The sequence below is a fragment of the Chionomys nivalis genome, chromosome 18, assembly GCF_950005125.1.
Source record: "Chionomys nivalis chromosome 18, mChiNiv1.1, whole genome shotgun sequence".
Lineage (NCBI taxonomy): Eukaryota > Metazoa > Chordata > Mammalia > Rodentia > Cricetidae > Chionomys > Chionomys nivalis.
This window is the reverse complement of record NC_080103.1, coordinates 6,329,559-6,398,703: the sequence shown is the minus strand read 5'-3', so window position 1 is coordinate 6,398,703 and position 69,145 is coordinate 6,329,559. Positions and strand designations below refer to the sequence as shown.

At 48.9% G+C, this 69,145-nt stretch overlaps 5 protein-coding genes across 8 annotated transcripts; all 5 read right to left on the bottom strand.

Annotated features, from left to right (window-relative positions):
* Positions 1 to 34,136: 34,136 nt before the first annotated feature.
* Positions 34,137 to 35,493, bottom strand: S100a6 (S100 calcium binding protein A6). Of its 2 annotated transcripts, none has more exons than XM_057793777.1 (3): positions 35,360 to 35,493; positions 34,641 to 34,799; positions 34,137 to 34,360 (listed from the first exon to the last, which is right to left on the bottom strand). In XM_057793777.1, exons 2-3 carry the CDS (start codon positions 34,776 to 34,778, stop codon positions 34,229 to 34,231), a joined length of 270 nt encoding a protein of 89 aa, XP_057649760.1. In that variant the 5' UTR covers positions 34,779 to 34,799; positions 35,360 to 35,493; the 3' UTR covers positions 34,137 to 34,228. The 2 variants fall into 2 exon arrangements, with proteins under 2 accessions (XP_057649760.1, XP_057649761.1); XM_057793778.1 differs by having other exon boundaries at positions 35,355 to 35,478.
* A 1,368-nt stretch (positions 35,494 to 36,861) lies between these two features.
* On the bottom strand, positions 36,862 to 38,675 carry S100a5 (S100 calcium binding protein A5). The gene is made up of 2 exons (XM_057793823.1): positions 38,538 to 38,675; positions 36,862 to 37,002 (listed from the first exon to the last, which is right to left on the bottom strand). Exons 1-2 carry the CDS (start codon positions 38,673 to 38,675, stop codon positions 36,862 to 36,864), a joined length of 279 nt encoding a protein of 92 aa, XP_057649806.1.
* A 3,425-nt stretch (positions 38,676 to 42,100) lies between these two features.
* On the bottom strand, positions 42,101 to 44,296 carry S100a4 (S100 calcium binding protein A4). The gene is made up of 3 exons (XM_057793740.1): positions 44,284 to 44,296; positions 42,960 to 43,115; positions 42,101 to 42,389 (listed from the first exon to the last, which is right to left on the bottom strand). Exons 2-3 carry the CDS (start codon positions 43,098 to 43,100, stop codon positions 42,225 to 42,227), a joined length of 306 nt encoding a protein of 101 aa, XP_057649723.1. The 5' UTR covers positions 43,101 to 43,115; positions 44,284 to 44,296; the 3' UTR covers positions 42,101 to 42,224.
* Positions 44,297 to 45,517: 1,221 nt separating this feature from the next.
* On the bottom strand, positions 45,518 to 50,714 carry S100a3 (S100 calcium binding protein A3). The gene is made up of 4 exons (XM_057793741.1): positions 50,589 to 50,714; positions 48,191 to 48,248; positions 46,266 to 46,411; positions 45,518 to 45,896 (listed from the first exon to the last, which is right to left on the bottom strand). Exons 3-4 carry the CDS (start codon positions 46,404 to 46,406, stop codon positions 45,732 to 45,734), a joined length of 306 nt encoding a protein of 101 aa, XP_057649724.1. The 5' UTR covers positions 46,407 to 46,411; positions 48,191 to 48,248; positions 50,589 to 50,714; the 3' UTR covers positions 45,518 to 45,731.
* A 6,776-nt stretch (positions 50,715 to 57,490) lies between these two features.
* On the bottom strand, positions 57,491 to 67,391 carry S100a2 (S100 calcium binding protein A2). Of its 3 annotated transcripts, none has more exons than XM_057793946.1 (3): positions 67,329 to 67,391; positions 58,741 to 58,888; positions 57,491 to 57,677 (listed from the first exon to the last, which is right to left on the bottom strand). In XM_057793946.1, the coding sequence occupies exons 2-3, from the start codon at positions 58,879 to 58,881 to the stop codon at positions 57,525 to 57,527; spliced, it is 294 nt and encodes a 97-aa protein (XP_057649929.1). In that variant the 5' UTR covers positions 58,882 to 58,888; positions 67,329 to 67,391; the 3' UTR covers positions 57,491 to 57,524. The 3 variants fall into 3 exon arrangements, with proteins under 3 accessions (XP_057649929.1, XP_057649927.1, XP_057649928.1); XM_057793944.1 differs by lacking the exon at positions 67,329 to 67,391 and adding an exon at positions 60,187 to 60,463; XM_057793945.1 differs by lacking the exon at positions 67,329 to 67,391 and adding an exon at positions 58,972 to 59,077.
* Between the last annotated feature and the right edge of the window lie 1,754 nt (positions 67,392 to 69,145).

The window sequence follows — 69,145 nt, the reverse complement described above, 5'->3', positions numbered from 1 at the left end:
GATGCCATGATTGCTGAGAAGACCAAAGCTCCCGACAGCAGGCAGATAAGGGTGAAGGCCCTGTGCACCTGCCTTTGCTGAAGTCTGACTTGATGTGTGGAAAGATCTGAGAGGCTGCGTTCACGGCCCCAGTGATGCACGGAGGTCAAAGTGTTAGGACCAGTTTGACCACCAGGAAACAGCCAGCTACAACCTGGAAGTAACTCCACAGAGAAGTCCAGTCCTTAGAGATGGCCTCTTCACAAGTGCCACTTAGCTCTCAGGGGACAAGTGAGCTCCCCTCTCCGTCATACCCCAGTACAAGCCTCCGGGCCTTCTCAACCTCTGTAGCACACTGGGCCCACACAGGCTGATGAGTGTTTCTCCCAGAAGGTGGCGCCAAAGAACAAGTAACAGTTTCAGCACCTGCGTCTCTGAAGATTCCACATTGAAGGGAGACGCTGCAGCGTTGCTTTCGGGTACAGGGTGAGTGGACTAGAGCACCAGGATTCAGAACCAGCACCGGAACCACGACATCAATAGCATGCTTAGTCATCGAAGGACTTAAGCCATTGCCTCTCCCAGTTTGTGTTCACCTAACAAAACAATCTCCTCACCAGACAAGAGTCTTATCGAGCCCCTATAGTGTTTCTATGCTAAAAACACAACTCAATTTTCTCAACTATTTGGAAGTGCCTAGCTAGAACCATAAAAAAAAATTATTAAATATCTTTGGTTCATCTATCATTCCCGGGAATTTATTGTAAGAAGTTGACTAACTAGAGGCTTTAAGCAATTGTTCAGAAAATATTTCCCACTGCAATATCTATAGTTTGGAAACATAGGAAAATGAAAACCTTAAAATCATGTAATTCACACTCTCACTATTTATACAAATACTCTATAATATTTTTTAAGCTCTAGACATCATATGTAGAATGATGATCTAATAACCAGATGGTTGCTTGCCAGAGACCAGCACCTCCTCCTGACCTGTTCCTGTCCCTGATCACAGCCCACCCCAGCAGGGATTCTATGCACCAAAAGTGACTAGGCACACAGATTATGCTACCTGCTCTTCCTTCCTGGCCCCATCCACTCAGGTCGCATCCTTCATTAAAAATTCTGAATATTAATGTCCTCAAAAACAGCTTGAAGTCAACCTAACCAGGAAAAAAAAGCCTTTTCTGCATGGTGGGGACACATCAGGTTTCTCAGCATGACAACCAACTCCTACACGGGCTGCTTTGCATAGGTTTGAATTACCTAATGCCCTGTTCCAGACTCCAGATGGTGGGGAGCAGAGGACAGTGGCACGGGTGCTGTCTTGTCCTCTTCACCAGACCTTGCAAGCATCTGGCCATACGATGCTCTGAAATGACCCTGCCTCTCCCTGGACCACGGGTTCCCTGAGAGCAGGTGCTGATGAGTCCGGGGAGCTTCTCCAGAGTATGGCTTTGAAGTAGGATTTTCTGCTGTTTGTTTGCTGAGTAAACTTGTAATGTTTGCCTAACTCTGCACATGCCAGGGGCTCTTTAGCTAAAATGAAAACACAGCCTAGCTGTTAGGATTATGAGAATTAAAGAGGAATGGAAGTAAGCTGGGACTCGGAACATCAACGTGGGGTTGACTAACTGTGAGATCAAATCTGTAGAGATGTGTAGACGGTCGGGTGGACAATCAAACAATCAATGCTGCCTCACAGGCTCAAAGACCCTAGCAATCCAGGGTTTCCCTCCCATTTGCCCATCTACTGGCCATCCAAGTGCCAGATTAAGTTGAGACAAGAGTCTTCTGTATCGGGGGCCATAAGTACCAGCCTCAGTACCCCCTCAGGGTTCAGAACTGGATGTCTATCGCAGGAGAGGATCTGAGGGTGAAAAATTAACTTAAGCATGTTACTCTGCATCTTCTTTATTTTTCGTGCAAGGGGGAAAAAATGAAGTGAAGGGGGCATGGAGGAGAGGAAGAGTAAGGGGAAGAAAGGAGAAGAATAAGGGCTGATCTCCATGAGGTTTCTAGTTTTCACAGACATAGTTGGAAAACTCCATAGGCAAGGACAACGAAAATATGCATATCAAAATCACAAAAATGGGCAAGTAGAACCTGACAAAGCAGGACCCCATAACAGGTGACCCGACCCAGGGAAGAGCCAGCATTCAAGCAGAAGTACCTGACATTCCAAACCATTAGATAAAGTTACTAAAATCCCTGAATCCTGAATTCACCCTTCTCCTCATCTAATCTCTTTGGTGATAACCAGCTGTGAGGATGCCCAGATTTGTTTGTTAGCAAAGGTGGGGCATGCTGCCTTCCTGCTCAGTGCCTGTCTTCTATAGAAATTTCTATGTGGTCTGTTAGTGGGTAATTTTGTGGGATTGATTCTTTGTAAATTTGATTATTAGAACAAAGAGTGAATGCCACCTCTCCAAGGCCTCATGGTGTGGGGAATGGAGCAAGGTCATTTCACAGGCTAAGCAGAGGTTACACTGCTGAGGTGTTCTGGGAATGAATCCCATTTTGAAGGGAAGAATCATGGCTTCATAAGGTTTCCACGAATATGACAGTGACTTTTCCAAAAGACACGTGTTCCTGCAGCTCTGCAAAATGGGTTGTTCCCTGTGGACGTGGACGGATACACTTCCCCTGGATCTACATATTGGTCTGTCAGCTGTGCATTCACTATAGAGTCTTGTGGGCTCCAAATAAGTTCTGCTGGGAGGTGCAGAACCTGGTCACTGGACATGCGGAGCACAGCGTGGTAAGTGTGTCTTACCCACATGAAGTAGGGCAAAGCTGCAGAAAGCCGACTGCGTCAGTAGCCCTATGGTTCCTAGCCCCCCAACAAGGCCCAAACTTATAAAGGGACTTACTCTGTGTCCAGGTGTATACATCTCACCTGTCTTCCCCATAGAACCTTCCTCAGCTCAAGTAAGTCAGCAATTGCCTCTTGTATCTCAGGGCCATTGTGCCTTTCTCTTAGCCCATTCTGCTACCTGCAGGATAGAAAACCCTGTGGGATCTGAGGCTAGCCACCACCCTGTCATCAACAGGCTAGAGAGAAGAAAAGAATTGTAGCAGGGAGGCCACTTGTTCATCCCGGCTGCCCAGAACCGAAATAATCACACAGAAGCTGTATTAATTAACTCACTGCTTAGCCCATTAGCTCTAGCTTCTTATTGGCTAACTCTTACATCTTAATTTAACCCATTTCTAGTAATCTGTGTATCACCACATGGCAGTGGCTTACTGGGTAAGGCTCTGGCATCTGTCACTGGTGGGGTTACATGGCTTCTCTCTCACTATGCCTCCTTTCTCCCAGCATTCAGTTTAGTTTTCCTTGATTACCTAAATTCTGCCCTATCAACAGGCCAAGGCAGTTTCTTTATTCACCAATGGTATGTGGAATCCCACAACATCTCCCCTTTTCTCTTTAAATGAAAAGGAAGGTTTTAACTTTAACATGGTAAAATTACATATAACAAAGCAGGTATCAAGCAATAATTACAGTTACAATATTTATATCTACTTTATCTTTTATCATAACTAAGGAAAACTATAACTATAAATTCTTCAACTCCATCAAAGACTCCAGAAGGATATAATATTACCTATTTGTAAGCAACTTCCAAAACTCCAGAATTAACAGAGACATCTTGCTGCTTGGACAGACACCCAAAGTTCTTCTCTCCATCTTCAGCCTACAGGCCTATAGTATCCAGCACACTTTTCCATGAAGCAAGAAATTTCAAAGACAGTTCTGCCTATATTGGCAGTTTGTCAGTCACTTTTTTCTGTGTCCTGTAGAATGTCTAGACTCTTTCATGAAGCAGGAACCCCGAAGGATTGTCTCACCTTTAGGCAAGTTCATCAGTCATTTCCCTGTGGGTCCTGAATGTCCAGTTCATCAAGCAGTCCAGGCAAGAGTAGTTTCTTGCCCAAGTGGCTAACCAACTCCATAAGGAGCCTCTTTGATGCCCATCTTCCTCTTGAAGTAGATTGGTGCTGCCAGGAGCAGATGTGTCTCACTGTCATGAAAAGTCCTAAGTTCTTAAAGCATTTTAAATGCCATATTCTGTAGTCTTTGAAAGGTTTGATGAATGCCTATCTAAATGAGATCTATCACTATATATCTAGAAAACTTAACTAACATGACTACAAGCTTGACTATTATAGATAATTATCTATTAACCTATATTTCTTAATTATACATTACATTTTTAAATGAGCTGCACAAACACAGTACCTTAATTATGAGTAGAAATACATATATACAGTATAACAAAATTGACCTTAAATTTGTATCAATAAACCAAGATCCATACCCATGCAAATCTTTATAACATATTGCCCTTTAACTGTAAACAAACATTTACAAAGAGTATTTGGGAATATGGATGTAGTTCCTGCTATTTATTGGGTGAAGTAATTTTTGGGTGTGTTCACAGAAACCTTTCAGAGGGTCTTGGTCCATAAAATCATATTAGTCCAGAAGCAATCCACAGGTTCTCATCTTCTGTGGAAACAAAAGAAGCAACATATCCTTAGACCCATATTTTGAATTCAAGATACCTTTAAAATATATATGCTGGTTTATCTTAGTAGCCCATACAATAAAATGTCTCTCTGTATTTAGCTCATTCACAGTCAAAAAATTTAAAAACAGCACAACAATATACATAATCCAAACTCTCTGTGTATAGCCCATCTTTACAAGGCTTATTTATTTTTACTCTATTGCTTTTTAATATTTATTTTGTTATATTTACTCCTTTACTCTATGATTGTCTGTACTCTGTCTCTTTAAAGACTTTGTTTCATTTTTTTAAAAGCATTTACTTCCTTTCCTACTCTCTATACTCTTTTTCTTCTCTCTCCCAAACCTACGTACATTTTTTAAATACACTGTGTCTCATTTAGAGGTCTTTTTCACCTGAATTTGTCTTTATTGTGTATCTTAATTATTTTCTGACAAAAGTGTTTCTTAAAATGCTAAGTCCTTCTTATGAACTTAAGCAGTGCCATTGCTAGGGGATATATGGCACTTCCTGCTCGCCCCACCCAATCCAGCATGGCAGAGATATGTGCTGCCTCTGAGAGCAATGCTCACAGTCCCATCTTTAGGCACAGAGCCAGTCTATGTTGCCATTAAGCAAGTTGCCATTAATCAATTTAAATGTTCTATAGCAGGACCTCATCAGAGTTTATACTGGAAGTATGGTCCAGGAAGCCACAGTTATCAAAACAGCATGGTTTTTTTCTGCTACCGCTGAATCAGGAAAATTTCCCTTAAAGGAGCCATACCTCTGTTTACTTCTAGCAAACAGAGCCCACCCAAGACAATGCCACTACCCAAACCATGCTTAACTTTGTTATTTTGTGTCTAGGATTCTTTTTTAAGCTTTTTGAGTTTATGTGGATTTAGTAAACCACGTTGGAGCACCAATTTGCCATGAGGAGGCTGCTTGTTAATCCTGACTGCCCAGAACCAAAATGATCACACAGAAACTGTATTAATTAAATCACTGCTTGGCCCATTAGTTCTAGCTTCTTATTGGCTATTCTTATATCTTAATTTAACCCATCTCCATTAATCTATATATCACCACGTGGCAATGGCTTACTGGGTAAAGTTGCGGCCTCTGTCTCTATCAGGGCTACATGACTTTTCTCTGACTCTGCCTCCTTTCTCCCAGCATTCAGTTTAGTTTTCCCCCACCTACCTAAGTTCTGCCCTGCTGTAGGTCCAAGGCAGTTTCTTTATTTACCAATGTTATTCACAGCAAACAGAAGGGAATTCCACATCAAAAAATATAATGCCAATAACCTCTATAATTAGACGATCTGACCAAATAGCAGAAGAAGCAAGACAATTGTTTCTGTTCAGCTGGTACCTATTGTAGTCATCAATACTTGTTTCCTTATTCCCAGGGTGCTCCAGGAATTTCTCTAACTAGTCTTTGATATCCAGTTACAATTTTACATATATACTCACACTTGGAGCCTACACACTATTTCATGAAGAACTTAGAAATAGTGATGAGGGGGCCCTCAATGTCTTATCCCTGACAGAGGCTGGTCAGTGAGCAGATGACCAATGTCATTATCCTGCTTACATCACTCTAACTTTGACTTTGAAGCTGAAAGAGATGGTTTTGATGCTTCCTACATAGGGGTCTACTAAAAATTCCGTGTGGTTGGGTACACTGTCTTGGGGCTCAATCCTTTTTTTATATTAACCCCCAGTTCTGTTTGCTTCTGCATCCTGTTCACTGCTAAACTTTGGTTCACCTATACTATCCTCTTAGTTCCTGAGTAGATAAACAAAGGTCCCAGGCAGGTTTCTCCATTCCTCTTTTTGAACAAGAATTTTCCATGACATTGAAAGCAATAAACTCTTTCTGCCCTACCTTAGTCTTCTTTCCCTCAGTCCTCAGGCCCTTAGCCACATGTGTGTGGAAGGGGAACAGGGTCATTGTCTTTGTTTCCTACAGACTTTTGAAAGTAAAAATGAGCAACACTAAAGCTGAGAAGGTCATGATGAGTATGATCAACCCGTTTCTTGAGTACGGGGGATAATGAGGACACAAACAGTAGGTATGATGATGATATTGAAGGGGAGTTTCCTCTGGTTCTTCAATGTCTGTGTGAATGAAGCAGGTCATAAGTTACTCCAGGGTCTTGAAGAGGCACCATCTGAAAGACATGGGGGGAGAGAGAAACGGACGCCAAGCAGTATTCCTTGTCACGGCATCCTGTTTACTGAAGCAAGTTTCATGTCTTAAATACTCCTCAGAAAGGAGCTAGGGCAAGGGGGAACTGAGGAAAGGGGGAAGGGAAGGAGGGGCTCGGTAGCTAAGCAACTAAGTGGGGCAGTTTGGCAGCTAAGCCTGGCAGTTGCAAGGTCAGTGGCTAGAACACCTGCTGTTAGTGATAAGCAGGAAGCCATGAAGACACTCTGTGGTACTTTCCAGAGCTTGAGTCTCCATGGTCAGCACATAATGTTTTGGCTAACTTTAAGTTTTCTTGTCCCAAGATTTTTCCTTCAAGGCCCTGTGAGATGTGAGAAAGGAGAAGCCTGAAATGGCTCCTGACAGGTTGGGCTCTGCTATGGCCAAATACTCGCTTGTTTGCTTGGTTTTTATTTCTAGTCTTTATTCACCTTCATCTTCTAGCACTTATGTTACTTTCTTACTCCTACCAACACTGAAGGGAAATTCAGAAGCAACGCTATTCTGTAGTTAATAGCTTTTTTTCTTCTCTAAATGTTCCTTTTTAAATCTAGTTTCACAGACAATATCTTTCTTGACTCTAAAAATATTAAGCTTATGAGTTTTCTTCCGATGTCATCATGGACTCTACTTCTCCAAGTTCCATTTATTTGTTTGTTCATTTGTTTGTTTGTTTGGGAGACTATTAGTCTTTTATTTTATTTAAACCTCTGGTCATCTTTAACTACCTATTTCTTTTAAGAATAAGGTACTAAAGGAGGGGGTGAAGAATGATTCCATTGGTAAATATAAATATACAGGCATGTGTGGTAGCACATGTCTTTAATCCCAGGACTTGGGAGGCAGAAGCAGGTGAATCTGGGAGTTCAAGACCATCCAAAGCTTCAGAGTGAGATCTTGTCTCAGAAAAACAAAAATAAAGTATAAATAAATAAATATGTGAAAAGGGGTCAAGAAAAAAAACACTATATCATTCCCTGGCCTCTACATACCCACATGCACCCATACTAATAAATATGTACTCCTTTCACAATGACAGAGAGAGAAAGGAAGAGACAGAGGCAGAGAGTATGATGGAGGGAGAATCATAGAGAGTTTGGGTGTGGGTTTCCCATTTCTGTAGGTGATCTGGCCTCCAGTTAAGCCAAAAGCCTCAATCCTCGACTCACTTGGCTTCATCTTCTCCAGATGCAATGGCTATCACTTCCAGTTCCTTCATCATGTGTCATGATTCCTTCCTACCCCAGAAGTTTCTCAGTGCTGTGGAGATGCCCAGAACCTTTGTTCTCCTTCACTGACATGGGTTTAGGTTTCTGTCAGGATCTTCCCTGAACCCCTAAATAGGCTCATGAGTGGTTCAGTAAGGACTCCTGGGGAACTCAGGGAGGAAAGGGATGTTGTTGAGAAGCGTACATGCTCAGCTTCTAGCACCAGACTTACCCCACAGCAAACTCAGAGTGGCTTTTCCCTGAATCAGCTAAGTCATCAAATAGCAGCTGACACTTGGTAGTAACTAATTGGTTGCCTATTTAAAGCAGGGACCTAGGAAAGACACCAGGTCTAGGAGAGATCTGGGTGGAGGCTCTGAAGGGAGTCATGGGAGGGGTCCGAGGAGCTGAAGCGTACCACCTTCAACATTGTGGCCCAGGAAGACACCAGAGAAACCACTGACAACTGAGCACTCCCTTGAGCCCTCTCATCCTGGGAATCAGGAGTTTCCATACCCCAGCTCTCAGCTACCTCTTGGCTACCTGCCTTGCCTGGGTGTGGACTTACTTGGAAAGTGACCGTGAAGGGTTTTACACTTGCGTGTTAGCACCAAAGCAGAGAAGAATTCTATGTCCTTACTGGCTAAGTTCAGTATATGCCACTGTACTCCCAGCCCTGGCCTCACCTACCCACACTCCGTCTCTCACCTCGGCCTTACTCAAGCCCTTTCCACGTCTGCTGCTGCTCTTCTTCCTACCCCAGACACTAACTGCTCCCACCACAGCTGAGAGCTCTGTCGCCTAGAATGACACTCCCCATCTCTGGCCTTCTCAGCATGGGCTCAGGCTAGATCCCTCCAAAGGTCAGAGCTCTCTTCTTCACCCTCTATAGTCCTCAGGAAAAAACACTAGCCTCACGTGACAGTTCATCAAGGGCAGGGCACCACTTCCTGATTCCGCTTCCTAGGGACTCTCTGCCCTCTCTCTCCAGTCTCTAACCACAGGAGAGTTCAAGAAGGTACATGAAAAAGTATGGAGCTCTCTCAGTCTAGCTCCTTGGAGATAAAAGACTGGGGAGGAAGGAATGATAAATTACCACTATGACACAAAGAAGGAAGAAGAAGGATGGCCCTAAAATTCTAACAAGCCGAAAGGTCAGAGAGCTGCCCACTGGATTTCTGATATGGGTTGTTTCTGGCAGTATCAGTGGTCATGGGCACAGTGACGTCTGTTGTAGGTGTCCAGGACAGTTGCACCTCACAGCAAGGACCCTCCAAGGTCATCCTGGCCTTAACCAGGGACTTTTAAGGAAACCTAAAAATAATCATTTACTTGGGCTCAGGTGCAAATTAGCATCAACCAAGAGAAACTTTAAGAATGCCACTGACCACAGGACAAGCATATTAAAATGAGAGCTGGAGAGGTGCTCGGGGGTTAAAAGCACCCAGTTTGATTCCCAGCACCTACACAGGGGCTTACAACTGTCTGAACTCCAGTCCAGAAGATCTGACTCCCCTTCTGATCTCTTTTGGCACCAGATATGCATTTGGTGCACAAACATACATGCAGGCTGTGAAAAGTCTGAGGTTTTTGTCCCATTGACATCCATATGAGCACTGGCAGCTGAGTGTAGGCTGTGCCCACCAAGCTCTTCTCACACAGCTCAGGCTCTGTCACCTGTGCTCCTGTCCCTGGGTTTAGAGCAGTCACCATTGGCCCAGCCACACACAAATCCTCTGACCTGTTCTTTCTGACAAACTCTACCTTCCACGACAAAGGCTGAGAACACAGAAGGCTCAGTTCCAAGCCACCCTAACACCTAGAAGCCCTCTAGATAGGATCTAGTTCTGGCTAGTGAGACGAAGAAGTCTTCAGAAGAACTGAGAGAAAAGTTTTCTGCTTTGGCAAGAAAAAAAAGTGTGTATGTGTGTGTGTGTGCACTCGCGTGTATATAAAATAACAGGTTTCCTGCCTCTCTTCCTGCTCTGGTTATTGTAGAATGAATAATGAAAGCCCAGAAACAGATACTGGGATCCAACCCAAAGATCAGAAAAGCAAAACAGCCAACCACTGACTCTTATCTCTCCCTCATACTGAAAATAGGCAATTCTAACTCCATGAATCCTCAGATTGATACTGAGAAAGACCTGTCTCCTCCCATATTTCATTCCTCACTAGAGCTGGGATTAAAGGCGTGCACCACCGCCGCCTGGCCTCTATGGCTAACTAGTGTGGCTGTTGGGATTAAAGGTGTGTGCTACCACTGCCTGACCTGTATGGATGACTAGTGTGGCTGCTTTGAACTGATCTTCAGGCAAACTTTATTTATTAAGAAACAAATAATATTCTACTATAAGTTCTCATCATAGAAGGAGGCATGCTTATGGCTTCTTGAAGGGAAAGGAAATACTTGCAAAGAAATTGGCATGACTGATTGACACAATCACCCACATCTGCAGTCTCTTGAATATAGATGTTCTTTGTAGTGAATACAGATGTTCTTTGTAGGAGATACACCTCTAGTTTATAACCCACCTTGAATCTGTTATTCTGATGTCTTGCAAACAAAAAGACCTCATCTGGTACAAATGTCCTCTTGTTTCCAGGCCGACAGTAGCAGCACTCGATCTCCAGGTCCCTTCCTTGTTGCTGCCCGGAAATCAGACATCATCTGTAAGTCCCAAGAACACTTAGGCTAACTCCTGCCTCCTGCTTAGATCTCTAAGGAAAGAAGAGACAGTAAATATGTAGAAATACAAACACGGGACCAGATGAGATCCTGAAGGGAAGATAGAGTAGTAAAGAGAAATAGCCAAATTTAGTGCCATGCACCTGTAATGCCAGCATTTGGGAGGTATGAGCAGGAGGATCAAGAGTACAAGGTTACCCTCAGCTACAGAGCAAATTTGAGGTCAGCCTTGGATACATAAGACTGTGTCTCAGAAAAAAAGGAAAGGAAAGAAGGAAGGAAGGAAGGAAGGAAGGAAGGAAGGAAGGAAGGAAGGAAAGAAGGAAGGGGAGAGAGGGGAAAGGAGGGGAGAGAAAGAACCATCCTGGGTTTTACACTGATGTGTGATGCTTAATTTCAATTGTCAACTTGATAAGACCCAGAATGCCTGCAAAATCAGCCTCTGGCATGCTGTGGGTCATTCCCATGCTTTGGTTAACTGAGTCAAGAACACCTGCCCGTGGTGGGTGGCCCCATTCCATGTGCTGGGGTCCTACACTGAGGAAAACTGTGACAATGGCTGAACATTAGCATTTGCCACCCTCTGCTTCCTGCTGAATGCCAGTGTTCAGCTCGTTGAACCAAATCAAAATAAGGGAGAAAGGGCTTGCTTTGGCTCACAGTTTTCAAATATTGTTCTTTCGGCCAAGGACATCTGGTGGCGGGAGCTTGAGGTGGCTGGTCAGCTGCTTTTGTGGAATATTTCATCGCAACAGCAGCAAATGTAATGAAGACAATGCAGCATTTCTAAACTGCAGATCTGTGGCCTCTTTATCCCAAACTTCATTTCTTCGTTAACTTGCTGCTTAAGCTTGATATAAAGATTCTAGGTCCCTCCCTTCCTTTCTTTCTTTTTTTAAGAGTTATTTATTTATTATGTATAGTGTTCTGCCTGCATGTATGCCTGCACACCAGAAGGGGGCACCAGATCTCATTGCATATGGCTGTGAGCTATTATGTGTTTGCTGGGAATTGAACTCAGGACCCTTGGAAGAGCAGCCAGTGCTCTTAACCTCTGAGCCATCTCTCCAGCTACCTCCCTCCTACCCCCATCCCTGGCCCCTCACCATTTTTTCCAATGCCTTCCATAGATTGTTAGGTCTCAAAAAAAATAAAATAAAATAAAGTGGCTCACTGAGGAGCCTGTTAACTTATCAAAGCTGACTCTGGCCACCAGGTCTCTCAGCATAGCAAGCACCTGGTCCAGAGACCCTGGCTCCTATCAGTGCTTCTCACCCCACCCCCACTAAACCTCTCCAGGCTGAGCTTCCTGTCCCCAGCTTCTCTTTCCTTTAAAGCAGCCATGTTGGCCAGCGCTCTCTTGGTGCTTTTCCTGGTCCCCCTCTCTTCGCTTCCTCTCTTGCTCTCCTCTTCCCCCTCTCCTTTCATGGCCTGGTCTATTGTGCTTGCCATATTCAGTCTGGACTTTTCCAGATGCATCTGGTGTTCTCTCCCTTGTATCTACAATAGATAGATAGATAGATAGATAGATAGATAGATAGATAGATAGATAGATAGATAGATAGATAATAGATAGATAGATAGATAGATAGATAATAGATAGATACATAGATAGATAGGTGGATGATAGATAGATAGATAGATAGATAGATAGATAGATAGATAGATGATAGATAGATAGATGATAGATAGATAGATACATACATACATATATACATACATACATAGACGATAGATAGATAGATAGATAGATGATAGATAGACGATAGATAGATAGATAGATGATAGATAGACGATAGATAGACGATAGATAGATAGATAGATAGATAGATAGATAGATAGATGATTGATAGATAGAAGATAGATAGATGATAGATAGATAGATTGATTGATTGATTGATAGATAGATAGATGATAGATAGACGATAGAAGATAGACGATAGATAGATGATAGATAGACGATAGATCCTTCTTCTCAACCACACCTGGGAAAAGTCATGTCCTCATATTCATTCATAGCCCACCCAGCCATGTTCTTCCTCACATTAGTGAGACATGCCGCTCCGATCTGACAGGTGTTAATACCTGGATTTCAGCAGGAGCCTGGATGTCCACCATTTCCTCCACTCCCACCCAACTCCTAGCCACCCCCACCTCTCACATATGTTTAAAGCCTCCTCAAGATTCCTACAAGTGATGGGAGGCCTGGGACTCCCTGGCCCAACTCTTCCTCTAACGTGAGAAACACAAGCCTTGGCACAAAACAAAGAAACGAGAGAGAAAAACACAAGCATTCACCATTCACAGATGCTGAGGTTCCTAAACATTACAAAGGAAGAGTTTCTGTAGCGGTATTTCCATCAAGGGGAAAACAACAACAACAAAAAGACTTTCCTAAGGTTAAAGAAAATTCTTCACATTGTAACACATTACCCACACGAGTGGAAAAAGAATCAATACTGGATCATCCTGTCCCCGTCAGAGAGAAGTTCCATGATGCCCAGTCCTGAGCATTTGATCTGCAGTTTCTGTGGCAGCTGAGGGAGTGCCTGTGGCATAAAACCAGCCAACCTCCAGCCAGGATGGAAACAGTGGTGGACCCCCGACTAGGACAGACTGACCGCCCAGAGCTCAGGAGGGCTGGGCTCACACCGCTCTGATCCGCAGTGGGGCAAATGATACACTCGCAAGGTGTGTTTAACTCCAGTAGAAAAGTGCAGAACAGGCCTGGCAGTGGCGGCACACAGCTTCAATCCCAGCACCTGGGAGGCAAAAGCAGGCAGATCTCTGAATCTCTGAGTTTGAGGCCAGCCTAGTCTACAGAGTGAGTTCCAGAGTAGCCAGAGCTACACAGAGAAACTTGTGTCTCAAAAAAAGAAGAGAAGAAAGAAGAAGAAGGAGGAGGAGGAGGAGGAGTTTGTTATAAACTGATATCTATGCCCCCCACCTCCAAGTTCCTTATGTCAAAGCTTAGTCCCCAATATTACTGGGCAGTTAGGCTGTGCAGGTACAGACAGACCCTATGACTGGATCCCGCTATGTAAGGACACATCCAAAACGGCCTCTTCCAGACATGGACTCGACACAGCTGTGATCAAGACCTGCACATGACTGGACTCTTCAGCATTTCATCATGGGTGGGGGAGCGATCCAACGACGCCCCTCCTTGAGGGATTCTTGTCAGTTAACAGCTATTAAGGTAGATGGTATCCATTTTCTTCATTGGTGTAGCCAAAAGGTGTCTGTCCTCTAGCAAATAACCTCCCATTTGCTCTCTGGCAAGAACTCTAAGCTCAGTCAGTCACTAAATAAATAAATGAAAATAGGAGGGGGACTTTCTGGAAGAGGGGTTCAGTAGGAGAGGGAGAGAGGTGAGAGAGAGGACTACATAAGTATGTCAAACTTAAAAGTTTTGAAGGCGGCCATCTAAGAACCAAGAAACATGCCCTCACCAAACACTGAATCTGCTGGTCCTTTGACCTTAAACTTCCCAGCTTCCAGCATGGGGTAGTCACCAAGTCTAAGGTACTTAGTTGTCACCGTCTGGTAAACTAAAACCATTAAGACACTAAATGTCATCTGTCTGAGAGCATGTTTCCAGTGTTTCTTCCTGGGCCATGACTTCCCAGATGCTGTCTCCTCTGGTTTCCGGTTGCCTTGTGGAGTTTCTCTTCTAAGCAAAGAAGCCTGTGGAGTTAATATCACTAGGTGATGGACAGCTATATATATATTCAATTTGCAATGCAAGGGTGCGCATAGCACTATATAACCCAGCTTCCTGTGCAATGATCTCCACAAAAATCATTTCCTGAGCACACACCCCGCCCCACCCCGCCCCACCGCCCCTGCCTCTCTGAAGATACAGTATTCAGGCTCCTGAATGCTCCTTCCTTTTCTAAGGCCAGTGGTTATTCTGTGAGTTCTTTTCTTCCTCCTCTTTCATACTAGGAATAGTCCTTACACTGTGGTGACTTTATCACCTTAGGAATAAAAGACCAGGTTCATCTGCAGCTCTTACTGGCCTGCTTCCGGTCACATGTCCACCTCTTTCAACAGTCACTGTGGCCAGGGTGACCTCATCCACAAGAATTAGATTAAAGGCTTAAAGCAAAGAACCCTCTGACACTCACGTCGATTCTGAGGAGTTAGTCGGTGTTTGTGTGACATAGTCACAGGACTCCACTTCCTCCGAACATTTCAGAGGGTGTCAGCGACGGGATGGTCACTGGCCAGCCTCCTTTTCCCTCATGTCCTCGACCTTGTCCCTCTGGAATTCTCCCGGGGTTCCAAACCTGCCCTAGTAACCACACCCTCTCATGCTAGTCCCCCAGGTCTTGTCCATCACCCCTGAGCTAAGTCACATTGCAATCGCTGCCCTGTAAGGAGCCTCCTGCGTTTCAGAGCTTTGGAGGACTGCATACAAGAGGCTCATGGCATGAAGAGACGAGGACCATGCAGGTCCGTAGTCACACAGCCACACTGTTGTAAGTAGGTATGAGATTTTGAAGCACCGCCAGGAGCCCATGGAAACGAGAAAGACGGTTGCCCTGGAAATGAGGGGCACAGCAGCAGAAAGGCAAGAGGATGCAAGGGCCAACTGGTCTCCCAACCCTCTTCTGGGCACTGAGGACTTGGAGTCCTTTTAACTACCCCCCAGTCCTGCTGGACTCACCAGCTTCACGCAGCTGGCCTCCTCCACTAGCTCCTTGAACAAGCTTTTTCATTTCCAAGTCAGGCAAGGGAGGTGGGGGGCTCTATTGCGGGAGAAGCCAGAGTCATGAGTAAGCTCCCCTGAGCCCAGGCCAGGCCCTATGACAGTGGGACTGGGATGAAAGCTGGCCCTGAGGGAGGATGAGGTGGGGGGGGGGGCAGACTTAGCCTCAGAGGGTGCAGACGCTAGTCACCAGGGCCCTCTCCAGGCCTGAGGCTGAGTGGAAGGCCCACACGGACAGAGGAAGAGCTGACATACAGAGGACAGGCTGAGGCCCATATTCAGGGAAGCCTGGACAGGGCTCAGCTTCAGCTGACTTCTCCAGCAGCCAGTCCGCCAGGAGCCTGACACCAGCTTCTCCTCACTCCAGAACCCACCTCCCAGCCACTCTCTTTCCTGCTGGCACAGCTAGCCCTGGCCTTCAATGATGCTGACGCTGTGACACAAAGTGTCCCCTGAGACATTATTTCAAACGGACTAGCACTGTGTAGCAGTTTCTGCAATTGTCTGAGTTTTCCAGATGAGGCGACTCTCAAAGAAAACAAGCGCATTTACCAAGAGCACACAGCCAGCGAGACAGCGGGGATTCAAGCCCAAGTCTCCAAGTCTGCCCCAGGGCGCGGGCATCCAGAGCTGAGCCCCTTGCTGCCCCCTTGCCAGCCTTCTCTCTCCTACTAACCTCATTTCTCACCCAGGAAGGCCCCTGGAGGAAACAACCCTGAGACCTCCCAATGGTAATTCTATCCGTTCACTCATTCTCCAGACCCAATGCCACTGGAAGCTAAATATTTTCACTGCTTCCATGACAGTGGAAGGTAAGGGGAATACATTTTTAAGCTTTCTAGAGGGGCTTTTGGCAGGATGTTAGCCCCAAAGCAAACAATAAACCTATCCTCGCCTCAAGAAAAAGGCATTTTGGGATTGTTCAGAGAGTTGTATGTTTCGAGGACGGCATTTGTTTCCACCTCACCCCACAGAGGAGGAGAGCAGGCGCTATCCTGCAGACCAAGTGAGAGGCTCACAAGAGAACCTCTCAACTGACTTGGACTGGTTCATGTAAGGGGAAAAATATAGGAAAGATTCCTGACTAGTGTGTAACACATCTCTGAAAATGAGAGGTTGCCTGCCCCAAGGCAATGAGGAGAAAGGGCCGCACACAAGTCAGCTGCACTGCCACGTGATGTTGGAAGCAATTTTTGAAATCCCAGGGTCAGATAAAGATTTCCTAAAGGGTGCCAGGCACTTGGGAGGCAGAGACAGGAGGATCTCTGTGAGTTTGAGGCCAACCTGGTAACAAAGCGAGTTCCAGGACAGCCAGGACTGTTACACAGAGGAACTCTGTCTTGAAAAACAAAAACAAACAAGCAAACAAAAACTCCCTGAAAAATAGGGCCTACCTATAGGACAACTTAACCCCAACAGAGTCTGCATGGAGACGTCAGATGGATCCTGGTGGGGACTGTCACAAGGGGTCAGTGAAAGAAGTGCCCTCTCCACTGGGAGGCCCTGAGTAGGAGAACTAGAAAAGCCCTCAGCAGTCAACCACCAAGGGTGACAGTCAGAAAACCTGGAATGGCTTGTGTCTCCACTCCCCCTACGTAGAAGAGCAAGTGGACACGCAGTGATGGGGACAGGAGGCTGAGAGTGAAGAGGCTTCCCACGTGCCCCTCCCCGTTGCGGGGCAGGCCCGGCTGGAGAAGTAGAAGCCCTTAGTCTCCAGATAGACTTCCCACCACCTGGAAGTCATGACCTCAGAGACGTTAAAAAGACTATGGGGCCAGCTGTGATTTCATCCACGGTAAGGAATGGTGGCTGGAAGGCTACTGTGTGAAGAGAACAAGGTTTCCTCTGCGTTTGCTCCTCATTAGTCGGCGGTCGTGACTCACAGGCACCTGCTCTACCTGACTCGGGAACACAGCAATGAATACAGCATTCAGGACTGAGGCCCCAGGTATCCACGAGATGATGACTCACAGGCGCCGCTGCCCCGTGACCCCAGTCTCAGAGACACACCCTGGAGGCTAGTCTCACAAGCTTCACCTTTTGGGCTCATCCTCCAGGATGTTCATGATCATGTTTCTACCTAAAAGCCCCCTCCCATAGGCTCCCCCTCCCTGAGTCCTTTACCCCACATCCCTCCTCGGTATGAACAAAGATTTATGAGCACCCACTGTACGGCAGGACTTACACTAAATGAAGAGGGGGATGAGAAGTATCTCAGTTCAGATTCAAGGAGGAAGAAGGGGGAACAGTCATGCAAACCAGCGTCAGACTGTTGCAGAGGAATGTATCAGGACAGCAGGAGAGACAGACGAGAGCCCAGGACCAGAGATGTCACTCAGTAGACGACATGTGGCTGGGTACAGAAGATTGGGAGAGTTGAAACATGACAGAAAAGCTGCATGCCTGAACCATGGAGGTGGGAAGGATGCAGGATCAGAAGAGGGGAGTCCCTAAGGGGGCATGAGCCGGGCTCCATTGCCAGCAGCAGTGCAGCGTAGGCTGGGTTCTAGGGAGTGAGGTCAGCTGATGCCTTGGCTCCAGTTTAGTGCTCTCTGGCTCCTTTTTCTCCTAAAACACCTGTTGCTACATTGCAACAAATTGCAACAAAATTTTCTACATGAAAGATACACATTCTCCCATTAATATGCCATCAGCCTCCTCTTTGTAAAGTATTTGCACTGACTTTATTACGTCCAGGTGCAGTTTTTACTTGTTTTCAACAGTTAATCTCTCAAAGGACTGCAAGGCCTCTGCCTGCACCATCAGGCAAAAGGCACCTTGCCCATCCATCCTACCATGATAACTGACAGGAAAGATTTGGATTTTTTTGTTGGGGGGGGTGCTTGGGGGTTGAGGTGTGTTTGGGAGTCTTTTGTTTGGTTTATGTGTGTGCCCAGGAATATTTCTGCCCAACTCTAAACTTTGGCCCAGAGAGGAAGAAAAAAAAAAGCAAGCTGCAGCAAATGAACCAGAAGAGGCAGAGACACAGCTGCCGAGGGCTTACTGTGCAGACTCAGCACCCGGCCCCTGACCAAAGCCCATACAGGGATTGCATTATAGGATGAGTTTGGTTTGCAAAAACAAAAGCACATTCACTGGCACAGAAAAGCTTAACTCAGCTCTTGGCTGTGGGAGCCGACATTCTGCTGTACTCAGTGACTTAGCCCTAAGAGGAGATCACTGGTCTGGACTACGTTCTGCTGTACCCAGTGACTTAGCCCTAAGAGGAGCTCACTGGTCTGGCCTACGTTCTGCTGTACCCAGTGACTTAGCCCTAAGAGGAACTCACTTGTCTGGCCTCTGATCCAACCAGCTGTTGACCAAAGCTAGCTGGCCACTGGGCTCCCCCAGCAATCCCTTAGCTACCTAACCTCCTCTGACCACTCTCCTGGCAGGACCACAATGAATGGGAATGGAATGGCCAGCAGGAGGCGCCAAAGGATGGGTAATGAGACACCTTCAGCCGATCAGCTTCCCGTCTTGTAGAAAAGAGGAAGGCAGCCTCCTCCCCTGTGTGGAATTGCTGCCCTCAGGCTCTGAGCTCAGATGGGGGTGCAAAGCAGAAAGGGGTGTCTTTCACCCAGGAGAGAAGCCACCCCTATGTTACAGATCTACAAGATGGACTGGCTGCTCAGACCTTTGTGATTAAAGCCCTGGAACTCTGCAGATCTAGAGCCCAACTGTCCTGCCAGTTCCCTGGATAGGCATTCATTTCCACCCCTGTGTTTGGCTGAACTTCCTTATGATTGTCACATAAGCCCTTTGGAAACCTAGTGACAGACACTAGTTCCTACCAACCCAAAGCTAAGCGCACGATCAAATAGCATCTGAAAGTCACAAGAGATTTGCTGCCGCTCAGCTGATGTCCCCAACAGTCTCAGAGCAAACTTCCTGTCCCTCGGGCTCTTACTATCTTTCCACCCCCTCTTCCAAAATGATCCCTAAACCTTAGAAGTTGTGTTGTAGATGTGAATCTGTTCCGACTGGGAAACCCTTTTTTAGGGTTTCTCAATGGTCTGGGGCTTGTTAAGTAGGCTCAGGTGACAGGGAGTACCAGGGAATCCCTACGGCTTGTCACCTCCCCAGTTCTGGGATTCTAAACACTCACCACCACACCCAGCTTTTTAAGCTGGTTTTGAGGATCCCACCTGAGTGGTCCCCTCTCTCCACCTTGGAGTAGTTTGTACTTGCCAAATTTGTAAATCAACAAGCAGTCAAGATTCAAACAGTTAGACATGGGTGTCCCTAAACTAACTCTGTGGCTCTGGGTTGCAGAAATGGCTTGTCAAAACAAAATGACAAACCAGGACTCCGCACAAGCCACAGAAGTGAGAGAGCCAACGATGCCTCCCGGAAGGCCGCTGTTGCTGTGAAGCTGCTTCCGTTAATGCCTTCTCCACAAGCTCTCGGTGATTCAGAGACGCGCAGCTGGACACAGGCCCAAGTGTCCAGAAGGAAGGGGCATTGGCAAGCACTGCAGAGCAGCAACAGCTCTTTCTGGCGATAAAATGGCAATTATACTTTCTTAGGAAGACTTGATGAGGAAACAAGAGTGCTGTCTTCCGGGTCAGGAGGACAGGCTGCAGTACAAGGGCAGAAGGAGCGCCTCTCACCTGAGCGAGAGAAAGTACATGGATTTCTTGCTTAGTTGAAGATGGAGGATTATTTTTTGCCTTTTATGTGATGTTTTATAGTATCTTTCTAATTTTTTTCCAAAATGTATTAAGTATGTTGTTCCAGTCACTTAATAGGTTCTGGAAACTTCTACAAAAAATATAAGTATCCATCCATACATTGCTACCGTGTGAAACATAAAAATAAAAGTATTGGGCTTTTGCCCAATGTAACAGTCACTAAGGATGGGGCCTTCCAGGCTCGATTGGCTTTTCCATTGCTTTATATTTAAACTGCATTTAACACTGAGTTTCTGTAGTGGAGGAAAGGGAATCAGGGGTTGTCAGGAGAAAACCAGAAAAGGAGCACTATGCAGGAGCCCCTGGTAGAGTGGGCTCACAGCCCCACCTTGGCTGGAGGTGGCTGGCTCCACTTGGTTGCTGATTTTTGCTCTTATTGTTTACAGCAAAAGGAAACGACAGCTAGTGACGGACGGAGTGGTCTCCCGCTCTGTGGGCCCTGTGACTGACTTTTTGAACTGTTTCTGAATGACATTCTTCTGGGGACAGCTTCTATTTGTGTTTACTCCTCTGCTACTCTATCCATCAGCTTTCTGTGTTGGTGTTGTGTTAACAAGGAATTCCAGTGTCCTATAAGGAAAATGACTTTCCTCACCCTGGCCCCTAGTTCCACTTCAATCACCTTTAACACTTTTGCCCACTCCTTCTGGTCTCTCAGACCCAGGCTTGGCCACTTCAGCCTGATGGTCACCAGAACCCTGGTAGCTTCTCTGCCAGTCACCAACCTGTATCTTTCTCCTCCATAAAAGCAATGGCTGCTTAGCTCCCAGCTGCCTATGCCCCCCACCCCCACCAAACTTTGAGGGATCTAACTGTGGAGTAACACTGCTATTGTCTCTCCATCTACTGTAAGCACTTCCTAATAAATATTTACCGTACTAACTAGTAACATGTTTACTATGCTAATAATAGTTATCATCATTAACCCCACTGCAATGCTAAGGCCTGAAAAGGCATTCTTTCCTTTCAGTCTCAAAACATCTCTAACAGGAAGCTCTGTGTATCTCAATTTAAAGATGACCAAACCAGGCTTGTGGATTTTCTCAGCCTCCATGCTGCTATGCCCATAGCTTAGGCAAAGGGAGGGTTTGGTATGGTTTGGTTCAAATCTGGGATTGTTTTGTTTTTGTGGGCTTGGTGTGCGAATGTTTTCTTTTATTTTGTGTGCATGTGGTGTGGTAGGTTTGGTTGGTTTGGTTGGTTTGATTTGGCTTGATTTGGATGAGGCAGGGTCTCACTGTAGCCCTGTCTTGCCTGGAACTCACTGTGTCCATCCTGGCCTAGAACCCCTGCTAATTCTTCTACCTTGACTTCTGAGTGCGGGATGGCAGGCATGAGCACCACACCAGGCTCACGGTAAGGTTGAACTTGATTCTGCCTATTCCAAACCTATGCCCTAGCCACTGCACCCTACCGCAGCCCTTCTGGAGCGGTCGGGAAATCACCGTCTTCTCCACCCGGGCTCTCGGGGCAGACAGCACAGAGCACAGACTGGTGGGCACTTTATCGTTAGTTCCCTTTAAATGAGATAAAAGTTGGAAAAGATGTCCACGAAGGATTTAAATGGGAGAGTTTTAAACTCTCAGTAGCACTGGGGTGCTAACTCTGGGGACTGCTAAACCCCAAAGGCTGGAGGCCTTCGGGTGCCAACACCGGTGTCATGCAGAGCAGCAACGCAATAACAGAAGCAGGCCTCAAAGAAGGCTGGCGTCGAAGGTCTCCAGAGCAACGGGTCTCCAAAGTCGGTCTGGAGCAACCGTCTCCAAAGCCCATCTGGAGCGAACGGTCTCCAAAGCCCGTCTGGAAGTTTGGAACTGCCGAGCTCAGACGCCGGGTCTCAGAGAGTAAAAGCCGCTGCAGAGGGAATTCCCCTCTGTAGCCCACCACGTGACAAGAGTCTTGCGGCTGAGACAAGCAGAAGGCCCTCACCTGTGGCTGCTCATCAGATTGTGGAATCCAGCAAGCTTCCTGCCCAGGGCAGAAGCCTTGGACCCAAGGACCTTCAACTCTCTGTCCCTGGTGATTCTGGAAGGCACTCTTCCTTCTGCGATGAGCAAGCCAGCTATGAGCCAGACCCTGAAGTCTACAGTGAAGATCTCAGAAGCAAGCAGGAACATCTGAAGTCAGGCCAGGGCCAGAGGGCAGGCTTTGAAGTCTCCCTTCCCTTCTTCCTTGGTGGGCTCCTGCAGCACCTGGATGCAAGGAATCAGAGATGTGCCAGGTGGCCAGCTAGGCCTCGCAAGCTGCATATGGGTGTGCAAATAAGTGAAAAAAAAAGTAGCTCCAATCAGAGAAGAGTTGCCAAACCTGGGAAGGGAGGGGAAGCAACCTAAGCAGCCAAGGGTTGCCCAAAATTCACCAAGAGGTACACAGGTCTTTGTCTCTGAAGAGGCCAGGCAAACTGTATGAAAGGCTCTGTTTCTGGTTGCTATGGTGACCCTGGAAGACTGCCTGCAACCTCCGGCTGCTGGGTTCACTAGGGGATTTCACTCAGCAGGTGTTTTTTGTTTCATGGGACTTTTGTTTCTTTTTGCAGCTTCTGTGACTAACACAGCAGAGCTGGGGGCTCCTTTGCCCTCCCAGCTTCGAAAGCTCTAGGTGGTTGTGGCACCTACATAACACTTGCGCCAAGCCTGGCAAGGATCACTGTGCTAGGGAAAGATGCCACAAGGACGTGAGCCGACCATTTCCATGTTGTGGCGGTGAGAGCCGAGGACCCCAGGCCTGGTGAGCTGTGCTTCTCAGGTCTCCCCACAGACCAGACAGCTGGGTTTTCCTGAGAAACAAGTCTTCCCTCCTCTGCTCAGAAGAAATGGGGACTGGAAGGGTGTTTGGAGACTGAGCTAAATACCCCAATAGTGGAGGCAGAATTGTACAGCATTAATGAGGTTGATCCTGCTAAGAAGCTCACAGGAAACCAAGGGCCACAGTTGCCCATGTTACTACCTCACAGTGATGTGAAAAGCCATGCAATTTGGGCTGGAAAGATGGCTCAGAGGTTAAGAGCATTGCCTGCTCTTCCAAAGGTCCTAAGTTCAATTCCCAGCAACCACATGGTGGCTCTTCTGGCCTGCAAGCATACATGGAAGGAATGCTGTATACATAATTAATAAATAAATAAAGTTTAAAAAATACTAACTTTTAAAAAAAGAAAAAAAGAAAAAAAAATCATGCAATTTGCTTTCAGCAAGCAAGAAGGAGCTTACCCATGCCTGCGTATGTCCCTGAACGAAAGAATTGAAAATGCATCTGCACAAAACCTGTGTGAACACTCATGCTTTGTCCTGCTTTCATGATGTGCAATTTTTTCACGTAGAAATAACCCGATGCTCATCAGCTGCCATTCATATCTACACCCTGTGTATGTACATATGACGGGGTACTATCATGTGCTGAGCCGAATACTGCTGTGTACTGTTGCAGAGGAGCTGAACACGGTGAAGCATAGTGAGCGGTTCCGGGGTGCTCTCATTTGTCTGCAATATCCAGAGCCCACAGATGCAGAGACGGAAGTGTGTTAGGGGCTGCCAGAAGCCAGACGGAAGGACTGCCAATGGGCATCAGGTTCCTAAAGGGATTAAAATGATCTGAAATCAAATCATGGTAAAGGTTATAGAATGCCAAGCTTATTAACTCCTCCAAATTGGAGCTGGAGAGGGACTCAGCAGGTAAGAGCAGAGAACACAGATTTGTTCCCAGCCCCCACATAGTAGCGCACAGTTACACATACAAGCAAAACACCAAAACACTTTTTAAAAAACAGACCCCTAAATTGAACATTTTGGGGGATCTAGATGTAGAGGTGCTTTTAGAGGCAGGATCTCATTACCTGTCCTTGGGTGGCCTCTACTGTGCCCTGCTCCTCCCACTTCCCCTCCAAGTGCTAGGGTTACCGGTGTGAGCCTCACACTCAGCGCTGAGCTTCTGAGCTCTTTTAAAGGGGCAGTTTGGTGGCATGTGAGTAAAACCCAAGTAAGGCTATTTTCATAAAAAGAAAAGAGGAAAACTCAACTCATTTTCTCTTAGGAAGAAAATGGAGAAGATACTCACTGGCCGCTGTATGCACACTAAAAGGGGCCCACATGAGGCGTTTTGGCTTTGTTAAAAGAAGGGCCCAGAGAGATGGTTCCGTGGGTAAAGGTGCCTGCAGGCAAAATTAATGATCTGAGTTCAACCCTGGAACCACATGGCAGAAGGCAACAACCCTCAAAAGTTTCTCTCTCTCTCTCTCTCTCTCTCTCTCTCTCTCTCTCTCCTTCCCCCCTCCCTCCCTCCCTCTTTCTGTATTCCTCTCTGTCTCTCTGTCTCTATGCGTGTCTCACAAACATACAGACACTCACACATCCACAAAAATAAATAAGTATGTGATAGAAAAAGAAGCTATAATAGTGGATTGTGACATCTTGGCTTACTAATTCTTTTCCCTGGAGGAAATAACCCAGAGGGAAAAGTGCATGGAGCAGGTGGAAGTCAGAGTGGACCTTCCTCTAGACAGTTCATGAGGAAATCAGTAACAGTCTTCATCCAGGAAAGGAGAATAGGGACCAGTGTGCCGACCATCCTCCAGTGGGGGTCTAGGCAAAGCATCATGGGAAAGCCCCATGAGCCTTCACTCTAACACACCAGGGACGGCAGCCGGGATGAATGCGAGCACGCAGAGCTTTAGGTTTGAAGATGGAGGAGAGGTGGCACTGACAGGAAGCACCATGTGAGACCCTCCCCATCCGGCTAGAAGAGGGTCTTGCTGATTGGTGGCTCTTGTCTTCCTCTGGAAGAAGGGTGGGAGCAAAAGCCCTCAGCTTCACCACTCGTCCTCCTTCTTCTGAGCACAGAAATGAGTTGCCCAGGCTCTGAAAGGCACAGCTAGGTGTGGGACTAGGAGAACTCCTTGGACATATCCCTGCAATGGCCAGTGGCTCCCAGGTCCCTCCGTGCTCCCAGTTTACCCACCATACCTTCAAGAAGGGCTCCACAGCAAGTTTCTCCCCCACCCCCTTGTTATGCCCAAATCCGCAAAGTCCCAACAAAAAAAACAACAAGGAGACTGAGTTCCGTATGTAAGAGCAAAGACCCTTTATTTTAATCAAGTTTGCAAAATCTGTCTCTCCGCATGTCCAACATATTGGAATAAATGGAGAGCCCCGAGCTCAGTTAGAATAGGGTTTTATAGTAGTAAAAGTGGGGGTGAGGGGTCTCTGAGGTTCAGGACTCCTGATTGGCTGACATTTGTCTAGGGGTGTCCTAGTAAATATGTTCTGGCAGGTGGTCCTATCTACAGCGTTGGAATGTTAGCCTTTTTCCTATGAATGGTCTGTTCTTGGGTGGAGGTCGGGTAATCTCAGCTTGTGGTTCTTCCTGCAACCAGATATTGCTTCAGGGTAAACTACTGAGACTCAGGCCTCTTATTAAATTTATCAATGGCTGAGTTCTACTCTGGCAGATGATAATGGTTGGAAGTAAAGAACTTCCTTTGGGTGACCTGCCACATTTCCCCTGTCACAAGCACCGATGACAGGACCCAATCTTGGGTCCTGCTTGTGCCTGATTTTAAGGAGGCTTGGAACTACTTAAATTAATTGACAACTCTGGACCTAGTATATTAACAGACACTATAGGTCCCCCATGCCAGGGAGCTCCCCCTTGTCTCAGCCTTTCAACCTGTTCTGGGCAGGGGGCATGGGACAACATGTTCCTTTCCACCACTACTTCAATCTGACATTGGGGCATTGATAGCCAGGCCCAAGCAGGTTGAAGGGTTAGCCAAAGGTGCGGGGTATTTAGGCAATGGGGGCACTCATCAGACGTTGCTGAAGGAACAGGGAGTGTTCATATCAGCTGGACTGGTCCACACCAGCTTTCGTGAAATCCAGGGCTCGCCACCATTCAGAGCACGTTGTTGTCAGCAACTGATGCTTCGATGCGTCTGCCAGCCAAGTGGAAGCCTATTGAGATAAGTTTAAACTAGGAACAGAAGTTCAAATGTATTTACTTAAAGAAAAACCCATATTGTAGAAAAAGAGCAGATAACGGGTATCTAAACAGAAGGAATAGACTCATACCTTTGAGTCCTAGCAAAAGCTACAGATTTTGGTTAGAAGCATGTATGTTTTTCTGCTGTCCAGAGAACCATATATGGTTTAGACAGAGATGTCTTTGGCCCAATGAGAAATAGCTTTTTTAAGTTTATATTTAAATGGCAACCAGAACAGAACTGAAATCTTGAGCTTGTGACCCACATAGCAAGTAGTCATTGCTCTATTAGCTTATTAGAACTACCATGGTGGCGGGGGGGGGGGGGGCGGATTAGAAACATTTTTTATATATTAAGTCACTTTTTTAGACCCTCAAAGCTTATAAACTTTTATTTGGATACCTTTTGCTGCTAAACTGACATTATAACTGCCCTAGCCGTTAATACTATCAGAGATCTCAGAAGGATAAATAAAATATATCTGAGTAGAGACCAAATAGTTTCTGAATCTATTAAAAAATGATAGGGACCAGAGTCCATATACAGATAGTCATACCCAGGTCTCCATAGCATTGGAGACAGAAATACCCAGAAGAACATTCTTACTGTCTCAGCCAGGCCCACAAGGTGAACTTTTTCTTTTTCTGTGGAAGAGGAACATGGAAAAGACTGACCATATTTTGTCTAGGCAAAAGTGGTGCAATCCATTCTCCAAGATCCTGCTGTATTTCCACGGTCTGGACTGGGTTCTGACAGCCGGTGTTGTACTGGGGGTCATCTTGCCCAGTGGTCAGCGTCATCGCAATCCAGGTGGAGACATCATGGTGTCTCATAATCTTCTCTGGAGACTTTGGGTTACTGCTAGGATCTCGGAGTCTCTGTCTAATATAATAAGCTTTTTAATCATTATTTTAAATGTCATATTCTGCAGATCTCTGAAGTATGAGGGCTGCCTAGGTATGTCTAATTAGACAAACTTTGTTTTTTTATTACTTGCTTTAAGTTTGACTTCGAAAACATATACAGGGAACTAAATAAGGTTTATTCCTGTAACTAATCATATTGGTACTTTAAGGATGATTGACTAACTTGTATTTTTTTAACAGTCTATAATAAGTTAGCAGCTTTCACAAGACTAGAACTCCACACTCTGTAATGATTCTGAATTAAAGCTAATAAAGAAACTGAATTAGTCATTCCGAGGGTAAACACAGAACAAGTTTATATCTAGCTGTTAATGCTGTCTCCTGCAAAGGCAAGGAACAGGTCCCAGGGTGAAATGGGAACAGGAGGGAGTCTAAGAACTAGCAATGCCCTAGGGTAAACTGAGACTCAGGTCTACCTTCCTGCTGATCTGTAGAACCCATCTTAGCAGGTGTGTACCGAGTTGACCTGAGAAAGCTGCCCTGGGCCCAACATTTTCCCCCTTCACAAGTACCGATGACCCGGTACCTCCCCAAGGTCTACCTAGGAGGGGTGGGGCCACCTGGCTTCTGAGGTGGGGGTGGTAGATGTATCAGACTGGCCTCGAATTCACAGTATAATCCAGAATGGCCTCATAGTTGTAGGAGTCCTCCTGTCTCAACCTCTTGAGTACTGAGACTACAAGCTTGTGCCACCACACCAGACTCTGCATGCTTCCTAAGGTAAGTATAAATACTGTTTTGAGAAGCACCACGATTCATCTGCTAAGTCCCTTGTTGCAGAGCCCTTGCCTGCTTCATGGTTTTCCACTGAAAGAGATTAATAATTTCGCTGAAGTGTTGATATATTTGCATCTTTAAGGAATGATGCTTTTATTTCGATGATATGGATCCCAGGAGTGAAGTTGCTGGGTTCTAGGCACATGTATATTTAATTGAAGTAGCTCTTGCTGGAGTCCTTTCCCGCACAGTAACAGCAGTTCATGCCGCCATTAGCAGTCAGAGAGCAGCCTTTCCTGGCACCTCTGACTTCTCTACGCAGCAGCTTCCTCTTAAAAAGTTTGACACTCTAATGGAGTTTGAAAGTCAAGTTTCCAGGCTGAGGGTGAGAAAGAGCTTGGGAGGACTTTCAAAAGGTGGGACCTTGAAGGCCGTGACAGCAAGGACGTCTGGAGCCTGAGGAGGGTAGGCTGGGGCAAGTTCTACCAGCTGCTGGTGAGACCCTCCCTAACCTTGGTGGACTGCGGGAGGTGGGACAGGAAGAAGGCAGGAGCCCTAGCAAAGAGCATTTGGAGGCTTTGCTGGACACAAGCCAAGAGGGTGGGGTCCGGCTGAAGACTGGAATGGCAGGACTTGGTGGGGCTTGGCTCCTGGGAGGGTGGTACTCTAGCGGTGGCGGTGACCTTGGGATTATCCTAGGGACCTAGAGCAGGTTGTGCACAGGGACAATCTTGGTGGGGGCCAAATATATAAATAAATATTTTAAACCCCGAGGTTTGCACTTCAGGGTCCAGCTCAGTGGTGGAATGCTTGCCTAACACACACATACACACACATACACACACACACACACACACACACACACAGGGGAAATAGAGAATCTAGTGAGAGCTCTTCTCGTCAATGGGAATACACCCTTAAAGGGAATACTGAGGCCCCACCCCCTCCTCTTCTTTTTCACATCTAAATCATGAAGCAAAGGGTTCCCCACCTGCTCCCATTACAATACACTCTCTTGTCACGGGCCCAGAAGCAATAGGGCCAACCTACCATGGATCTAAGTCTTCAAAACTGAGAACTAAAAGAAACCTTTCTTCTTAAGTTGACTGTCTCATGTCTTTTGCTATAGTAATGAAAAGCTAATACAAGTTCTTATAGATTAGATAGGATAACATGTCATTCAAAGATACTAAAGATATTCCTTTAAAATGAAGAAATAAGTCAGGCATGGTAGCGCACACCTTTAATTCGAGCACTTAAAAGGCAGAGACAGACAGATCTCTTGAGTTTGAGGCCAGCATGATCTACAGAACTAGTTCCAAGATAGCCAGGGCTACACAGAGAAACACTCTCTCAAAAAACAAACAAAAAAAGAGATAAATCACGTTCATGTATTTGAAGAATCAATATTCTCCACAATTTGCTCTACAGAATCAATGCAATGCCAATCAAATTTCAAACATCTCACACTGAAATATATATTTTTTCATATTTATTTACTTAGGGAGGGTGTTTGGGTTGGGTTTGGTTTGGTTTGGTTTGGTTTGGTTTGGTTTTGAGACAAGGTCTCCCTGCATAGCCTCAGATAGACTGGAACTCACAAAGATCTGCCTGCCTCTGCCTTCTGAGTGCTAGATTAAGGGCCTGTGCCACCATGCTTGTCTTACCCATCTTTGTATTATGTGTATTGGTGTTTTGCCGGCATGTATGTAAGTGCACCACATGCATGCAGTACTCACAGAGGCCAGAAGATAGTGTCATCTCTTCCTGGAACTGGAGCTTCAGGCCTTTGTGAGCCACCACGTAGTACTGGGCACATAACCCAGGCTCACTGTAAGAATGGCAAGCTCTCTTAACCATCTCTCCAGTCCCCTAAAGTGTATATCTTAAAGTAGAGGCCAATAATAGATAAAATACCCTGCAAAAGAAGAACAAGTGGGAGATTTGCTTTAGCAGATCTCAAAGATTATTGTAAGGTATACGAGGATGCGTTGTATTGGCACTGAAATAGATCAGTTGGCAAAAAGGAAAAGAAAGTCAGAAAGAGCCATACTGTGACATTGTGAAATGTGTATATATTCTCTTATTCTCTTCCTCTCCTTCCAGGCACAGAGCTTCTAGAACTCTTGGAATCTACAGAGTGATAAGGAAGCATTTTTATGTGTGCAGGCTAGTTTTATGTCAACTTGATACAAGCTAGAGTCATCTGAGAGAAGGAAACCTCAGCTGAGAAAATAACCCCATAAGACTGAGCTGATGCATGTCTTTAATCCCAGCACTCAGGAGGCAGAGGCAGGCAGATCTCTGTGAGTTCAAGGCCAACCTGGTCTACAGAGTGAGTTCCATGATGGCCAGACTGGTTACACAGAGAAACCCTGTCTCAAAAGGGTGGCATTTTAATTAGTGACTGATGGGAGTAGGGCCCAGTCCTGGGCTGGTGGTCCTGGGTTCTATAAGAAAGCAGGCTGTGTAAGTCATGATGAACAAGCCAGTAAGCAGCACCCTTCCATGGCCTCTGCATCAGCTCCTGCCTCCAGGTTCCTGCCCTGTTTGCATTCTTGCCCTGGCTTCCTTCAGTAGCGGACTACAATGTAGAAGCGTAAGCCAAATAAACCTTCTCCTGCTCAACTTGCTCTGGGTCGTGGTGTTTCATCAGAGCAGTGGTAGCCCTCACTAGACCCAGATGTTAGATGATTGACACTTCCACCCCCACCTGCCACCGTCCAGGACCGCAAGCAAACTTTGTCAGTGGCTAGGGATGTAATCATTCATGCTTCCTAATGAAGCTCCCACAAATAACCTAAAAAGATCAGGCTCAAGCCAGGTATAGTGACATGTACCTGTAATCCCAACACTTAGAAGGGAAAGGGAGGGGCATTGAAGATTCAAACAAAGCCAACCTCAACTACATAACAAAGCTAAGGGCTCTGGTGCTACATGAGACTCTAAACAAAATAAAATAAATGAGAGGGCTCAGATGGCTGAATCTTTAGAGAATCTGTGAGTGTGGGGCACCCAAGGAGGGCAGAAGTGTGCCTTACTCCTCCTTACAGGCCTGGCATCCGCAGCTTTTCCATCTGGCTGTTATTCTGATATATATATATATATATATATATATATATATATATATATATCCCTAGTGAACAGCACATAAATGGTGTCACTCTGGCTCTTTGAGCCACTCTGACAAATTAACCAAACTCTGTATCTGCTACAGTGTTTCTCTCTTTTAAAGATTTAAGTTTATTTTTTAATCAGGTGTGTTTATGTGTTGGAGGAAAAATATGTGCAATTGAGTGCATTGCATGAAGTGGCCAGAAGGGGGCATCAGATCCCTTGGATCTGGAGCTTGGGCTGTTGCGAGCTGTTCCCTGTGGGTGCTGGGAACCCAGTTCCAGGCCTCTGCTGTGCATCTCTCCGAGCCTGTTTCTCTTTTCTATTATTTTACATTTATTTATTTCTGTATGCACATGCCTGTGTGCACTCTCCTTCCACCACGTGGATCCTAGGAATTTAATGCAGGTCAGCAGACTAGACAGCAAATGCCTTTACCCACTGAGCCACCTCAGCCAAATAAATGTGTGTTTCTTAACCTGGGTGTTTTGTGTTACAATATTTATATTTTAGGTGTCGTCTATAAGCTGTTTATATATTAAATGTAGAACATTTAAGACAAAGATATGAGAAAAATAGTGAAATTGAATCTGGAAGCAGCAGAGAAAGGCGGGAATGAGCTGGCCTGGAGTCAGGAGAGGCTCAGCCCCTCCCACTCCCGCCCGCTCTGTCCTTACATTCGAATGGGGTTAGTAACACGCTACACACAGTTCTGGAGATGGGACCATAGCAGGTAGAGTGATACCTTGTACAAAACGCGAGCGTTGTAGGACACCAACACTGTGGGAAGTGCCGCGGCTTTCCTGCCGGTCTCCGCCATGCTTGGCAGAGGACAGATAATGTGGCCCAAGTCAGTCTCACCCCAAACTCCAACCTGGGGAGCAGCCCAGTTTACGGAAACAGATGCTGCTGTTCCAGCTTCAAGGGCGTAAGGAAGAGTAGATTATGGCATTACTGCCACGTAGGAAGGGGAAGGAAAGAACAGAGCCTTGGCCACCGGAAGAGGGGTAGCACTCCCTCCGACCAACCTTCAGGAGTCTTGGGACATCTGTGAGTCCCCCGCTCCAGCCCCTTCCTGGGAACCGGGACCATGTTCAAGGGCCAACTTGAAATCTTCTGGACGAATAAAAGTAGTCGGTCTAGGATGGGCAGTGTGGTGCGCGCCTTTAATCCCAGCACTCAGGAGGCAGAGGCAAGAGACTCTCTGTGAGTTCAAGGCCAGCCTGGTCTACAGATCTAGTTCCAGGACAGGCCCCAAAGTTACAGCAAAACCCTGTCTCGGGAAAAAAATTTAAAATTTTTAAAAAATTTAAAAGTTAAGAAAAAAACAAGAAAAAGTTGTCAGTCTACATCTGACCACACCCAATTCTACGCCGTCTGCCGCACTCACCAAAATTTCCCGCGTAAATACCTCTTCACTTATCTATTTCAAACTACATCCCCAACACAGACAAAAGTTTTATTATTTGTTTTATTGCACTTTATTTTGTTTTGTTTTGTTTAAGCCCCTCCCTCTTTTTTCATTAATAGTGGATCTCACTATGCAGCCCTGACTGGCCTGCTATTCGCTCTGTAGACCAGGCTAGCCCTGAACTCAACAGCAATTCATCTGTCTCTGGCATTAAAGAGGTGCACCACCACACCAGGGAGGTGAAGTCTTATTTAGCAGAAGGACTCTGCACCTTCCGTTCCTCTCTAGCTTTGGACTCTGCACCTTCTGTTTCTCTTCAGCTTTGACACACACACACACACACACACACACACACACACACAGCCTGTTGTCCTCCTGAGGAACCAAGCATCTTCTACCACCAGCCTCTGAACCCCGAGACAACTCCTCCTCCAAGGGTCTCGCTGCCTGCTGGCTGTCTCGGTCTTCTAACCTGGGAAGGGATCTGAAGAAAGAGCCTCGGATTCCCGTTTTTACAGAAACCGTCTCTTCCTTGACTTGCTTGTAACAAATGTGCCTCGAATGAAATCAAATTGGTTGCTAGAAGCTAAAGCATGCTCCCACCTTGGCGTTCCCTGAATAACTAATTTCTGTCTCCCCTCGAACAGCCCAGTCTTGCTAAGCTTTGGTTCCCATCCCCAGCCTCATCTCCCTTGCTTCTTCCTCAGGGGCTCAAATACCAACTAGATTTTTCTCCTGCTCCCCACCAAACTCCTTTAACCCTTTCCTGGGTGCCCCCTTCCCAGCCTCCACCCCGAATCGGCTTCCCTATCGGCAACCTGTTCTCTGTCCACAAGAGGGCGATCACTCCGCACCCTAAAGAGTCAACAACTGGGTGTGGGCAAAGACCTAAGGCGTACTTTTCCAGAGCCACCGAATAGAGCCAACACTGAACAGCTGAGCAGCGTAGGGCGAGCTCTGCCCTGGGACCCTCTCGCTGCCTAACAGTACGGTGAGACCAAGAGGCTACTAGAGAAGGAAGGTTTTCAAGAAATGTAACTGAATGCAAGGAAAGTCCACTTAATGCCATACGGTTGACTGGAGAAGGCGGGAGATAAGAAGCGAAACCGTCTATGGTCTCCATATGAAGTCAAGATCTTTTCCCCTCAAGTTTTGGCCAAGATGTTGGTTTCCCAACTTGGATTAGGCCTTGTGGGGAGGAATATCAGCAAATACTGTCTCCGTGACACCCAGACACATCACAGATTTTCCCCCTCCTATGATTTAAGTCTTAATGTACACAGTAGACAATAGCTCTGACAGGGATTGAGGGCTCAGCTGGGTTCCAGGGGAGTGGCCCCATGAGTCATTCTGCAGGGACAGGCTGGGTCAATATTGGAGAAAGGCCTGAAGCTGCATCTGGCATGTCTAAGGACCCCAACTCTGCCCTGTTTGTGAGCACCTCGTGAGTCACACGTCCATGGAGCTGCCAGCTCCTCGGGTCACCACCCAACAAAATGGGCCCAGTAAGTGAAAGTAGGGACAGACTCCTAAAGTGTGCCTCGCCTCCAACTGAAACACAGGCAGTCTGCAGAAAACTCAGTCATCCTGTGTCCTTGGTCACCCCTCCCTCATAGATACCACACAAAGGCACAGTGAAAAGGTGGATTGCCCAGCATCAGGGCCTATCTAGGACTTCCCCACTCACCACACCCAGACCAAAGCATGTCTTCCAGGAGCCGACTGGGAGCATTGTTGCCCTGCTTCTAGTGGTCCCTAACTCCATGTCACTCCCCAGATCCTCTCTTCTGGAAATGACTGAGCCTTTGTTTAAGGTGGCTTTGCCTAGGGGGGGGCCTCCTTTCAGTGCCCATAGAGGCTCCTAGTGAGCTAACAGGCCTTCTCCGGGTAGGTCATTAACTGTGACTCAGCTGGCCCATGGTGAGCCCCCAGCAGCAAGCCAGGAAGCAGCTAGAAATCAGTGGGGAGCCAGAACACATGAGTAGACATAAGAAAAACAAATATTTATTGTACAATTCCCCACCACTGGATTTGAATGAGACAGGCCTCCAGAGGGCATCTCCGCCTTCCCATTTTATTTGAGAGCCTCATTGTAGATCATAGCCAAGGCCCCCAGGAAGGTGACATACTCCTGGAAGTTTACTTCCTGGTCCTTGTTGCGGTCCAGGTCGTCCATCAGTCTTGCGATCTCAGCATCCTGCAGCTTCTAATAAATTAGAAGAAGTCCATGTTCAGTGGTGGGCAGCGCCCTAGACTCCTTACCCTTCCCTGGAAGCCCTTGCTCAGGCAAGTGTTTCTGTTCTTAGTCACCAAGCTTGTGTTTACCTCAACCTACTTCTCCTCAGCCCCTGTTCCTCCCTCAGGGGATAGAACAGCAGGCTGGGAGCATGTAGGCTTCTCTCCAAGGGAAGTAAGACAGGAACTGTGTGCAAAGGCCACTAGCATGGACGGAGGTGAGAGGAGGGACCCGGGCAAGGGTTACTCACAGAGCCGATGGTGAGCTCCTTCTGGATGAGCTCCTTCAGCTCCTTCTTGCTCAAGGTTTGCTTGTCGCCTTCTTTGCCAGAGTACTTGTGGAAGATGGCCACGAGCAGGCCAATGGCCTGATCCAGAGGGCATGCCATAATTGACCACTGGGCTAGAAGCTGTTTGAAATAGGGGCTAGTCAGTACCACTGCTAGCAGACTTCTCTCACCATCCTCTAAGCCGGGTGACTACCTGACTACCTGCCTGAACCAGCTAGCCTCAGGCCAACACAGGTGGCAGCCTAGCGTAACTGGGGCTTAGCGGTGCAAGGGTGGAACCGGCTTTGAGGTGTCTGAACCCTGTCCTCCAGCGCTTCCAGGAGAGCTGAGGAATACGACTGAGCAAAGGAAGGGATGGAAGATGCCCCTGGGCACCTCCTGACAGGGCCACACACTGCGATGACAATGACACACCCAGGACAAACCCTCCCGCACCCCAGAAGAGCAGTGTCGGGGAGCCGCCCCAAAGGGATGCCTTAGCCTCGGGTTTGTCTGGCACAACCCAGCTAGCTGATCCTGGCTTTCCCTGGCTCCCCCAGACTCGACAGACTTAGATCCCAATGCAGACCACCCGCGGAGCCGGTAGTGGCTGACTATGGCCGGAAGTGGCTTGACACCCAGCCCAGGAGCACGCCGACCCTAGAAGGACCTAGGGCTACCCCAGCGAGAGCTCACCGCACCGTAGACAGCGAAAAGCCAAAGGAGTGGCCGAGGGGGATGGACTGTGTCGCGGTCCGGCTGGCCTTATAGCGGCCAGCATCCGGGAGGCGCGACCAAGGAGTGCCGACCCGCCCCGAGCCCCACCCTGCGCCTGAGGCCAGCAGAACACACCCCCAGTCCCCTCAGTTTTCCACGCCTCTGCCCGGACTGGGAGCGGCCTGAGGAAGCCTAGTGACCCTGTTCCAAGAGACCAGCGCAAAACGGAGACTTCGAGTTTTTCTTAATTTCAGTTTGCCCTTCTGGCACGTGACGTGTGACTCTGGCATGTATGCTGGGCTTTCTGCCAGCCAGAGCACAATGCGTCCCTAAAGTTAGCATCAGTGTGAGGGGGAATGGGAACCTCAGTGAGGCTGTCGCCCTCTAGTGACAAGGTCAGCTCCAGGTGAAGGAGGGGACGCAGCCGGTGGTCTGCTAGACTGACTGGCTTTCTCAAAGTCATGAGGACAGTCTAAGGTGGATACCCTAGAGCACTGGTTCTCAACCTTCCTAATGCTGCGACCCTTTAATGCAGTTCCTCATGTTATGGTGACCCCTCAATCATAAAGTTATTTTCGCTGCTGCTTCTTAACTGTAATTTTGCTACTGTTATGAATCGTAATGTAAATATCTGTGTTTTCTGATAGTCTAAGGGGATGTTGTTCAATAGGTTGATCCCACGAGGCAGAATTTTGAGCCAACGTGGGCTCAGAATAAGGGGAGGAACACAGTCAAGGATTTCAGACACCATCCCCCACCAACAATTAATTTCTGTCTAACACTCACTTCCTCTTGCTCACTGCCGGGAATGTCATCCTTAGAGCAGCTTAGGCATTGATGTGCCCACAATGGAGCCAAGCCCAGCGAGCGTGCTTAGCTACTCATCTTAAGTGAAAAGCTTTAGAACCTTTTTTTTCTGAAGACAAGTCTTGAAAAGAGGAAGTTGTGCGAGGTGGGGGATTAGCCTCCTGAAGTCACTTAGTGGGAAGGGTGCTAAGTCCCTGCCTCCCCTTTTACTAGGGCTTGCCTGCGCGGCCTCCCCAAGCCCGACCCGCTGGCTCACCACTGTGCTGCTCTCGCCGACCAGCACAGACCATCACTCTGGCCTCCTCGCTCCCTAAGTGCTTTTTCTCATCACTTCCTCTGCATCTTTGCTGCCTGGGGAAGCATGCGATTGCCTGGGCCAGCTTTGTCATTTGATACTGCGGAACAAAGCCAGGACAAGGACCGCCCGTGGAGTGGGGTGAAAGCCCCCCCAACACACACACACCTAAAGGCCACTTGTGTGTGACCTGAGGCTGAATGGCTCAAAATTTCTGTTCTTCCCTGCCTCCGCCAACGGAAACAAATCACTTCAAGACCAACACATGGAAAGGGGGAAAGGCTTTATTTCTCTACTGGAAGAATCCATCTGTGAGAAAGGGAAGGGCCAGGGTGTCAGAGGGGCAGTTGCGGAAGCTGCAGGTGAGGGTAGGAAGGAGCCCGGTTACTTGTCCTCCAGGAAGAAGTCATTGTAGGCCATGCACAGCGTGGTGAGGAACACCGAGTACTCCTTGAAGTCGATCTCCTGGTCACTGTTCTTGTCCAGGCTCTTCATCAGGTGATCGATGCTGCTCTCCTTCATCTTCTGCAAGGGTCCAGGGGGCAGAGACTGCTCAGCGGCTCGACCCCAACCCACACCCTTACCACAGGACCTGACACCAATGGGGGCATCACCTGAGTGCTGATTCCAAAGGAGGCTGAATGGCTCCCTACCTAGCCTTTGCCCCCGGGACATCCTCCCATCCACAGAAATTAGAATCATAATTCATACCAATACCTACTAAAAACAGCTTGAGTCCTGGCTCCGTAGCCCTGAGCCTCATCCAAGTCCCAGGCTTAGCCTGCCCGTATTGTAAGGCCAAGCTGGGAAAGAACCCCGACATCACTAGATTCTTCTCTGTAGATCAGTACATTGGAGCTGAAAAGCTAGCATGTCCCCAGCCCAGCCTGGCACCAGATGTCCTCTCAGCTTGGTCCCTGAACCCTGGATGCTCTAGTTTAAGACAGAGCCTTAGGGTAGAACAAGGAAATGGAAGTGGGCAGACCCTGCTCTCTCTCCCTTTGCTGCAGTTCCAGGTCTCCCTGGGATACCAGATGTTGATACGCAGGATGCTGGAAACTGCCTCTCTGTAACATGATCCTGGTCCCCAGATTAGGCTCCTCCCCTGGGGCCCTGACCCCCAGTAATTAGCACCTGATGGACCAGCGGCCCTTCCTTCTACCTTCATTAAATCCAGGATAGCTGAGCGGTTTCTGGTATTGAATATGTATATGCCAGGCCAGGCATGGTGGCACTCAGGCAGCAGAGGCAGGTGGGTCTATGAGAGATGGAGGCCAGCCTGGTCAAGAACAGCAGAACGAGTTCCAGGACAACAAAGGCTACACAGAAAAACCTTATCTCAGAAAGAAAAGAAAATGTATATGCCATGGTAATCTTCACATGCCTTGGGGAAGCCACAAATAGGCCTAGGGAATGTGGCACCTGCTTCATTCCTGCCCAGGAACCTTCTCCATAGGGAACAATGGGATTCTGGACTTTATTGTAAAGATACATAGGAGGTTGGTGCGGGGACCTGGCCTGGAATTCCAGCTCAGCCTCAATGGACAAGTTCTCAACGTATTGAAGCTCAGTTACTCTATCTCATAGACCTTCAGATTAGCCAGCCACCACTCCTTTCATGTCCGTGGAATTGGAATCAACGCTCTCTCCTTCATACCCCATGTTCGTAAATTAACCTGTTAGTTGACTTGACAATATCTCTTAGGACCTTGTCTGTGTCAGGCAGATTTGAAATTCGAGAAGGATCCCTATCCTTGAATTGTACACACCAAACCTGGCACCCCACATCTCTCAGAGCCTCAAGATCCCTAACACATGCTATGGAAGCCATGGTCAAATCTCCTCCACCTGATCGCAAAGCCTCGCACAGGCAGTGGTGTGCCCCAGGTTCACTCCTCTGCCTGTTTTCCAGCACAGATGGCTGGAGCCTCGGTAACCAGAGATGCCCACCTCTTCCTCTGCCTCGGCCCTTGCTTAGGCTAGAGTGCCCTGCAGTAGGTGGGCATCCCCTGGACGGGCGCTCAGAACGTGTAGTGGAGCTCATGAGAATGGCCACCTACCTCTGCGAGACTCAACTCTGTCTTGATCAGTTCCTTCAGTTCCTTCCTGCTCAGGGTCAGCTTGCTTCCCTCTCTCCCTGAATATTTATGGAAAGTGGTAACCATGGTGGTCAGGGCCTTCTCAAGAGGAGTCTCCATCACGATGCGCGCTCTGGAGTGGGAGAGGAGACAATCACGGCCCTGGAGAAGCTAGACTTGCTCCAGTCATATCCAAAAGCCCTCTTGCAAACCACCATTGACAGAAGCCCACAGTGAGACCAAACTCCCTCAACAAGAAGATCCCTGTATACACAGATAGCTTGTAATGAGAGCCATGACAAATACTGAGACAGCCGAGGCTGTGAGGGTATCCAGCCCCCAGAGAAGCTGTGGGTTTCCCTGATCAAGAGGTGCTGACCAGAGGGCATAGGGTCAGCCTTTTCAAAGAACTGCTACAGCAGATGAAGGAGTCAGGACTTTTCTCTTCCCCCTGCAGTTTAGACTCTGCCTTTCCAGCCACCATTCCCACCTAGTCACCCTCCCTTCTGAGCCTCTGAGTTGCTAGAGATGAAGGAGTGTCTCACTGTGGTGGAGAGGAGGGCGCAAAAAGAAGTCCAGGGGCCAGAGAGTGGATTGGGGCTGAAAGTGGGAGATAAGATCTCAGCAGGAAGCAGGAGAGAGGTGGCTGGACTTGCCCAGTGACCTGCAGTCCAGTGCCCAGAGAGCTTCCCCCACAGCCTGACAAGGGCAGGGTCGGGCATGAGATATGGCTCCAGAGGTTGGGTGTGAATGATGGCCTCGATTCTGTCAGTAGACAGCTAAAGCTTGTGGGACTTGGACTGAAAAACCACTTCCCCTTTAAGAGGAAAGAAACAGTGCCCACAGAACTGGGGCTTTGAGAACCCTGGGCTGACTAGGAGGGTGGGGAGAAATTGCTGACTTCCACCTCCAAACTCAAGAAGTTTTTGAACTGGACTGAACCCATCATTCCTCTCTTGCCACCCAGAATCTCAGCTCTTCCCACCCCATGGAGGCTCAGTCAGACTACAGTTCAAAGCAAGGGAGGGACTCAGAGCATCTGTAGGAACATCTGACTGAGTCTGGGAGCACAGGCTACTCTCCCACCCTGCCTTCCTCCCTCCTCAGAGTCTCACAAGGTATCTAAGATGACTACTCATAAACTCGTGATCCTCCTGCCTCAGCTTTCTTGCTCCTCGGGTTGGGTTCTCAGCAAATCCTTACAGTCACAGTTCCAAGCACTCTACCCTCCTCCCTGAGCATGCTCCCACTTGCAAGGCCAGGCCTTCCTTCTGGAGGCTTCCACGTCTTGTCGCACTCTCGCTTGCCCAGGCTGGCCCAGCAGAAATAAAGGAGGTCTTCCTGAGGAAGGACTCACCAAGGCGGAGAGAACCCGGAGTGTCTAGGCTGCAGCCACAGCCTCCCTACCAGGGCTCTCGGCTTTTATTCCTAGTCCCCAGTGCCCAGGAGAAGCGAGAGGGCGGGGCCAATGAGAGGGGATCCGAGATGTGAGGAATTCAGAAAAGGTTGAAGGAAATCCTCTCTGGAAATTTTGATTTGCTATTTACAAACAGAGCTGGAGATGGCCCATGAAGTTCACCATGACGTACATATTTTCCATACCAGAATCCATGTTTCCTACTAAACCTCACCATCTAGTGATGCAATGAGCTGAAAAAGCTAAGCTAGGCTCTCCAGAAAAAAAAACAGCAGGAAGTGTGCACCAAACACAGGGTATATCTCCCCATATCCTAGGCTACTTTCCACAGTGAGATCCTCCAGCTCCAACCTATTCCAAGAGCAGAAAGGATCCATCTTGGGAGGGGCAAGTGAAGGAAGGTATTTCCTGCCAAGGACAGTCAGCTAAAACCACTAGCTAACATGAAGTAAGAAATGGGAAATAATCATTGGAGACTCTTGGATTGAAGGACTAAGAATCCAGGGCTGAAGAAGAGGTGCAAAGGAAAGCTCAGGACTGGATTGAGACTGAGAGAGAGGCTCGGGGGTAAGACATAGTCGTGCATGGCATAGGGTTTGAGGTGTGTTTCCTGTATTCTAAGAACAGAATTTGGTTGGGGCACAGCCCTCAGCCGGCTGAAGTCCCACTCTAGCCTGCCTGCGTCCTCCCACTGCCCCCTTTGCCTCCCACCACAGCTGCTACACTGGTGATGCAACTGGGACCTGTCTCCAGGCAACGGAAGTTTCCAAAAGTAGAGAGTGATGCAGGAGGAAGCTCCGGGGAGCACACTCCCATGGAAGATGGGCAAGTTGACTGGGAGTGCAAAAAAAGAGAAGACGGGCTTAGCCTGGACCGAAGTCTCTGTGGTCAAACTCCAAGGGAACATCTGAGTCACCTACCCAGTCCTCTGAGGCTGGAGAGGAAAGCACAGTGTCATGAGCAGGGAAGGCTGAGAAGCAAATCTGCCAGCCTTGGGACAGCTTGTGGGTACCTCTCCCTAAGTGTCACCATTCACCCAGGCCAGGGCTTGGCATCTAATCTCAGTCCCCAGTCTCTGCACTCTGAAGCCATTGGCCTAAGCCTACTCTGAAGGGAAGCAACATTTGCCTCATGTTCTAGCCATGAGGGAGTGAGGAGATGGGGATTTCGGTTTTCTTTATCAGATAATACGGTCAAAATAACATCTCTAAAACTATGGCCACCTCCCCATCAACTCCTTCTCCCTTGCCCTTCTCCAAGCAACATGATTCTTAATAGTAGTAGGTTCTTGTCCCACAGCCCTTTGAGGCAGAGGCAGTTTGTGAGAGAATGACAATTTTAATCAGCCATGGTAGCATACATCTCTAATCCCAGAACTCGGGAGGCTGGCTAGGAGAGTCGGCTACAGGAGTGAGACCTCTTCTCAGAGAGAGAGGGGGGCTGTTATACTACCACAAATGGCCCCTCTATACTGCCCTTCTTCATCCAGTCATGGACAGAGAAGGATCAACCCACTCTTTGAAACCAATGAGCTGGAGTGGGTAGCAGGGCAGGACCTGGACTATAAGTGTCAGGGAAGGATGCCAGTCCACCTCCCCATCATTCTCTGGCCTCTTGACTCCCTCCTTGTGACTCAGGCCCCTTGTCTTCCCTCCAGACTCCAACCAGCAGCAGATGTGACCTTCAATCCGGTCCCAACTTCAATTTGAGCCCAGAGGCAGTTCTGGAGAGAGGAAGGAGGGTGGTGGGCTGGCTAACTTCCCACATCTGGAGACTTTCAAGCCAAGCCTCTGGTGGCTTCTGCCTTAAGGGTTCCCAGAGTTTGTTTTGTTATATGTATGTGCGTGCGCGTGTGTGTGTGTGCGCGCGCGCACACACACACACACATAGACGCGCACACACACACACACATAGACACACACACTTGCATGCACGTGAAGTCAGCCACTCTACCCCTCCCCAACCTTCTCTAATTTTATTCCTACCAAGCTCCAGCTCAACTCCCAGCAGTCCCCACCACCACCCTGTGACATACCCTCCCTCAGCCCCCACCACCACCCTGTGGTGTAGCCTCCCTCAGCCCCCAGCCCACCATCTCAAGTCTCTTTAGCAACTGCTCGTAGTTTCAAAACTCTTTATTAAACTTGCTTAGCATTGTGCGCAGAAGAAGCCAGAGTAAGGCACTATGCTCAGAGCCACCAGGGAAGAGGCCCCCTGGCAGACCACACCCCCACACTCCATCTGAGGAGTCTTCACTTCTTCCGGGGCTGTTTATCTGGGCAGCCTTCAAAGAATTCGTTGCACATCATGGCAATGCAGGAGAGGAAGATGCAGTACTCCTGAAAGTCTATCTCGTTATCCCTGTTGCTGTCCAGGTTGCTCATCAGCTTCTGGAATCCAGCTTCATCTGTCCTTTTCTGGAGGAAGAAGAGGCACAGTTAGAAGCCAACCCCAAGCTAGATCTCTGAGAAGCTTGAGAAAGCCTCCAGGCCCTCCTTGGCAGCTTTGGGGCTAAGCTATGTAGAGGAGGATGCTTCTTGGATAAGCTCTTGGAATCACTGGGAAAGGGTAGGACCACACCTTCCCCATGCCAGTTTTGACTATCTCATTAGCAACAGCTAACGTGAGGTGTTAGGAGGGGAGGACCTGCAGGTATCTGTGGCCTCCATAGTTGCGTCCTCACACACAGAAACTCAGTTTCTGTGGCCAACAGTCCTGATCTAGGCTGGGGCTTCAGACGCTGCTGCCTTAGGCAGTTGTTCTGGTTTTCCTCCACCTCTTCAGTTGTGTTCGTCCTAAGCCTTCTCTCAGCTGAGGGCTAGCGAGAGGGAGATGGTTCGCTGTGGTTCTACCCCAAGCACCCGGAGCAAGCTCTCTGGCCTCCGTCTTCTCACTCTAGAGATACGTGCCAGCTGTAGCTAGGCACCGCGTCAAGACTAGCACCCACCAGAGCCCCATCCTCCTCCTGGGGGACAGGACCCACTCACCCCCAGGAAGCTGGGCAGCTCCCTGGTCAGAAGCTCCTTCAGTTCGGACTTGTTAAGCTTGAACTTATCCCCCTCTTTGCCCGAGTATTTGTGGAAGGTAGACACCATCATGTCCAGGGCCTGTTCCAAGGGGTATGCCATGGTGCCAATTGAGACCTAGGGGCAGGAGACACAAAGGTAGCCTTCTCTGACTCACACCAACAGGGTATCAGGAACTGGCGCTGCACAGCACCCAGGTTATAGACGTATTCTGCCCCCATTTTAAGCATTCCATCCCATCCTACCCGCTGAGAGCACTTCAGGGGACTATCCTCCCTCCCAGGGGACCTACTGATGGAGAGATGGCCGTGTATGCTCTGGGCCCTGAAACATGCACAGTCTATGGCACAAGCTCTCAAGATTTGTGCCATCAACTTTTGGGGGCCTCCCTCGGGCCTGGCCTCAACACAACAGTTTCCATCCCTCATTCAGCTCAACCACAGCACCAGTCTCTGACCATTCTTCTCTCCCTTCAGCACTGGGCGTGGCTGCTGGCTGCCTGCCCAGGGACCTACAGCGGAAAAAAACAGCTGCCTAGTGACCAGCTTAGGGAGGGGTGAGCTGAGGTGGCAAAGGCAGGGGCACAGGGGGAACGGGGGAAAGAGGGTTTTCTTGGCCAGGGGTGCTATAAGTCCATAGGGCACTAATATGAACACAAACACACTCTGAAAATAAAAGCCTACAGGTGGGTGCTGGAGAGGTGGCTTAATGGGGAGAGGTGCTTGGCACCAGGTTTGATGAGCTGAGTTTGATGCCCAGAGCCCACATGGCAGAAGGAGCAGACTGACTCCCACAGTTGCTCTCTGACTTCCACACATGCACCTGGGCATGAGCCCCCATCCCCAACCCTTGCACACATGAACACAAATAAATAACTGTAATTTAAACGTAAAGAAAAAAAGCCTACAGGTCCTTTACTTTGCTTCCTGCACCTGCTTCCTGCACACGCTGACTTGAATGGCCCAGCAAACGCCGGTCAAGGTACCTATCACATCTCCCAAACATGAACAGTGTAGAAATAACACAGGTAAGCCTTGGCAGCTCAGAAACTCCTGAGAGCTCAAATGCCAGCTTCTCTCTCTCTCTCTCTCTCTCTCTCTCTCTCTCTCTCTCTCTCTTGTTTTGTTTTCATTCTTGTGCAACACACACACACACACGCCTACACATCAGAATCTATCATCTGAATCTATTAAAAACATCTGTCTCCCCAGAAACCTCCCTTTCTCCTGTCCCAGCCTCTGCCTCTGCCACCCGCTAACACTGCTATCAGACTAGTACAACTCACCAGACCCGGGGAGAGGAAGTGATGAACAGAGAGGTTTGGGGAGAGCCCAAATGTCTGCCCTATTTATACACGGCCAGGCCCTGCCCATGCAGGGGATGGGGGGAGCACGGATACCGTGCTTCTGCTGTTGGTTGATGTAGTAAATGTCACAGCCCCCTCCACAGCCCAGCCTGGGAGCCAAGTTTCCTGCTCCGCAGCAGGCACAGGCAAGCAGTGAGAGAGCCCCCATGGCACAATAGATCGGAATGGTGTTGATCCCACCCAGTAACCTCAGCTCAGCCAAAGTTTTAGGAAACTTTGAGACAGGGCAACATGGGCATGGGATGTGGGCCACAGGAAAGGGGATGGAGAAGTGATGGGCAAGAGGTGGGAAACTGCCCTGGAAATGTGTGGCCCATGAGGTAGGAGGTGACCCCAGCCAGTGGACAGTCAGTCAGCCCTTCTCTCCAGCCTGAACATCCCTGTCACAGTCAGTAAGACCCAGGGTGAAGACCCAGAAGGGGCCTAGGGACCACCCCGGGTCTGAAGTGGGAAAGATGCCTAGGAGGTCGGGATGGAGTTAGTAGTGAGCTTCACGAGTGGGTAGAAGGTCCAGTGTGGGTGTCAGGGATGATGGGAGCATTCAGGGTTGAACTCTCAACTTGGAGAAGAGAGTTAGAGGAAACTTAGATAAAATGGGGAGTCGGGATTAATCTCTAAGGATGGGTACAAACATGGGGATTGAGCGAGGGTCAGAACGGGGATTTGGGACCTAGGGACTGTGGTTTTAGAGACGGGAACTGACTCAAAGTATCCCCTCCCCCTCCAATAAATACAAAGCCTCCCTCCCTGGCTGGGAGGTCCTAATCCTGTTACTGCTGCTCTCTGGTCTCCTGTCCCCACAGCCACAGCCACACCCTCCTCCCAAAGAGCTCCTGCCCTCCTAAAAAGCCCAAGGCAAGGGCTTCCACCTCAAGACGGGGGACAGAGAGATGGAGACAATGACCCCCCCCCAGTCTCAGCTAATGGGAGCTTGTAACAGCCACACCCGGCCACACCCTCCTATTGAACACAGAGACTTGTGCATTCCTGTGGGGTCTGACACTGCCTTTCTGGGGCCCCTGGCCTTCAGCCTCCTTCTTCCAGTGACAAGGAACATAGAGGAATAAAGATTCCCAACGACCCAGGTCCCAAAGTCCAAGGTGTCCCATCAGAAGAACCAAACCAAGCCAAGCTGACATTTCTTTATTAGGAGCTGAGCAGGCGCCGGCCACAGCAGTCCCAATTGTGCGCACATGACTGAGCCTCCAAAGTGTGAGCACGGATGTTGTCCTTCCACAAAGGGAAGCGCAGGCTGGCTACCCTCGCTACCTTGACATCCCTAGGAAAGCTGCTAAAGCTCCTGAGTAGCCAGGGTTAGCACATCAGGGACAGCAATGGAGCAGACCCTGTCCTTCCAGGATCAGGGGCTACTGGGGGCAGGGGGGCTCGGGGGGGCAGTCCTTGAAGTACTCGTGGCAGTACAGACAGAGGCTGGCAAGCGAGCGCACGTACTCGCTGAAGTCCACCTCACAGTCCTTGTTGGTATCCAGAAGGGTCATGAACTTATTATAGTCACACTCCCGGAACTCACTCTGTGCAAGACAAGAAGGGGTGATCAGAAAGTGAGGAGCATAAGCAAAGTCTACACCACTCCCCTCCAAAGGGTGAGCCTCCCTTACTCCAACCCACACCCTCCTGGGGGCCAACCTCGCCCTGCTTCTCTGCTCCCTTGCTCCTAGCCACGGAGAGCGTTATCCCAGCACAGGAAGAGTGATCGTCACCCTACTTTACATCCTATTTGCTAAGGCTCAGGCAGCCATGTCAGCTCATTTCCCTATGTCCCCTCCCCACAGTTCGGTCTCTCCCTCTTGCTGCCCTATGTTGGTGTTTGACCCCAGGCCGGTCTTTGCAGAGTCCCGGTGGTACCTTCCACTAGGGGGAAGAGGTTTGAGGGTGCTCACCGGGGTCCAAGTGGGCAGCTCCTTCTGCAGCAGCTCCTTGAGCTCCGACTGGCAGATCTTGTGCTTGTCCCCGCAGCGCCCAGCATACTCCTGGAAGGTGCACACAATGGCGGCTACTGCCTGCTCCAGGGGCCGGGTCATCCTCACTGTCACAAGAAAAGGGTGTGACTCACAAGGAGAGCCAGGCCAGGCTTCTCCCTCAGTGTTTCCTGAGAGCTAATTCCAGACCTGTCAGTCTCCACCATACTGAAGTTCCCCTTCCTCTGAGCAGCCCTCCTTGACAACTACACACACACACACACACACGCGCGCGCGTGCGCTCACATGTGCACACATGTGCACATATGCACACGCATGCATGCACACACACACATACACACACACCACACATACACACACACATGCGTGCACATGCACACACATGCACATGAACAGGCACACACACGTGCACACGCACACACACACACACACACACTGATTCACCTCCCCATTGTGTCTGTTGTGGTTTTTCTGGACAGAAGTTTCATTTCCCCAACATCACCATAAGTTCCTCAGGAGCAGAATATTCCACCCCATCACCTGCACCCCTCACTGTGGGTCTCCCTAAGGATTCTGATTCCCTCCAGTCCTTTCTCACCCCAACTTCTGGAAACTGTCTCCCATTGGACACCATTCCACGTGATGCAGCCCCTGGTCCTAGAAGTCTCTGCCCCTTGGGGACCTGGAGTTCCATCCTGTAAGAGCTTACTCAGGAAGCCCTGCCCAGTGCTTCTTTGCCCTAGTGAGGCTAATGCCAGCAGGGATGTGATCTTAAGGGGATCCCCTACCACCTCGCTATGCCTCCTTCCCTGACCCAAAGAAGCTGCAACTGGGAACCCTCATCCTCTGCTCACTCTGCAGGCCTGGGTGAACTGTTTCTCTCTGGGCCTCGATTGTCTTTTCCTGTAAAGTAGGTGAATTCAGCCTTACAGGACTAGTCAGAAACGTGGACCGGGGGTCTCTGCAGAGTCCATCTGCTCATAGGCTATTCGGCTATGATATGCCCTATCCTCTTGCCATCCTCCCTTCCCCTGGTAGGGGTGGGATCTTAAGACAGAAGGCTTTGAGAAGAGTCCTCCCCACTCTGATGAACAGAAACTGCTTCCGAAGAGCACTCCTCCACCCCACTTCTGTTGTCACCCTCCACTGCCCATCCAGCCTAGGCAAACCCTGGGCAGGCAGGAAAGCCATAGAGTTGTTTCCATGTGAGCCCATGACTTATTCTTGACTCCCCCAGGGGACTGGAGTCCTGCAACACAGGGAAGCCAGAGCCAAGACTTCTTGGGGAGTTCCCTCTGCAGGGAGCAAATGGTCCCCAAGGAGGTAGAGGGGTGGGAGCTGAAGTGGCAAGCATTGCTGGGGTCTACTTCTTTGTGACAGCCCAGGACTGAAACAAGGAACCACGTTCCCAAGAGAGGAAAGGGCCATGGTCCCAGGAGCTCAGCACCTCAGAGACCTTCTGAGCTTCCCCAGCCTGCCTGGCGCCACCTCTGTTGCTATTTCAGAAGCTTAGGGCTTGAAGACTCACAGGAATCCTCTCCTCACCGGCAGTGCTGGCCTGTCCCAACTCATCCCCAAGAATGAAGCAAAGCCGCAAGGAGCTCACTAGAGGCTGCTTCAGAACCGTAGATGCCCACTGTCCCCACATCAGCACGAAACCATTGCTGGGCACACTCCCCAGGCCAGGCCAAACTTCCTAGCAGCCCCTTAGTGTTCAAGGGAACCTCTGAGTCCACCATATCCAACTTCCCTCACCCCGACACCTGCTAACGCAACCTTTCCGCTCCCATACCCGGGCCCTGTATCCAGGAACAGAGCAGCTGTTGAGGGGTTCCTGAGAGACCCCCAACACCCAGCCCAAGGCAGTCCCGAGCAGCCACACTCACCTCTGCTGCTGGCGTTTCAGCTGTGGGAGCGTAACAACTGGGTGTCCCTATTTGTAGCCTGTAGAGATGAAGGGAGCAATTATAGGGACCAAGTAGGTCAACCCTGAAGCTGCCCCCAGGGTCTCCTGCCTTCTTCCCTCAGCAGCCTCTATTACAGGCCCACCGCCCACCTAGCAACGCACACATCAAAGGCCCAATCCGAGTCTCAGACACCACTCCCAACTCATCCCCCCCCCCCCCCGCCCTTCCCCAAATCTGAGAACTGGCAGAAGCTTCCTGGTGGCATCTTCCAGCCACACACATCCCTCTCCTGAGCTCTTGATCATCAAGAGACCCAGAATACAAAATGGGAACACACCTGATTTTCTTAGGCCAGACATCCAGAGCCCCTGTACACTTACAGGTGAGACATCTAAGGACATGGGCACCCTCTGGCCCAGCCTCCAGATCACTGAACGTTTGGTGGCCTTTGGCTGTAAATTGCCTGTTCCACTGGAGGAAATTGTTGTGAGGTATTTTTGAGACCCGGGAGGAAGGGTACTCCTCCTAGGGAGCCTCCAGCCGGCAGGGCTTGGACTTTCTTGTCTCTCGACTCCCAGTGATGTGGACGAATGTGGGCCACAGAATCATGTGGGAGCTGGCGTGTCCCCAGCTCCTGAGGAAGCTGCATTCCTAGTCTGTGCTCTGCGCAGCATTGGGGCAGTTTTCCCAGCAGTTCTGGGGGTAGAGCATTCATTTGTTCTTTAGCTGAAGAGTATTGCCCCTTGGACGGATGGTGGTGGCGCACACCTTTAATCCCAGCACTCGGGAGGCAGAGGTAGGTGGATCTCTGTGAGTTCGAGGCCAGCCTGGTCTACAGCGCGAGTTTCAGGACAGGCTCCCAGACTATAAGAAACCCTGTCTTGAATTCCCCCCCCAAAAGAGTATTGCCCCTTGGGGTTCAGCATCACCTCTCTACTTGTGTCCCCTCCTCTGTGAGCAAGTACTCTTAACATTTGAGCCATCTCTCCAGATACAAGAGGGCGTTTTGTTTTGTTTTGTTTTATGAGACAGAGTCTTTTTACATAGCCCTGGCTATCCTAAAGCTACTGTGTAGAACAGGCTGGCTCAAACTCACAGAGATCCGCCTGTCTCTGCCTCCTGAGTGCTGGCATCAAAGGCGTGTGACACCATGTCTGCTCTAGGTTTTTTCTTAATGCCTTTCAGTCCTTTCATGTTTGAAAAAGATGATTTTAACTCTGTCCAGCATTTCCTGCCATTCTTAGCTGACACAGGCAGAAACCACCATTTCCCAGACACGGAAATCCTGTTTTTTTGCTTCTCTGTTCTCTTCCTACCCATAATCTTCCCTGTTTCACAGAGAGAAAATCCAACACCCAGAAGAGTATGGGAAGGAGAAAAGGAGCCTGGCTTCCTAGCCAGTGACAAAGCCCTCATGCCTATACGGCCAGTCTGAGAGCCCTTGACCTCATCATAGGCCCAGCACCCGGTTTTGCTGGGCCACCACGTCCTCCTGGAGGTTGCCCGCCATGCAGGTAAGGGGAGTGGAGTGAGCAACTGCGCAGAAGGAAGAACTGTGTTTAATCGTGTTTTATTGGCAAGAAGTTATGAGGAGTTTAGGGAAGAGGACAGGGATGGTCACACCGCAGCAGAAGGAGGGGACAGAGTGGACCAGCAATTAATTTGCTTCTAGGTCAATGACTTATTCCTACCTGCTACCAGCCACCTTACGTTGTCACCTCTCCTCTTGGGATCTGGTTTTCTTCACTGATAAAAATAAAAACAGTAACCATCTCATAGAGTTGTTGTGGGGTTTGAGCCAGCATAGCAAGGCTCATGGAATAAATGCTACTAAAATATCATATGGGCTTAGTAAATATTAACGCGGAGAGGCAGTGACTGGCCCAGGGTCATATTACTAGTGGGTGGCAGGTTCACTGTGCATACAAGTAATTAGAGCGCTGATACGAGGCATCCGGAATATAACATAAACAAACAGGCACAGTTCCTCTCAAGGGAGATGACAACCTAGTGCGAAAAACAAACAATAACAAATCAATGTTTGGTAAGATGGAAGAGTCCCGCAGCCTAGCTTCTGAGTCCCCTTTCTTATCCAACAGCCCTTCATGTTCTGGGCACAGTCACTGGTCCTAGGAACACTGCATCTGTGTCCACGGGACTGGGCGGGAGCACTGAGAGAAGCCAAGAGACTTGTTTTGGTAGAGATGTGGGATTGGCGAACGAACAAGGAAAAAACACTTAATTGGGCCTTCACTCAAACCCCGCCCCTCCACTCAAAACCCCACCCCTCCTCATCAGCTGACTTTAGCTTGTTTGTCCCTCACCTTGTTAGAGATTTAGTTTTCTTACCTCCAAAGAGGGTTTGGAAGGTTCTTACCCTGAGAATCCAAAGTGTTGGCTTAGATGGTGGAACATGTCTTTCAGCCCAGTGCTTGAACGGCAGAGGCAAGCCGATGTCGGTGAGCCCAAGCCCAGCCTAGTGTACACAGCAAGTTTCAGGCCAGTAACGGCTACACAGTGAGACCTTATTTTAAAAAAAAAAAAAAAAAAAAAAAAAAAAAAAAAAAAAAAGAAGAAGAAGAAGGAGGAGGAGGAGGGGAAGGAGGGAAGGAAGAAGGAAAAAAGGACATTTCGAAACGTGTTACTAGTTGTTACTGAGGCGATGCGAAAGCTCTGCCCCCCCCCAAGTCTAACTCAACAGAAACACCCTGAGTTCCCTTGATGGAGGGAGTAGGGACCGGTCTTTCCCTACCAGACCATCTTATTCAGCTTCTGCCTTCACAAAGAAGGAGGTCAGGACTCTAAATTCTCCTCCCTTGGTTCCCAAAACCCCTTCCTAAAGTGCATGGAATCTTCCTGCCCTACTGGAAGTTTTCCAGCATCTACCCAGAACCCCTTTTCTGCAGTAAACCCCAGTGCTCAGCAGTGGACCCCAGTCCCAGGGCCTGGACTAGAACCACCCTCCTTCCTTCCTACTCTCTCCTGTCCACATGCTCCATCCCCTCCCTCTGGCTGAACCTTGTACCAGGGCTCATCACCTTACATAGCTCCCCCAGGACAGGTGAGCTGACCTCTGAGAAATACAAGAAATTCCCTGCTGCTGGAGACTGAGAAGTATTGCCTCAAAGGCTCAGCAAGACGGTGTGTGTAGGGTGACAGCAGATGCTAGTCGATCTGGCAGAGCTTCTTACAAGCTGAAACCCTGGCTCTCCCTGGCTCCCTTCTGTCTCCTCGCTATCACTGCCATCACCTAAGATCCCTGGAAAACAACCATCCCTCTAAAGGGCAGTGTCCGGTCCTGTACGCCAGGGAAAAATAGAGGCTCCCAAGAATCTGGACATTCTGTTTACTTCTGGCAAAGGGGCCTGAGCCCTAGGGCCAGAATGATCACCCAAATCCAAAAGCCCGTGAGGTTAAATGAACTTGACCGAAACAATCGACCTCCTCTTTGATCTTCTGAGCCAAGTAGAGAGAACATATGGGAGGGGGTATCCGGTTACTGGGACCAGCACTGGGGAGAAAGCTGGAGCCAGAGTCAAAGCTATGGAATTGGAGCTGGGGAATGGGAAGAGAATCTAAACTGGGACCAAGAAGAACCTGCAGAGGTTAGATCTGCTGCTTGCTTTGACTACCAAACCAATAGCTGCTTGTGTCCACTGCACAGATGAGAACAGTGAGCTGGCAGAGAGATCAGGTGACCCATATGGGAGCTGTGGAGTGGGGTACCAGTTCACTGCATTGACCCAGAACCCATAACTGAGTGCTATGTGGGGGCTGAGAACCGACCCCGGTTCCTCTGCACAAACACTACATGCTTCTAAGTGTGGAGCCATCTCTGCTTGCTCTTAGTTGACTCAGAAAATCAGTAGCATTGGCGGCGATGAGCTGAGCAAGTCTCCTAGCTCAACTGACATCTCTGATGTTTGACTTAAAATGATAAAGGCCACCAAGGTGCTGGTCAGTGGTGGCGGACGCCTTTAATCCCAGCACTCAGGAGGCAGAGGCAGGCGGATCTCTGTGAGTTCGAGACCAACCTGGTCTATAGAGCGAGTTCCAGAAAAGCCAGGGATACACAGAGAAACCCTGTCTCAAAAACAAAACAGATCACCTAAGGTATTTTTCAAGCACTGGCTTGAAAGCCACTTTACCGAAACCACTGCCCGCTGGCCCACAGGAACATCCAATGGATAACCAAAACAAGATGAAATCAAACTTGGCACTGAGTGTCTGTACTCTTAGAAGGCTGAGGCAGGATGATGGCTGAAAGTCTGAGCCCAACCTAGGTTTCACAGCAATGCCTTGTCACAAACAAATAAATAAGGGTGAAAACTCTAGGAACTTCCGCCATCTGTGCTTGTCTCCTTTGCTACCTTAACCTCTGGGTCAGATCCTGCTGAACTCTGCACATAGACACATTACTCATTTAAAGATTGTTTGTCTGGACTCCCAGGACGGGAGCAACTTACCCCAGCCCCTCTCCTCCCGAGTCAAGGTTAAAGACGCTGAGATAAGTGTAACTAAGACATTTTCAAGATCACAGCCACGTCACTGCCTTGTGACCGACCATGCATGTATCAACCTCGTTTCTCGATGTCCTATTCCAGATCACGGGAAAGACACAGGGAAGTCTCAAGCCATCCCTAGTCTAAGACCCTCATCTTTACCCTTTGACTGCTGGGTTAAGGGGATGCCCATGTTACCGTATTCCCGTTTTCCTGGGTTTCTGGATTAGATCTTTTTTCTTGTTCCCTGGGCTCCATTCTGAGTGGCTGAGCGTGCAATCATTTTAGAGTTGGTAACTAACTCATGCTGGCCTCAGTCTCCCTTTCCACAGAGCACTAGAGAGCTCTCCGAGCCACACCATAGAATGGTGGTCTGACCGGAGGTGTGGTTGCTACAATTCTCACCCCAGAAGCATTTCCAGGAGGAATGGGGAGATCCGCTCACAGGTCCTTGACAGACAAGTGATGTCCAGGGGCTGGAGAGATGACTCAGTGCTTAAGAGCACTGACTGCTCTACCAGAGGACCTGGGTTCAATTCCCAGCACCCACATGGCAGCTCACAACTGTCTGAAGATCCAGTTGCAGGGGATCTGATACTTCACACCCATGCACGTAAAATAAAGTTAGATAAACCATAAAAAATATTTTTAAAAAAATTTGTTTAAAAAAAAGTGATGTCCAGCCCCTCCTCCGCCTCAGCACAAAGAACAAGGGAGCTTGTTCATTTGCATTCAGCCTTCTGATGTCGGTTATTTTGCCCAATACCAAATGGAGTGGTTAGCCACTTTGGAACCTCTCCGAGTGGGGGGAACCTCAGAGGCAGCAAGTTAAGTCTGGTCTTGCTAGCCCAACTGACTGTCCAAATCCAAAACTGAGAAGCCCACATCTATGTAGCACAAAAAGAAATCAGAGTTCACAGAGCCAACCCCCTGCAAGGAGGCCCCATCTCCCTGCAACTTGGCCTGATGTGCCAGGTACATCTGAACCATATTCAGCCAGGTCCCCTTTCAGGTCACACAAAGTCCAAAGTTCTGGAGATGGCTTCAGAAAGAGGAGAGAGGCCCAGTCTGCCGGCCCAGGGTCCCAGAGGGATGAGGAGTTCTCTAACAGACATGGGTCAAGACCAGACACTAGCCCTTAACATCCCCGGTCTCTGTTTCCTCATCTGCGAGGTGCGGGCACAGGCAGAGCTGTGGAACGGCTGGAGCATGAGTGGACCAAGCACCTCGGCAAATGGCCGGAGCTGACCCCTCCGCTTTCCCATCTGTAAAAAGGTTTAATAATAGCCCCTTTTGGGTTACCATGAGGCCGAAATGACAGTGTGCCTGCAAGGAGCTTTGAGAACTGCCCTGGGACGTTAATTACTGGCATCATGACTCCCTGACCCATACTTACCAGATTCCTCTCCAACAGGGTGTCAGGAAAGTGGGTTTCTCTCTTTTTATTGCCATGGAAAGAGACCATTTCTTCCAGAGGACCTGCCTGGCCTTGCCTCCCAGCCCTAGGTGTGTGGGGAGGGCAGAGCACTGAGAGCGAGTGGCTGTCACGTGGCCTCTCACCGGCTCCTTCCTCCTCTTCAGAACTCTGTCTCATTTACTCTGCAAGTGACCCACACACATCAGAGTTTCCCGGGGAAGAAAGATCCAACTTATGGTCTCCCCACATGCCTTGGGCTTCTCAGAACAGGTCCCTAGTTTCCGACACATTGTGACATATGTTAGCATGAGCATTGCAAGAGGCTCCATTGGAAGCTGACAGGTTCCCAAGATGTATTTCAGAATTCCCAGGGCATCGTTTCTGCAGTATTTTATTCAACACACAAATCATTAAGATTGGCTCAGCTTAGGAGGAACACGCATGAAGGAGCTGCCGTCTGATCTCCACATGTATGCCATAGCATAGCCTCACTCTCGCACACACACGTGCATGCACACACGTGCACACACAGAGAAATATGCACAATGTCAAATTCTTTACTAGTCTGTAGTTTACTCAGTAGTAAATTGCAGAAAACTTGTCTGACTTCAATCACTTTACATAATAAGTCTGCTGTAGGTAGTTTGGGGTTGGGTTGAGAGCCCAGGGAATGTCCTTTCTTTGTGTTTTTTCTTTAAACCCACAGCACACCATCCCCTACACTATGTTTGTGATTCCTGGTCACAACATGGCTGCTATGCCTCCAGGGCTCAGTGTCCATGCTCTAGGTGGATGACAGAGTGAGTGAAGATGAGACGGGAAAAGCTTTGTCCTCCAGAGCCTTTGCCTTGTTAACACGGCAGTCATGACCCTGTATACAGGGCTTTGCCTACATCTTTTGGGGTTCATCAATGTAATATGGCTACTCCTAGCTGGGTATGCTGATACCTTGAAAGAGGAAAAAAAAAGTTGGCTTTTTTTTTTTTTTTAATGAAAAGAGGAAATGGATAATAATTATAACAACACAAAAGCGATGCTCTCCTGGCTGTTTTGTTTCTTCCCCAGGAAACTCTGATGTGTGGGGGTCTCCTGCAGAGTAGATCAGACAGAACTCTGAAGAAGAGGAAGGAGCAGGTGAGAGGCCATGTGACAGACAGCTCTGTCCTCTCTGCTCACCTAGGGCCAGGAGACAGGGCCTCCTCTGGAACAAATGGTTTCTTTTCATGGTAATAAAAAGAGAGAAGTCCACTTTCTTGACACCCTGCCGGAATGTCAAGAGATGGATCCAGTAAGCTGATTGTCTCAGTTAGGTTTTCTGTTGCTGCGACAAACACCATGACAAACTATACGTGGGGAAGAAAAAGTTCATGGTGCTTACATTTGTGCTCTGTGGTCCAGCACTGAAGTCAGGACAGGAACTCAAACAGGGCGGGATCCTGGAGGCAGGAACTGAAGCAGAGGCCATGGAGGGGAGCTGCTTACTGCCTCCCTCCTCATGACTTGCTCAGCCTGCTTTCTTTTTTCTTTTTTTTTTTTTTTTTTTGGGGGGGTTTTTCGAGACAGGGTTTCTCTGTGGTTTTGGAGCCTGTCCTGGAACTAGCTCTTGTAGACCAGGCTGGTCTCGAACTCACAGAGATCCGCCTGCCTCTGCCTCCCAAGTGCTGGGATTAAAGGCGTGCGCCACCACCGCCCGGCCTCAGCTTGCTTTCTTATAGAACCCTAGACTACCAGCCCAGGAGTGGCCCTGCCCGCAATGGGTTTGGCCCTCCCCATCAATCACTAACTAAGAAAATAGGCTTGCCCACAACCGGATCTTTTTCTCAGTCGAGGTTCCCTCCTCTCAGATGACTGCAGTTGGTATCAAATTGACATAAATCTAGCAGCACACAGATGGTTCTGCGTGAGCTCCAGCCACACAACTAACACCAAGTACAAAGCACGCTAGCGAGCCCCTTGAGGGATGGTAGCCCCAACTTCCACCTGCAACTGCCTGAGACCCCCACAACCATTTCCAGCCTACCCACAGAACCATGAGAGATATAAATGTATGTTTTCACCTAGCATGTCTTAGAGTGGTTCATTATACAGCAACAGGTAGCTAGGAGGCCATCTGAGTCACTGAACCAAACTTGAACTGACCATCAAGACATCTAATGTTCAGATGCCAGTTTAGTTAAGTCATCACAGATCAGGCCTTGTGTAACTTCCAAATGCTTGTGTGACTGGTACAAAATCCAGTAGCTATCAAAACCTTTCAAGAATAGTAAATTAAAAGATAAAATTGGACGGAGGTAAGGAAGAGTGAACTCTGGGGCCTGGTGTTTACAGACTGGAAAGCTGGTGAGCCGTGTGCTCAACTATCACCTGATTGCCATAGGGTGTAGAACATATAGCAGCTTAGGTTACAGTTTTAGGAGAAATGGCAGAAAATAAGAATTCGTGCCTTGAGCTGACTCTTTTAGCAGAGATCAACAGGGAGAGACTGAACTCAGAACTGAGCTAGCCAACTTGAAAGTTAGGATAATGAAGCTTTCTGAAATCGAGAACCCGGCCCCAGGCCTGGGATCTGACAAGGAGCCCTTAGTGAAACTCGGGGCTGGCTAGGCCAGCGCTGCTGCCTGAGCCACTCTTGGGACCACTCACCCTTCAGTCCCAAATGTTACGGACTGTGCTGTGTTCTGAGATTTTCTCCTCCCTTCTATGCTGAAACTGGGGAGGGAGGAGAAATGACCGCAGTTGTAGGCGGTATTCGTCGTTTTGTGGTTTGGGGAGGTTTTGTGTGTTTTGTTTTGTTTTTGTTGTTTTGAGGCAGGGCCTTACTATGTAGACCAGGTTGGCCTCAAACTCTGGAGACCTGCTGCCTCTGCTGCCTGCCCCCTGCCCCTGCCCACTGTCCTTGCCTCTGCCCCTACCCCACCCCTGCCCCTGCCCATTGTCCCTGCCTCTGCCCCCTGCCCCTGCCTCTGTCCCCTCCCCCCCATCCCTGCCTCTGCTCTTCCCATGCCCCTGCCCTGCCTATGCCCCCTGGCCCTGCCTCCTGAGTGCTGGGATTAAAGCTTATACTACCATGCCCAACCTGACTTTTAAAATATTTTTCTTAGCAAAGTAAAATGTTATCAGCATACCCCAATTCCCCAAAACTCATTTTGTGAACTCCCAAAGAGTAGACCCTTCGACCTCAGGAGAGTGGGAGAGAAGAAGGTGTCAGAAACCAGAGCACTTTCTGTCTCCAGCCCTTTAACTGATCCGCCCAGGGCACAGAGCGTCACTGAGTTGTCATGATGTTGTTCACAAATGAACAAACAAAAGTTTATTTAGTACAAAATTAAAAAAAAAAAATAGAGCGAGCCCTATGGGCTCGGGAGACACACAGCAGGGTATGCAGCGCTCTGCTTCAGGGCCGGGCTGGGGACCCCTGGAAGAAGTCATTACACATGATGGTGACCAGGGCCAGAAACACGGCGTACTCCTGGAAGTCCACCTGCTGGTCGCTGTCCTCATCAAGGTCGCCCATCAGCTTCTTTAGTCCCTCCTCATCCACCTTCTCCTGAAAGTGGCAGGGAATGGAGTTATCAGCCAGCTCCTGCCCGACCCACAGCCAAAACCTCCCCTTTACATTAGTATCCAGCGTCCCCTCCCCACTGGACAGCCAGGTGCACGGTGGCAGGAGACCCCATGAGGTACCAAGAAGGCCCAGTGAGGAAGGATAGATAGACTATGATGTGAGAGTCTCCGCATTGCCGAGCGGTGGTGGTGCACGCCTTTAATCCCAGCACTCGGGAGGCAGAGGCAGGCAGATCTCTGTTAGTTTGAGGCCAGCCTGGTCTACAAGAGCTAGTTCCAGGACAGGCTCCAAAGCTACAGAGAAACCCTGAGTGGGGGATGCTGGGTGCTGGGTGTTCCTCAGACTAGGTATGAACTCTAATCTCTGCTAGATCCCAGGTTCATCTTGATGTTGAGAAAAATCAAAGCTTACTGCCCCCTACATCAGCTGGCTCGATTCAGAAAAGATGAACTTTTTAATACCAGCCAAAACAATGGGAGAGAATTAACCCGAAATGGGAAAAAAAAAAAAAAGTAAGCCCTGCCTCATATTAAGGCCTGAGACCTGAGTCTATAGGATTACCCGTTAGTCTGTTCAAGACAAGAAACAAACGAAGACCTAGCTGCACCTCGCTGCCATATGCCCCAGGGTGCATGTCTTAGCTGGAATCCTTTCTTTTTGCATGCTTTCTTGGCTTACCATACAATGTGTCAAATAAAAGAAGAAACTAATGCCCTAGTAATATCCCTGTGCGACCCTGGGCCAGCTGCCTCCTGTCTCTGAGTTTGGGACTATTCAACTAGCAGATAACAAGATTCTACCAATGGACTCTGAAGCCCCCCACAGCAGTGTGACAGGAATACCCAAGGGGCTAGCCATTGATAAGTCTGTTCACACATAGACTAACTGTCAGCCCGGGGACCGGGGAGTGGAAACTGATGCGGAGATCCTCAGCCCCACCCTGGCACAAGCACCAGGAGGCACCTTAAGAATGAAAATGGGAAAAGATTTACCCTGTGTGTCCACCTACCGCTCCCCACCTCCCTTCCTGGCCTGCCTCACTTACCCCCACAAAGCTCGGCAGTTCCTTATGCAAAAGCTCCTTCATCTCCCCCTTGCTGAGTTTGAACTTGTCACCCTCTTTACCGGAGTACTTGTGGAAGGTAGAGACCATCACAGCCAGAGCCTCTTCCAGTGGACTGGACATCTTGAATCTAGAGACACAAAAGAACACCATTGAGGAACTTGGGGCCTCAAGTCCAGTCTACAAGGTCTGCTTCTGCTCCACCAAGCTTACCCTCTCGGAATGGCAAGGCGATGCCTGCATCCTGCTCTGGAAGTGTGCTCCCTGAGGAGCAGGGTTCACACAGCCACTTCACACTGCACTCAGATGTTAAACCTCTCCTGTGGTCCGGAGCCACCTAAAGCAGGACCTCATATTCTAGGGACACACCTCTTCGGGGGGGGGGGGGGGAGGCCTCTACGGGAGACAGAGAGGGGGATGGGAGGAGGCTGCAGGGTGTCTAGAAGCTCAATTTGACTCCTGTCTGTGCCAGGAATGTGTCCATGGGCTCCCGGGATTGCTTGGCAGCAGCTATGGGAACAGTCCAAGAGTATGAGGCCCCGTGCAGGGGTCAAAGCTTTCACAGACCCTAGTCTCCTGAAGTCAGAGTCTCTGCCATCCTTCCGACAGGAACTCTCCTAGCGTGACAGCCTGAGAGCTGTGCCGCACATGCTGGTTCTTTGCAGACAGAGAGCAGGATGGAGACAACTGATCACTCTCCCCATCAAGAAGGATTCTTTGGGGGTTAGAACTAAAAAATATTAAATGCCCAGTGTCTTGGGATCGGGCTAGATGCTGAAGAGATGAGGTCAGAGTTCAGAGGTCACTTTTTCCAAATTCCTCTAAGAATATTGGGTGGGTTCCAGGGTAAGCCAGAGGAGTCAGTGCTGGAGGCAGGGAAAGTTCCCTGCCTCCGCAAGCCCCACCCTCACCCGCTAAGAACAGCACAGTAAGCAGCCTTGGGCAAGACTCTGCTGCTACACAGGCCACGAGACCCAGGCGGGACTAAGCACTGAGACCCTGTCTCTGGCTTCTTATTCCTAATGGATCCCAGTATTGACTGCAGCCCAGTCAGACCCTGACCTCATGACTTTCCTACCTCAGTCTCTTAAGTGGGGGATTTCAGATATGCTTCATGGCAGTTATATCCGCCTCTACCCCCACATATCCATGCCCTACTCCTAGGCCTAAACCCCAAAAATGAGGCCCTAGACAGACATATCTAAACTAAGAAGCAGAGACCTCAGACCCAGAGATGAGAGAACAGGGCACAGAGTAACCTAAACCCTCGCAGGGGATTCTGGGGAAGGTCCTTCCATCCAAAACGTCACAGAGGGTCTCTTCAAATGGGAAGTCCCACTAGGAAGTCAGAGAAAACTACAAGAACAAGGACTGAGATAGTGGAACAAAGATCGAAACCCAGGTCCTGTGCAGGACAGAGGTACTCACCAGACCAGGTGGTGGAGAGACCCAGGACAGCGGCCAAGACACTCAGGGTAGGGATTTATATGCGAACCCTACTGGCCTCCAATTTGTCATTTTTGGGAAACAGAACCTGTCCCAACCTGATCTTGATAAAATCTGGCCTCCTGCCACCCCACACACTTCCTCTTGGCCCATCCCTCTCAGAAAACACTGGCTTCAGCACCAGCTGGAGGAGCCTCCAGTTCCAACTAAGGGCATCCCTGAGCTCATCTGGGCCTCAACATGGAAACAAAGGCATTGTGGGAAAGGGGAGCCTGGTCAGGGAAGAGGGGAGGCAGCTTCTGTCCTGGGGCCTAGAGACTCATTCCAAGCCTGCTTCTCATATTATGCCTGTGAGTCACAGTTTCCTCCTGTGTCAGAAGATGCGGGGACACAGGGTGGGTGGGAACTTCACAGCCTGTGCTCATGGATATGTGTGGTGTGTGTGTGTGTGTGTGTGTGTGTGTGTGTGTGTGTGTGTGTGTAAGAGAGATAGAAAGAGACGGAGAGAAGCTCTCCAGGCACCCTAGAAAGCTGGGGTTCAAAAGAGCAGCGGGAGACATCTAGAGGAGGATGTCAGGAGGTCTAAGAAATCTTTTGTTGTTGCTTGTTTTGTTTTGTTTTAAAAGCCTGGCACCAGAATCCCTCTTAAAGAGATAGGGAGCAGCTGGGTTTGTTTAAACTACTTCAAAATGAGCGAGGGCAATGGTTCTGTACCAGACCCAGATTCAGTGGGCAGCAGTCTGTGTAAGACACAAAGGAGGAAAAAAGGGAGACATGAACCTCCTCTTCTTCCTTCTACAGATAGGTGAATGGTGGGAATGACTCTTCTAGCCAGAGCTGAAAACAGGGGCCTGGACCCAGCCATGACCCTCACCACCCCCCAATGTGTCTTCTCCATGGAGAAGGACACTGTGTCCTTCAACTGGGCCCAAGGGAGGGGTCTTCAGGAAAGAGAGCTGACCTCAAGACTGCCCCCCTCTGTTCTTTATCCCATTCCCCCCCTTGGGCACCGCCCTTCCTGTGGGCCCAGCTCTCTTCCCCTGCAGACATCAGGCACCCTCTCTCTGCTCCCCCTGTGCTGGGTGACTCACATGGTTCCAGGCCCAGATGCCCAGGTGGTGACTCAGAGGCACACCCTGCTCCCCAAGGCCAGAGCAGCAGCCGGAAACCCCAACCCACAAGTGCCAGCGTGGAGCCCCTCACCAGGCAGCACCGAGGGAGATGAGGATGGTGACCCCACGGAAACCTGTGAGCAAGCAGAATCAGACCCCCAGGTCTCTGCTTCGGGGTCACTGTGGCAACCAGCTGCAGAACACAGATAAAGTGGGTCTTGGGTCCTCAGTGTCCTCTTCTCTGTCTTTGCAAGGCACCCAGAGTCCCCCCTCCTCTCCAAGGCACCTGAGTGTCCCCCTTCTCCACTCCTCATGATGCTTCCCTTCCCTTCACAACCTACTTAAGTAGAGGTAAAAACTTTAGGTAGAGGTAAAAACTCTCCACCCCGGGGAGGAGCCCACGGGGAACAAAGTCCTGCCACTCACAGTGACTTCACTTTATTCACATTAAATCCCTCTCCACTCAGAAACTACATGGTGTCTCTTCCGTAAAGTGCACAGTGGAGCACCCTGCATGCTAAGTGCCCAGGGAAACACCCTTCACGCTAACACCCACTGCTTTCCAGCCTCCCTGCCAGTCGTGGCTGTCTGAACAAGTACACAAACACGTGCTAAAGCCAAGGCCCTTGACTTCACTGACGGCCCTGCTCAGAATTTGCCCACACCACACCCCCGCGTGTGTCTCCTTCTCCTGAGATCCCATCTACCCTTTGAAGGCCACTTGAAAGGGCTCCTCTAACCCAGCTAGACTCTATTTCTACCTGTCCTGGCACATATGCCACACTCCCAGTGCCCTCCCTCTGTCCTGAGCATCTTCTTATTTACACAGATCCACTGTGCACTGGCGTTCTCTCACCCTGGCCTTGTGGTGAGCTCACTGATGAATACTGGGTCCTATTCATTTCTGCAGGAGCACAGAATCTCGCCCACGCCAGGTGCCTCCCAGCGTTTATGGCTGCTGACTGGCAACAGAGGTCACTGGGGCTGGTGGGTAGGTAGGAGCCAGGGGACTCTCTTTTTCTCCCTGCCTGAAAGCACACCACTGAACACACCGGTAAATAATAACGTCTCCTCTGAGTCCCAGGAGCGGCAATGAGACAGAGTTGGAAAACAGAGCCTCTGAGAGCTACAAATCCCTGAGGAATGACCACAGGAAACATCCTGCCACAAGGACCCAGAAAAGGACCCAAGTCCCCAGAGGACAGGGGTGGAGACTGACAAAGAGGACAGAGAAACAGTCAGGTAGAAGAGTCAGGAAGAAAAGAGATTGGGGGAATGGATCAATGAGAGCGTAATAGTGACAAAGGAGACAGGGAGACAGGGATAAGATGCAAGAGGAGGCTGGACAGAGGCAGCAGGACTTGGACACCTGTCCACATCTCAGACATGCAGACCACATCTGTGCCCCATCCAATAGCTATGCTCCTGAAACTTCCAAAAGCAGACTGACTTGCCTCTGACTTTCTGTGTGACCTTGAGCATGTGCAGTTAGAACGTCAAGACAGATAACACCGGGTGGATGAGCCCTCCCCACCCACCCCAGCTCTCCCCTCCCCCCGCCCCAATCTGTTCTGACATTCTTCAGCAGAGAATCCAGGACAGAAGCAGGCGGTGGAGCATCCCAGGCACTGACTGCCCACATCCTGGCCCATCTGGGACCTCACATTCCATCCACCCCCTCCCAAGCTCTGAGTGCCAGCCATGGCCGGCTCCGGTTTTGCCCGTCCCTTTTCTGCCTTCTAGTGGTGGAGATTTATCATTGCAATGCAGCTCTCGGCTCTCCCTGAGGTCCACCAGCTAGCTGTTCCCAAGCCCCGAGCATGATTCACCAAGGAGGCGGCAGCGGTGATTCATCTCCAAGGAGCCTTCCCACGCCCACACCTGCTTCACATAGAAGGGGTTTCCTGGACAGCCCCTGCTGAGAAGCCTAGGTGGAAGCCCGAAACCGGGAACCTGTTTCAAATGCCTGGGGTAGGATTAGGGGCTGCAGGAGGTGTCAGAAATGAGAACCTGAGCATTGCCCAAGGCGACTCTCACCGCTTTTTTTTGGGGGGGGGGGGGCGGGGGCAGCTCAGTGAAAAGAGAAATGACCTCACTATCAGCTTCCCAGGTATGTCTGGGTGCTGTCCCTGACTCACTTTGCAATGTTGGGTAAGTTGTACCACACCTCGGAGTCTAAACCTTTTTGCCACGAGGATCACTTTTAGTATCCCCTACACCCTAAAATAAGCTTTGACGTTCTTTTTCTTATCAAACTGCGTGAAGCCATTCACAACCTGTTCTATAAATCTTAGCTATGGCTCTCCCCTTGCAGCACGGTCATTACAGGAGAAGCCACACCTTACATTCTCAATTGCCGTTCTTAAGAAGTGTGTGCATTCCTGTGGCTGCGGAGGACCTACTGTGTGCCAAGTTTTTCCATAGATTATCCCACCTAGTTCATAAGACAATCCCAGGAAGGTGGACCATCTCACCCTACTTTATAGAAATGAAAATTGGGGCTCCAGGACATGTTCCCACCCAACAAATAAGGGAGGAAAGAAAACTTAAAGACGGGTGATTTTGCAGTGTTAAACGTCTGTGTGCTCCAGTCACCAGCGTTGCCAAGAGGCCTTAAGGATAGTTGCTGCTCCATCTGTCCAGCAAATTAGCCTCAAGTGTCTGCCACACTAGGGTCCAGGAGCCCGTCTTCTCAGTATCTCCACTTCAGGCACCTTTTCCTGTTGACTTCAAATATACTGTGGCCCGAATTTGAAATAAACTAAAAAGCAACCTTTGTGAGCACCCCCACCTTTCATAAAGACTGGGTCTTATTCATTTCTGCACGCACTGGATCTCGCCCACGTCAGGTGCTGCTGCGTGACACCGGGGTGGGGGCGGGGGTACTAGGGACGGGAGCCTTCCCTCTCCTCACTGCCTGAAAGCCCACCAGTCATTACACCAGCAAATAACGTCTCCTCTGTGTCCCAGGAGCAGCAGTGAGACAGGGTTGGAAAACAGAGCCTCGGAGAGCTACAAATCCCCAAGGAATGACCACAGGAAACATCCTGCCATGGGGACCAGAGAAGGGGAGTTGAGCAGAATCTCCAGAGGGCAAGAATGGAGCCTGGAGGCAGACAGATGGAAGAACCAGGCTTCCCGTATGCCACAAAGAGCACTGCCATCCACCCAGTGGCCCAAAGCAGGCGCTTGGCTTCCTCCCAGCCTCCACTTCCCCTGGCTGCAAACCAGATGTCTGGTCAGCCTGCTTATTTCTAAGCATGCCTGGTCTCTGTCCACATTGCTTTAGGCCTGATTCAAATCATCTGGTCCTGCTGTAGATGCTCTCCCACCCCTGCTCCTGGGCCTCACTCCAACCCTTCTCAGCTCTGCCTCCAGGGTTGACTCTTGAAAAGTTCAAATCTCTCCAGATTAGAGCATTTGGTGAATTCTCACCGCTTTTTTGGATACCAAGGCATAGCATGCTATCCTTGGCACGCTAACTTTGCTGTGGTATATCATACTTTCTCATGCCCCCAAACCTGTGCCCATGCCCTGTACTCTCGTGGACAGCCTTCAGTGGAACCACCCACCAGCCTCTGATTTCTTTTCTTTTCTCTTTTTTTGGGAGAGGGATTTTATTAATTATTTTATGTGGATGAGTGTTTATCTGAATGTATGTCTGTGTGCTACATTCATACGGTGCCCAAGGAAACCAGAAAGTGGTGTCAGATCCCCAGGGACTGGGGTTACAGACTCTTGTGAGCCATCAAACCTGGGTCCTCTGGAAGAGCAGCCATGTGCTCTCAACCACAAAGCCATCCCTCCAGCCCCATCACAAGCCTCTTAATCACCCTTCCAGCTCTGCTCAAAGGTTATTTCCTCTAGGTACGTCCCCAAATCTATTTCCCGGGCCTCCTGCGTGCTCGAGCACGCTCGAGAACTGTTTGATAGATGGTGGATGGAGGCTCAAGTGCTGTCCCTCACTGCCAGAATCTTCTCCCCTCCCTGTATTATCCCACCTCCAGATACACACAACCCCTGAACCTTCTGAAAACCGCCTCGTTTGCATTCTACGGAACAGCTCTCTCCGGTGCTAGCAGAAGCTCCACTCTTGCTAGCGATGGAGAGGGAGCGGTTTAAAGCCCCCTTCTTGGAAGATGACTCACTCCACTGCCCTCTCCACCTGCATGAGAAGACTCTGTTCTCCCCTCACCACTGATGCTGCTCCCTCCCATCCAAGCTAACCGCATGAGAAGGACACTCTTCTGTGTTCCCTTCCTCCACTAAGGGCCCCACCACCCCCATGGATCCTGTGGCTGGGCAGCTTCTGTCCATGGTGTGGTGTGGAGAAAGACCATGCTGGATGACTTTCCTGGGGAGACAAATGTCTGTCGTGAACTGATGAGTTTGTTGGAGTTCCATGCTGGAGCTTGGATGACTCAAAGGCAGCTGCATTACCAAAACCCCCCCGCCCCGCACCCAGGGCATCAATAACAATTAGTTACCTTGCACTGCCAGCAGGCAGCTCAGCAAATCAACAAGTCTCCTCTCCCCAGAAGTCCTCTCTGCTTCTATACTTTCAGGGAGGCACCTCCGAATCCTGTTCTAGGAACTTCCTGAGATAGGGAAGTTTTGTTTACTGCCTGCGCTTTAGAGGAATGTTTAAATTTTGAAGAAATGGCTACACACCTGTCCATGATATATATAATGATCTTGAGGCTGGAAAGATGACGGTTCAGCAGTTGAGAGCGCTGGGTGTTCTTCCAGAGACACCAGGGTTCTAAAACCCACGGGACAACTTTAATTCCATTTCCAGGGGATCCGGTGCCCTCTTCTGGCCTCCTTGAGCACTGCATGCTCACATAGCAGAGACATATATACAGGCAAAACACCCATAAACCTAAAGTAACGCAAAGATCTTATTGGCCTAGTTACTTTTCCCATCATCATAATGAAAACACCTAAAGGAAGAAACTCAAGAGAGGAAGGGTGTGTTTGACTCACTACTCGAGATAGCACAGTTCATCGTGAGGAAAGCTCGGAAGCGTGAGCAGCTCCACGTGAGAGTGGAAGGACCCTTGGGCACATCATGTCATCAGCCAGAAAGCAAAGAAGTCAACCAGACGCTGGGTAAGGCTGCAACTCCTTTAGGCCTACCTCCCAGTGACCCACTTCCTCTAGCTAAGTCCCACCTTCTAAAGATTTCTTAATTTCCTGAAACAGTACTACCTGCTGTGGACCAGTTTGTAAACACATGAGCCTGTGTTCCCATTCAAACCATAACATCCTGTGCCTAGCTGAATGGTCGACCCATGACACAGGACGCATTCATGTATTCAGGACAACCTTAAAAGCCCCTGGAGTTGCTGGGGGATAGCTCAGTCCAGAAAGTAACTGCTGCTCAAAGAATATGAACCTGAGTTTGAGTGGTCAGAAGTCATATAAATAGTTGGGCATGGCAACACATACGTGGAACCCTGGTGCTGTGGGGCAGGAGACGGGAGGGTTGTCATGGTTTGTTGGTTAGCTAGTGTAGCCAATTGATGAGCTCTAGGCTCATGGGAGACCCTGCCTCAGACAGTAAGTTAGACAGGGATTAAAGAAAACATTCCTACTTAACCTCTGGCTTCCATACGTATGCACATACACACACACACACTCATATTAAATATATACACATATTATATATTATATAAGTTTATATAATATATTAAATATATGCTATATATATATGCATCACAAGAAATAAAAAGTAAATAAAGACCAAAAAGTCCCTGTGCTCTTAGAGTTCCAACGCTGTTCAGAAGTCCAAAGTCTCTTCTGAGACTTAAAACAAACACTTAACTAAGAGCCCATGGAAAACCAAATATCAAGTTACATATTTCCATTGTACAGTGATACAAACATATCCATCCTAAAACAAAGGAATGGAAAAATATCAAAAGAATAGCAGACTAAAGAAAGACCAGAATTCAAACAGACCCTAAAGTTTATCTGCAAAACCCCTATCTGCCCTTTCTGCAGCTTCACCTTGACTCACGGTCCTGTGCACGTCAAATGTTCATCTTCCCCATTTTTCCTCTTCACTATCTGATAGCTCAGAATTCTGACTGGAAACCTAGCTAAAGGCAGTGATCAATAATCCCGTGACAACCAGAATGCTGCACAACAGCTCCACGCCCAGCATCTGGACCGAGACAGCATCTCCCGGGCTCCATCACGTCTATACAGTCCTGTCCCTCCAGCCCTGCATCCTGCAGCACGTGTGCTCTCTCTTGGCCTGGACCTTTTCAGTGCCTGCTTAAAAGTCCAAATTTCTGCCATCTTCTGCATCCTGGGATCTCCCTTGAAACTTCATGCACAGCGCCCTCACGCAAGGACTCCTCCCTGCAGAGAATGTAGCATTGCTACATATTGCCAGACCTCAGCAACTTTGGTGTAAACTTCCATCAGCCCATGAGTCTGGAGTTTTGTTTGCCTGCCAAACCAATACTACATGGAAAATAACACCAAATTCTTACTGCCAACTTGAAATGTAGCCTGACCCACTTGGACTGTGGCCGCAGTATCCAAGGGCCTATGTGACTTCATCAGGGGAAGTTTCCCTAGGCAGCCATTCTCAAGCAAGAAACCCCCAGGCGGAGGTACTCTTCAAATGAGGGCTTTCCACTAAGTTTTCAGCTTTATGTCCTGAGGCCTTCAGTGGGTAAGATCTCGCCTTTACTGCGCTGTTCCCACCGTCCCAAAGCAAGCTGCACAGTCGGTCCTTAGTTGTGCTCCTGTCCACATGGCTGTAGCTGCTTTCTCTGTAAAACCCTTATCTGCCCTTCCTGCAGCTTCACCTCGACTCATGCTCCTGTGCACAGCAAACTCTTCATCTTCCCCATTTTTTCTCTCCACTATCTGCTCAGAATTCTCACTGGAACCCTAGCTAAATCGTGTGGCAACCTGAACGCTGTGCTCTCTGGCAGTGTTCTCCACAGAACAAATCAGTCCATTGCTTCTGAACGCAACAGCACTCAAATTGTTAGGACACAACACACAACCAATTTCTTTATCTGAATGTCACATAAACGGCGTCTAGCCCAGTGTCTAACTGTTACAGTCCAGCTTTATTTTTAGGTGTATTTGGTTTTGTTTGTTTTTCCTTGCTTTTCATTGTTCTCTTTTGTCTTTTTTGACATTTCATTGTGTAGTTCAAGCTGGCCAACTTGCTTGCTATGTAGCCAAGAATGTCCTTGAACTCCCAATCCTGGTACCTCCACCTTCCAAGAACCTGAATCATAGGCATGCACTGACACTCCCAACCATTTCTTCCCCTCTATATCCTCACGAATCCAAACCGTGTCCATCTTTCTGGCAATAATATGGTCTCCTGAACACTTATCAGAATGGCCCAGGAAGCTCTGACTATGGTGTTAGGGCCTCTCTGGCCCACAGTTCTAAATTCCTCTACATTCCTCCCAAAGACCAAAAAAAAAAAAAAAATAGGATCAGTTTTTTTGGTTTTGTTTTGCTTCTGTTTTTCCACATAGGGTTTCTCTGTGTAACAGCACTAGCTGTTCTGGAACTTGCTCTGTAGACCAGGCTGGCCTCAAACTCAGAGGTCCACCTGCCTCTGCCTCCCAGGTGCCATGGTCAGTTTTATGACAGCAACAGCTCTCTGTATTAGTCAGTCCTTCATCGCTCTAACCAGCCCTTGACAGCTTCTAGAAGAAAGGACTTATCTGAGTTCATGACTTGTGTGGTGATAATCCATCGCAGAGGAGGGTGTGACTGTGGGTGGCTTCATGGCTGTAGCAGCATGAGGCAGATGACTGTTCCAGGGTGCCATCCAGGAAGCAGAG

Coding starts and splice junctions, on each gene's coding strand:
- S100a2 (XM_057793946.1), bottom strand. CDS start 58,881: ATGTCCAGTCCACTGGAAGAGGCTCTGGCTGTGATGGTCTCTACCTTC. Junction 57,678..58,740: donor AACTGCCGAGCTTTGTGGGG/GTAAGTGAGGCA, acceptor TGCCACTTTCAG/GAGAAGGTGGATGAGGAGGG.
- S100a6 (XM_057793777.1), bottom strand. CDS start 34,778: ATGGCATGCCCTCTGGATCAGGCCATTGGCCTGCTCGTGGCCATCTTC. Junction 34,361..34,640: donor AGGAGCTCACCATCGGCTCT/GTGAGTAACCCT, acceptor CTAATTTATTAG/AAGCTGCAGGATGCTGAGAT.
- S100a4 (XM_057793740.1), bottom strand. CDS start 43,100: ATGGCATACCCCTTGGAACAGGCCCTGGACATGATGGTGTCTACCTTC. Junction 42,390..42,959: donor AGCTGCCCAGCTTCCTGGGG/GTGAGTGGGTCC, acceptor TTCTTCCTCCAG/AAAAGGACAGATGAAGCTGG.
- S100a5 (XM_057793823.1), bottom strand. CDS start 38,675: ATGGAGACTCCTCTTGAGAAGGCCCTGACCACCATGGTTACCACTTTC. Junction 37,003..38,537: donor CAGAGTTGAGTCTCGCAGAG/GTAGGTGGCCAT, acceptor GGACCCTTGCAG/AAGATGAAGGAGAGCAGCAT.
- S100a3 (XM_057793741.1), bottom strand. CDS start 46,406: ATGACCCGGCCCCTGGAGCAGGCAGTAGCCGCCATTGTGTGCACCTTC. Junction 45,897..46,265: donor AGCTGCCCACTTGGACCCCG/GTGAGCACCCTC, acceptor TGTCTTGCACAG/AGTGAGTTCCGGGAGTGTGA.